The 72,089-nt window shown below is 40.2% G+C and overlaps 3 protein-coding genes across 4 annotated transcripts; all 3 read left to right on the top strand.

Moving 5' to 3' along the window:
• Positions 1-29,440: 29,440 nt before the first annotated feature.
• zgc:171971 (uncharacterized protein LOC569690 homolog) lies at positions 29,441-37,385 on the top strand. 2 transcript variants are annotated; one of them, XM_042507253.1, is made up of 8 exons: positions 29,441-30,250; positions 31,667-31,713; positions 31,838-31,992; positions 32,100-32,224; positions 33,188-33,266; positions 33,914-34,200; positions 35,246-35,398; positions 36,404-37,385. In XM_042507253.1, exons 1-8 carry the CDS (start codon positions 30,059-30,061, stop codon positions 36,542-36,544), a joined length of 1,179 nt encoding a protein of 392 aa, XP_042363187.1. In that variant the 5' UTR covers positions 29,441-30,058; the 3' UTR covers positions 36,545-37,385. The 2 variants fall into 2 exon arrangements, with proteins under 2 accessions (XP_042363187.1, XP_042363186.1); XM_042507252.1 differs by having other exon boundaries at positions 33,188-33,299.
• A 12,584-nt stretch (positions 37,386-49,969) lies between these two features.
• On the top strand, positions 49,970-59,286 carry tfam (transcription factor A, mitochondrial). Its single transcript, XM_042508094.1, has 7 exons — positions 49,970-50,254; positions 53,514-53,653; positions 53,782-53,852; positions 54,021-54,170; positions 56,690-56,785; positions 57,202-57,258; positions 57,382-59,286. The coding sequence occupies exons 1-7, from the start codon at positions 50,169-50,171 to the stop codon at positions 57,652-57,654; spliced, it is 873 nt and encodes a 290-aa protein (XP_042364028.1). The 5' UTR covers positions 49,970-50,168; the 3' UTR covers positions 57,655-59,286.
• Positions 59,287-60,773: 1,487 nt separating this feature from the next.
• On the top strand, positions 60,774-69,366 carry naglu (N-acetylglucosaminidase, alpha). The gene is made up of 6 exons (XM_042507430.1): positions 60,774-60,778; positions 61,695-61,842; positions 62,355-62,501; positions 64,816-64,901; positions 66,411-66,667; positions 66,875-69,366. Exons 1-6 carry the CDS (start codon positions 60,774-60,776, stop codon positions 68,077-68,079), a joined length of 1,848 nt encoding a protein of 615 aa, XP_042363364.1. The 3' UTR covers positions 68,080-69,366.
• Positions 69,367-72,089: the final 2,723 nt, after the last annotated feature.

Below are 72,089 nucleotides of genomic sequence, written 5' to 3'. Positions count from 1 at the left end.
AAAATAATGATGACTTGGTTTACAAAGAATTTGATTTATCTTTAGACGCTAATCATCCTTTTATTTCTAATTCATGGTATAATTCACTCGGGTACATAGACTGACCAAAAAAACTTGTTATGCCCGCTCATTACTCCCACAATCAACTCAGGAATTTCCAATGGTGGCTATACCTATGATATACCTTGAAGGTCCAAAAGGATTACCTTCCTTATGTGTAATGGCCTATCAGTATGTGATTCAAACTCATCCGTATTTAATAGCACCTGATGAGTCTACATTCTTTATTAGACCTGTGATCCAGCTTAACAATATTCATATTGGAAAAACTAAAGCCATGGTATCTGAAATAGATGGTGTTTTGCATAAAATTATTCAATATGTAATGTATTACAATATTACTATTAGCAAGGAAAATGGTCATGAAACCCATAGAATCTTTGCTACTTCACTCAAGGTTCCAGAACACTACTCATCTTTAATGGGTTGCCCAAGTTTTTATAAGAAACATATTTTTCAAGTACCGGCTGATCTAGCTACTGATAATATTTTGTCTTCAACTGCACTCTGCTGTTTTTGATGTTTGTTTAAATGGTTTGCCAGAGACACAAAAAGGTCAAAATTTAGGATTCCTGGAGCCAACTCAATGTCATTACACTATTGATTCTTTAGGAGACTACACTCAATTAGCAAGATTAGGTACTACTATAATACCAGGTTTTTATTGGTGTTGTGGAGTAATTGTCTGGAATTATTTATCTCCACTATTTAAAAGACGATGTGGGTAATGTTTTCTAACTAACACTACCTACATAGCTGAACCTGGTGAATTTTTGCCCAGTCATGAAAACGCATCACGACAAAAGAGAGAGCTGTCTGAAGTTATGAGATACATACATCTTAAAAATACTAACCCAGTGCATTTGGCTACTCGTTATTATGCACTACCAAATGATTATCAGCTTTACACCCATTGTCCATTAGTTTTTAAAACTATTTTTTGGAACACAGAATAATAGTATGCTAGTCATTATCTTGTAGCGTTGACAAGACACGATGTAGCTTTAATTGCTAATGCTACTGTTATGGGTTTCCACACTATTGGTAGTGAATTAGCAGGTCATAGCAATTCACAGATATGGGATGCAGTTACTAAATTCTTTAATGGAAACCCTACAGTCGCATGGCATTTGAGTATTATGGCTCCCATATTAGGTATTGTTTTAATAGTTGCTGTAGTAGTATGTTGCTGTTTTGCTATTTTCCATGCACTAATTTTGAAATCTGTTTCTTCTCTTACATGCATGACCATGATTCAAAATCCAGTTAGAAACATCAACATTTACCCCCCACCTGAGCCGGATTGTTCTGAGTCCACATCCCTGTCTTCTGATACTTCTGACGATTCTGTTGATGATGTGGACTAAGCAACATTCATTAATTACATACATAGATACATATATTACATGATGATATCTGATTTATAACTAATTTTATGTTTTAACTATCCTAAGAGGTTGCTGCTCCATATACAAAGAATCTGAAGGAACAATTCCCATTCCCTCATCTTTAGTTTGGGAAGGAATAGGTGAAAGAGAGAGGTCTGGGTTTTTCAAATTAAAATGGGTCTCTGTTCCTCGGAACTTAGCAGAGGAAGAGAAATCCAACTGCGCCATAAGAGAGGATGGGACAAACCTGATAATTCTCTCCCCAAGCCACTTCCTCCAAATCTTCCTGGGAGATCCTGCACAATTCAGAACAAGATGGCGCCGGGTGTTGTGGCAAGCCGTCTCCCTGTCTCGTATTTACTGGTTATTGTTTCACTAGTGGTGTCTTTGCTTGTGACTAACACACAGACCTTGTTAGTCTACGAGCGCCAGGCTCTTTTTAACATCCGTGATACGATCAGAAAGTTTTATCATGCCGATTATGAGCAGAGGACAACGACGCTTCCTCCGTTTCTGGCTTCGGTGCCTGCTGAGCTCTTCAGCTGGGAGTCGGTTTTCCGTCCTCGGCAAGCGACCCGTAGGAAACGGGGTCGGGCTCGTGGCAAACGTGCAGGCATGCGTGTGAAGCTTCGGATCTGGTCTCTGGAGAAAAGTCGACATCGTCTTGGTGATTTGGCTCTTGTTCGAATGGATCTGTTTTACCGCCAGCGATGCCTTCTTCCTGTTTACCCGGCGTTTGTGGAGCTCGATCAGCTGACGCAGCGCCGCTGGTCACGAAGGAGGTGGGGCTGGAGAGCCGGAGTGAGCCCCGACAACCTGCATCGGGTGCACTGTACTGCTTTCCCTCCGAATCAGGAGCAAAGGGTCCAAATGGCACTGATAAATGCCAGGTCTCTTTCGAATAAAACATTTGTCCTCCGTGATTTTTACGAGACTCATCAGCTGGATGCCATGTTTATCACGGAGAGTTGGCTGCGTGATGGTGAAGTGGCCCCCCTGCTGGAACTCAGTCCTCCTGATACCAGCTTCTTCAGCTCCCCCAGACTGACAGGGAGGGGAGGAGGGGTGGTTTCAGTTTTTAATAACTTTCTTAATTGCAGACAGTCCGTGAACTCTGCTGCATTTACCTCTTTTGAGTCACTGCTCTTCACTATTAATCATCCCTGTGTGGTCCTAGTTGCTGTTATTTATCGCCCTCCCAAGTATAATGAACAATTCATATCGGACTTTGCCAACTTTTTAACTAGTTTTATTGTTCATTATGATAGGATTTTAATCGTGGGTGATTTCAATATTCATTTATGCTGTGAGGATAAGCCACTGGTCACAGACTTTTTAAACATAATTAATTCTTTTAATTTTACACAGTTTGTGTCTGGACCAACTCATTGCCGTGGACATACTCTGGATCTCATCTTAGGCTTTGGGTTGTCTGTTTCAATTAATGACTTTTGCGTCTTACCAGCGTTAGACCATTTATTAATTTTATTTGACATTTTAATTCCAATGTCATCAACTTCAGGAAGTGGAACGGGGACGTCAAGGATATCTCGGTACATCAGCCCAAGTGCCTTACATGATTTTAACTCAAGACTGCCTGATTTGGCTGACTCAGTTTTTAGTATTGATTGTACAATGGATAACCTGACTGAACACTTTAACCTTGTCCTTCGGAACCTGCTGGATTCGGTGGCCCCAGCCAAGGTTAAGAAGAGTCTTAAAAAGAGCCCTACTCCCTGGCTGAATGACAATGTTTTACTTCTTAAAAAACATTGCAGGAAGGCTGAGCGTCGGTGGCGTCAATCCAGGCTAGACGTTTTTTATCAAGCCTGGAAGGACAGTCTAGCAACATATCAGTCTGCTATGTCAGCTGCAATGTCTGCATTTTATTCACATCTGATTGACAACAATAGGCATAATTCTAGGTTGTTGTTTGATACTGTGTCAAAACTCACCCAGATCAATCAGGTGGTCAGCTGTCCACAACTGACAGCACAAGACTTTCTTTTATTTTTTAATGATAAGGTTATGGACATCAGGCTGAAAATTCCAAAGTCTCTTCAGTTTGACTCATTATGTATTGCTGCTCCTTCTTTTAGTAATGGACAAGGTTTTAGTGATTTTGAGCTTCCTTCATTGTCTGAACTATCCAAGATTGTTAGTTCATCTCGCTCAACAACCTGTTCGTTGGATCCTCTCCCTTCTTGGGTCATAAAGGAGCTCTGGTCTGCACTTGGCCCGTATGTTTTATCCATTTTAAATTATTCTCTGTTTTCAGGGGTTTTTCCAGCGTGTTTTAAATCAGCAGTGGTAAAACCATTATTAAAGAAGCCAGGACTAGATGCTGAAACACCATCAAATTACAGACCTGTCTCAAACCTTGCTTTTTTATCAAAAGTGTTTGAGAAAGTGGCGTCAAAGCAGCTGATCCACTATCTGACAAAGAATGATCTCTTTGAGCCTCTTCAGTTTGCTTTTAGGGCAAATCACTCCACAGAGACTGCACTGATAAAGGTGGTAAATGATTTGTTATTGAATGCTGACTCTGATTGTGCTTCAGTTTTATTGTTGTTGGACCTCAGTGCTGCTTTTGATACGGTTGATCACTGTATTTTAATTGAAAGACTGGAATACCATTTTGGCATCTCAGGCAAGGTGCTGTCATGGTTAAAGTCGTATCTGTCTGACAGATCTCAATGTGTTTTATTTAATAATGTCCTATCTGAGCCTTGCACAGTGAAGCATGGGGTTCCTCAGGGTTCTGTTCTGGGTCCTCTGCTTTTTTCACTGTATCTTGCACCACTCGGTAACTTAGTACATTCCTTTGATATTGATTTTCACTGTTATGCAGATGATTTGCAATTATACATGCCATTAACATGTGAAAATAATTCTAACTTGTCAAAAATTGAGGCTTGTCTTTCAGCTGTCAGGATTTGGCTCTCTGAAAATTTCCTTTTCCTTAATGCTGCAAAGACTGAAATGATGGTCATTGGACCCCAAAAGTTACAAAATCTATTCGGTAATGTTTCTTTGTCTCTTGATGACTGTGTTGTTCTTGGCAGAGACAAGATAAAAAACCTTGGTGTCATATTTGACCAGACCCTTGCTTTTGATAAGCACATCAAGGAGGTGACTAGAATATCATTTTTTCATCTTCGAAGGATTGCTAAGATCAGGCCAATCCTGAGTGACAAAGATGCTGAAGTCCTCATCCATGCTTTTATCACATCTCGTTTGGACTATTGCAATGCTCTTCTGTCAGGATTACCCAAAAAAAGTTTCCGCGTCCTGCAGATGGTGCAAAATGCTGCGGCTCGGGTTCTGACGGGTGCTGGGAAATATGAACACATGACCCCGGTATTGGCCTCTCTTCACTGGCTTCCATGTCAGGTTCGTGCTGACTTTAAGGTGCTTTTATTGACTTATAAAATTTTAAATGGAGCAGCACCTTCTTATTTAACTGATCTGGTCAGACTGTATGCACCGTCTCGTGCTCTCCGCTCTCAAGGATCTAGCCTGCTGATGGTGCCGAAAGTCAGGAAAAAGACTGTTGGTGAGCGAGCCTTTTCTTTCCGAGCACCAACACTTTGGAACAGTCTTCCTCTGGACATAAGACAGGCATGCTCTCTGGATGTTTTTAAAACGAAGCTGAAGACCCACTTTTTTATTTGCTATATGTCCTGATTTGTTCTTACTGTGTTAATGTTTTTTATAGTTTTAGATTTATGTTTTATTGATTGATTTTATTAGCTGTACAGCACTTTGACTGAAAGCGCTTTATAAATAAAGTTATTATTATTATTATTATTATTAATTCCAAGTGACAGAGCCAGCACCTACACATTATTGTCAACAATGCTCATTTACTCATGTCTGTTATACTCGGGGGTTGGTTGTCTGTTAAATATCCTATTTGGAGTCTTTATTATTATGCATGATGTCTTTATTTGCTAGTTATTATAGTGTGTTTGTGTGAAGTGTTATCAAAACGCATAGAGTATCATGATACTTAAAAGGAAAAAAAGATGAAAAGAAAAAGGGGGAACTGTTAGTATGTTAGTATGTTTTTTTACGATTATGCATCCTCCATAGTTAGTTCGGGACTCTATGCCTAACTCAAGTAAAGAGCTACCCATATATAGTGAAGTCTTAGTGCCGGCAAGTCGACCATAGATACCTGAGATGGACCAGTGCCAGCAATTTTCGCAACACAAACACATTTCTCAGAAGAACCTTAGTTCCTGACATGTTAGAATTTGATCCCAACCATCTACATCATGACAACTGCATAAATACCACTGTCTTTTCTCTGATCGTTGTTGAACAGCCAGTCAGAGTGCTTGTAATAAATGTTTCCTGACTGAAGCTTCAGCCAGGGTCTCTGCTCCAATTCCACCACAGAATATCATTCTGTCACTGATACATGATGTCATGATGCATATTCTTCAAGATTGATCTTGTTATCTTGAGTGGCAGTATCTTTAAACATTTGCTAATCTGTGCATTTAATACAGTCCTGTAAAGGTTCTGTGGCTTCATCTGTCCACACTTCAACAGTTTCAACTGTTTGTTTGACCATTTTTATCAGCTGACAATATGTCTGCAGAAGAAGCAGAGAAATATGATCTGACAGGCCAAAGTGATGGCATGGGAGGGCTTTGTAGCTGTCAGGAATATTTGTATACACGTGGTCCAGGATATGTATTCCTCTGGTAGGGATCTGGACATGCTGGTGGAATTTAGGTAAGACAGATTTGAGGTTTGTTTGATTAAAATCACCAGCTACTATGAAGATTCCATCCGGTTGCTTGGTGTGTTGCTGCTGATGGCATTATAAGATTTCTGCAGTACATTTTTTGAATTTGCATCTGGGGGAATGTAGTCAATTTTCAATTTTATTTATAGAGCCCATTATCACAAAACATGGTTTGCTTTACAGCAGGGCTTTACAGTTTACGGCATCCTTTTGCCCTTAGACCCTCACATCACCCAAGGAAAAACTCCCGAAAAAGAATCCCTGTAACGGGGGGGGGGGCTCAGGAAGAGCGGCTGAGGATGATTAGAAGACAGACAGACGTGCAATAGATGTCGTAAATAACAAATGAAATACAATCGTGGCAAAAAGGAAAGAGAAAGAGAGAGGGGGGGAGAGAGGCACAGCAATAGTGGAAACAGACGCATGTCATACTACAATAACAATAGGTGTGAAATTATTAAGTGCACTCTATGATGATATTGTGGGTGTTGATGAGAGTCTAATGCATATATTGATGGGGAGGTGTCCAAAGGCAAGATCACGGCATCGGCGTAACCAGGACCAAGACCATGATAAGGACGAGCAGGGGGTACAGTATCAGTGCAGCCACAGCACGAGCACAACCAAACGCAGGGTCACAGCGCCAGCACAGATATCACCACGGTCAGGCACAGCCAAGGTTGCGGCCAGGATCCAGGAAAACAAGGAAACAAGGGAGCAGGAATGCTCTGCAGAGGCAACGGGATCAGTGTAGTGCAGTTCAACAGACCCAGGCTCCATAATTGCGAGCCCCAGGTAGTGACAGTCCCACATGGCTATCACAGATGCAAGGCTAAGCAAGACTACTGAGGCTAAGCTAAGCTAACAAATGGCTATCACAGATACAAGGCTAAGCAAAGCAGTAAGTGTAATGCAGTAAACAGACGTGTGATTTTCAGATGGCAGGAGTAAGAGAAGGAAAAGGAGCTCAGCGTATCATAGAAAGTCCCCTGGCAGGTTAAACCTATGTCAGCCTAACTATGGGCTGGTCCAGGCAGCCTGAGCCAGTCCTAAATATAAACTTTATCAAAGAGGAAGGCCTTAAGTCTACCCTTAAAAGTGGAAATGGTGTCTGCCTCCCTGACCAAAACTGGAAGACGGTTCCATAAGAGAGGAGCGTGGTAGCTGAAGGCTCTGGTTCCTGTCCTACTTTTGGAAATTTTCAAAGCGCAGTGATCTTGAGGGTTGGTAAGTAACTATGAGCTGTGACAGATAGGATGGAGCCTGACCATTTAGGGCTTTGTAAGTAAGAAGGAGGATTTTAAATTCAATCCTGGATTTTACAGGGAGCCAGTGCAACGAAGCTAAAATAGGAGAAATATGGTCCCTTTTTTTGGTTCCCGTTAGAATACGTGCAGCAGCATTCTGCACCAGTTTGAGAGACCTCCTGCCCATCATCCTCACTGCTGACCCTAGATACAGTGTCAATGGGGTGAGAGAATGCACAGGTTGGTATTTTCATGTGGCCCACATTCAGTGAGATGAGAGTTCAAGAGTTCAGAACTTCAGAGTGTGTTTTGGTTTTGAGGAACTCTGTGCATGTTTGAAATTGTTTGTGCTGTGACAGTTGAATTGTAAGATTTGCTTTGATTGGTGCAGCCACTACTGGGTGTCCTTCAACTTCCCACTTACCTGCACTTGTGCATAGTCCCAGCAACACGTTCTTATCCCATGTCATCACACATTGCCGCTTTGCAGTCAACGCCTCCATCTACATATTATGTTTAATAATCCTTCTTTGTCAACTGTTAATGTTCCAGGATGGCTCTACCATGATGTCAACAAATGCACGTAGTGGGATGATGCAGTATGTGGTTATGTTTAGACAACACATGCAGATGGCAACCAACACTGGAATGTTAACAAACATGCATGCCGGCATGGATGGTAAGAATTAGGGGAAGAAGGCACTTGTTAAGGCGTAGAAAAGAAAAAAAAACACCGCCTTATATTACATTACTACCAGTGGCATTTCAAACTGACATGCGACAGGTTCTCAAGTGGCGCTGCCTGTCTGCATACCAGACTGACACAGCAGGTGCCATCTGGCTGTCCACCACCGTATAATAACAACACGCACAGTTCTGTTTACACTGATGCTGTCCAGGATGCCAAAGGTACCTTTTTGTGTTATGATCATACATTGAAAGCACTGTTAAAGAGACAACATTTGATAACTCTGGAATGAGAATGGGCTGGTCCCAGCATGTTTAAGGTAACTGTCACACAAACATAAAGGACAGATGTACCATTCCCTCAGATGCCTTAGTTGTTCTTTACCACTGCATATAGTTTAAAAGGTAAGTCATCTAAGTCATTTCTTGTCAGATTCTTTACAATATTCTCTCAAAAACAGGCAATGAAGCCCTCAGATTTTCACTTGACCATGTTTCTCATGAAACTTCTAATTTCTGTATCCATATAGATCCTACCTGTGCATTTCGTCAAAGGAGACCACAGTTTTGATAATGGTATAATGGACATGAAAGCCTTCTTTAGGGCGGCAGGGTCTGACTTCCAGAAAAACATGATGGTGGGTCCATTTGACCTGGTTGACGTGTACCCTCACCACCAGGTTTCTTAACCCAGAGATCAGGGATGGACACCTGGACAAAACCAAACACATGCTGACTCCCAAGAAAAACACAGAAGGAAACGACAACAGTAAGTGTATAAATATATTTCAACATGTTACAGCCACCCAGGTCTTATGTTTCTACTCTAATCCAACCCACAGGAGCATTCCTTAAATTAGCCCCCCCATTAGGATTTCAGGAGGATGCTTCGAGGATTATCTTTTTATTGGGAAAGGCATGTATACAAATGTACATTCAACTTCTACATTATTTATACAACCCCCCCCCCTTTTTTTTATAAAGTTGGACATAATCGTGGTCGAGGCTGATCTTGGATTCCTCCCACATGAACCCCCTTTCCTGCCAAGCACGTTTTATCAATTCTGCTTTCACTGTGAGGCTAAGAAATGTAACCAGAGTGACCTGGGCTGGGCTCCCGCTTGCACGATGGGCTCTCTCTATCTGTAGAAGCCTAGATTTTCTATGAAGGGGATTACTTGCCTCAGCTCACCTTACGCCCCCTTGGGTACGCCATATATACGGACGTTTTAACTCCGTGAGTGACCTTCTTGATCCGTTAGCTTTAGCTGAAGTTGCTTGTGTAACGTTAGCATTTCAGCCGTAACCTCTTTGGCGCTTTGCAGCCTCTCCTCACTATCCGTGATTCTTTCTTTGGCTTTGTTTATTCTCGAGTTTATTTTGGTAAGCTCCCCTCTGATGTCTTGCCTGAAGTCACGGATTTCTTCCCAAAATTGTGTTCAGGCTCACCGGCTCCTCTCCAGCCCTGTTGCCCTGGCTAGCCACTGAGGGGCTAGCATTAGCATTCGCGTGTCGTGGCATATTGTTGTTTTTTTTCGGTCGATTCAGGTGGCATTCTGCCCTTGCAATCCTCACTCCTTCTTTAGAATTGTCTGACTTCAGCATTTACTTAATTTGTATTGACTTTTGGAGCTTATTCCTAATAGTTTGGCTGGAGACCTTCTCCTACGCTGCCATCTCTGGTGACCCGGAAGCGGAACTCGCTTCTAGGATTTCAGAAGGTTTTTTGTAGGATTTTAAATGTTTCTAGGATTTTAAGACAGTCGTAGGATTTTAGAATGTTCTAGTATTATAGGACATTTCTAGGCTCTTAGGACATGTCTAGGGTTTTAGATCATTCCTAGGATTTAGGATGTTTCCAGGATTTTAGGACATTTAAAGGATTTTAAAATGTCTCAAGATTTTGGCACATTTTGAAGATTTTAGGATGTTTCTAAGATTTTAGGACATTTCTACGATTTTAGGACATTTCCAGGACTTTGGGACATTTTTAGGATTTAAGGATATTTCTCAGATTTTAGGACATTTCTCAGAATTTAGGAAATTTCTAGGATTTAAGGACATTACTGGGATTGGAGACATTTCTGAGATTTGGGACATTTCACGATTTAAGTATGTTTGTAGGATTTTAGGACATTTCTGGGATTTGGGACATTTCACGATTAAAATACATTTGTAGGATTTTAGGACATTTATCAGATTTTATGACATTTCTATGATTTTAGGACATAGGCATATTATGTATACTGAAAGTACAGAAGCAATTTCCAGTATGAATCACTTTAGAAAATGGTTGGGGAGCCACCCCACACCCTGTCAGGGGCCGGATTTGGCCCGCACGCCTTAAGTTGAGGGTAACTGCTCTACATGTTTCGAGTTGCAGTAGTGCTTAACAAAAGCGAGGACAAAAACATTTGCATGCAAATCCTGCGTTCAAATAAGGCTGTGTTTACTGTGTTTATGAGAACTGACCACATGAACACCCCCCTGACATAATATTCATGACCTCATGTTAATTTTCTGGGAGCTATGAGTTCATAACTTTGTGTACAGGACTGCCCATGTCATAAACACAAGTTCACCAGTTTCATTTGAACGCAGCTCAAGTCTCATAAGAACATTCTAGGGCTCAGCAGGGCAATATTTATTATAGGACTTCAACCCAGTGAGCAGACAGGCTGTATTACATTATCTAACAGCTGTAAAAGTCATATCTTATCAGTATGCAAAAGGTTATTGTTCTTTCTGCACAGTGAAGCTAAAATAAAGCTATTTTTAACTGAGTGTCCCTAATAGTTTTAGTTTATTGTTTGCTTTCTTGGCTGATTGCTGTCTCATCATGTGCATGTTCTCTGTCCATCTGCAAAGAAGAAGAATCACATGAAGGTGGTGATATGCTTGTCAGCAGTGAGTGCTGTTCTTGTTTTTGTGTTCCTCATCACCAAATCCTACATCATTTGGAAAAAGACCAGAGCTTAAGGAATTTTTATCTAATCTAAATTCCATCATGTAAAACAATCTACCAAACTCAAACCAGCTCATAATTTTTCATGCATATTTTCTGTAACTATGGACTATACTTGTAGTGCTTTTCTAGTCTTATTGACCACTCAAAGCACTTTAACATTACATGTCATATTAACCAATTAACACACAGATTCACACACTGGTGGCCGAGGCTACCATACAAGATGCCACCTGCTAGTCATTCACACACACTCACACGATACAGCATTGGGAGCAATTTGGGGTTCAGTATCTTGCCCAAGGATACTTCGACATGTTGCCTGGAGGCAGGGCCGGCTCTTGGCATAGGCGATCTCGGCGGTCGCCTAGGGCGCCATCTGCTGGAGGGGCGCCACCACGCCACCAGTCCCCCTTGGCCTCGAGGGAAAATAATAATAAAATAATAATTTTCTATGCCCACTGGCACCCTCACTTAGTGTTTTCTGTCTAGAAAAATATATATATATTAACATTACAAATAAATAAACAGTGACATGTTACTAAATTATGTGAGCATGTGATGTGTTGTTATTGGGTGTGGAGGTTCAGGTTAGGGTTAGGGCACCTAGGGCACCAAATTGGGTAGAGCTGGCCCTGCCTGGAGGAGCTGAGGATTGAACTGCTGACCTTCCGATTAGAGGACTCTACCTCTGAGCTACAGCCGCCCCTCAGGCTGATTTTGTTTCAAAACAACATCCACAAAGAATTCTGCATGTAATATGCAACTTACTGAGTGGAATAAAACATTTTTTTTATGGACAGGTTTTTAGCTGGGCATTGTCAGTGTGTCGAGCAGTTTTATATCAGCTTGAAAAGGTAAACTGTATTCTGCAAATATAAATAATATCTGGGCATATTTGGTGACTTCATTCTCTTATGATGCCATAATGCTCTGAGATCAATGTATTTTAGTTGGATCTTAGCCTCTTGTGAACTCAGAGCTAAGTCAGCTTTATTTATACATCCCAGTATCATAAAGTGATAATAATTATCAGTATAATGCAGTAATGTTGTGAGTACAAAAGACAAGACAGCCAGCCGTATCAAAGACACCTCTAATCTAGTCTAAATACAAATATTACACACACATACATACACACCCACACGCACACACACACACACACACACACATACAAGAGGTTGATATCAATATAAAGGTTTTCAAGGCATGGGACTTTGGCTTTTTGAAACCTGGACTGATATCAGTTTTCTTGTTCTGTGTTCAGAAACCTTTCTCAAGCTGTTTAACCTTTTGAAACCTAAGCAAACTGGTTTGATTTCTTTCAGAAGCATGAGGAATTAAGGCAAGAAATGTCCCACGAATCACAAGAAATTAGTTAAAAAAAATTACCTAAAAATTTGTTTTAAAATAGAGGGGAGGATTACTAGAAATATCAAAAAAGGGAAACATTTAAAGAAAACTATTGATAAATAAAAGATTTGGGTGTGAATGTGAAAGGACCAGTTTTATATTTAAAATTATATATAGTGTATAATTTTCCACACTATCTCTTTAGTAAATTTCTTGTTTGTGTAGTTTTTTTTAGGTTTTTGCCCCCTGCTTCTTACCTCTTCATTGTAAACCTGCCAATAAAGGCAAAGAATGCCACACAAAAAATCTTCAAAATAAAGTTGTTATGTATAACTTTTATTTTTTGTAGTCTGTGTTCTCATATTTTAAAACTATTTTACTTTTACGTAGACTTAGACTTAGACACGTTTATTTATCCCACTTGTGGGAAATTAACTTGTCACAGCAGCCGTGTGTACAGAAAAAAAATATATAAAAATATCAATATATACAAAATATAAAATATAAAATATACAAGAGTGCAAAAATAGGCATGTATCAAAGACGAAGAAAAAATGTACAGGTTTTAAATACAAAAGTCAAAAATATACCAGTAAAAAAAAAAATCAAAGATATACAGATGAAACAAGATGCAGGTAAGAATGTGGGAGAATGAGGGCGAAAGTGACCGTGTGCAGCAGGTAGATGACGGCGTCGTCCACACCGATGCCCGGCCTGTACGCGAACTGCAGGGGGTCCCTCGCGCTGCTCACCAGGTGCCGGAGGTGGGTGAGAACAATCCTCTCCATGGTCTTCATCAGGTGAGAGGTTAAAGCCACTGGCCTGAAGTGGTTGGGCTCCCTGGGGTGCGAGGTCTTTGGAACAGGGACCACACAGGAGGTTTTCCAGAGGAGTGGCACCTTCTCCAGACTGAGGCTCAGGTTAAAGATATGCAGAATAATTCCACAGAGCTGTCTGCACAGTCTTTAAGCAGTCTGGAGTTGATGCCTCAGGGCCAGTGGCTTTCCTTGACTTTGTCCTCCTGAGCTCCCTCCTCACCTGGTCAGCAGTAATGGAGAGGCGGGGGGTGGAGCTGTGGTGTGGCTCCTGCTGAGTGTGGACGGGGGTGGAGTGTGTGGATCTGTCTGGTAGGGGGTGGAGGGGGGTGACATGGTGTGGGGGGGGGGCTGTTGGTGTCTGAGGTGACGGGGGGAGGGGGGTGGCGGAGGTGTGAATGCCCAGACAGGTCAGGGCTTTGGTGGGTGGGGGAGGGTGAGGTGGTGGAGTCAAATCTGTTGAAAAACAAATTCAACTCGTTGGCCCACCCCATGGTTTGCTGTTGGGAAAACACCGTACCCTCCTGGTAGGCACAGTGTTTTCCACACAGAAGTTGATGTAGTCTGTGATGCATGTGGTCAGGCTGTCGATGTCGTCCCCGTGAGGTTCACACAGCACATCCCAGTCCGTGGTGTTGAAGCAGTCCCTCAGTGCCATGCTGGTCTCCTCAGACCAGCACCGTACATACTTCTTGGTGGGTGGTTGTTTATTCACCATTGGAATGTATGCAGGGGACAGACGAACCAGGTTGTGGTCAGAATGACCCAGCGGGGGGAAGGGGTGATGAGCTGTATGCATCCTTGGTATTTGCATACAGTAGGTCCAAGGTTCTATTGTCTCTGGTGTGGCATTTAACATACTGGGTGAAGGTTGGGAGAGTGGAGGACAGGGAAGCATGATTGAAGTCCCCTGAGATGAGGATAAGGGACTGGGGATGGGATGTCTGAAACTTCGACACTGTGGTGTGAAGAGTCTCGCAGCAGCAGCAGCGTCAGCCGACGGAGGGATGTACACTGTTATCGCGATAATGTGCGAGAATTCCCTCGGGAGGTAGTACGGTCGGATGCTAACCGCTAGCATCTCAATGTCCCTGCTGCAGAACTGCTCCTTCACCCTGATGTGTCCCGGGTTACACCATTTGTCGTTCACAAACATCGCCAAGCCCCCTCCTTTCCTCTTACCGCTCTCCTCCGCTTTCCTGTCCGCTCTCACCAGTTGAAACCCGTCCAGCATGACGTGTGTGAGTCCGGTGAAAGTTCATTCAGCCACGTCTCTGTGAAGCACATAATGCTGCACTCCCGGTACTCCCTCTGCAGCCTGGTTAGCGCCGTTAGCTCGTCCATCTTATTAGGGAGAGATCTCACGTTCCCCATGATGACAGACGGTATACAGGGTTTTTATACCGTCTTTTCTTCTCCCGGCGCATCTGTCCAGCTCTGCATCCCCTTCTCCTTCTCCTTAGTTCAGCGGGGATCTCCGGTCTTTCCACAGGGAGTACCCCCGTGCTGCACAGTGCTAACAGCTGTTCCCGAGTGTAAACAAAGGAGCCGTGGCTGAACGGGTTCGCAGAAGTCGATTTAAATAATTCCAGAAAAAGAAAGAGACACATGCATAGTCTCAGGAGTTGTACAACCATAGGTGCACTCCTCTGGTTAAGACTGGTGCAAGACGAAATGCGACAAAACAACAAAAATACACAAAAACAAGGTAAGCAGAGACTGAAGCCACTCGGATGGCGCCATCTTTCTCTTTACTTACATAATTTATCAAACTATCATTGGCGAAAACAAGCAACACACACAGTATTACTGTCCATTAGTATATTTTCAAATGTATTTCATAGATTTTGGTCTTCATTTCCTGGTTTCGCATATGTGTACAGTATGCAACCTCAGGAAGCAATTGCCTTTAGATGTTGCCCCCTGCTTCCTACCTCTTCACTGTAAACTGTCCAAAAAAGGAAAAGAATGCCACACAAAAAATCTTTACAAATAAAAAAAGGCAAATATGGATCATACCAGTAAGAACTAAAACAAGGAATGTGTGATTTCTGTGGTCTGACATCTACTAAAGTTCCTAAACTTAATTGTGGGATTCAGTTTTACTTCATTTCAAGCTTGGGTTCTGACTAATGCTACCAAGCTGTCATTAGCAGAGCTGCTGAATAAATTTTATATTTTAAATTTAATATTTTTTATATATTTTATATATTTTTTTATAAAACTTTAACACCATCCAAGTCTGGTTTTGGCCTGAATAGCAGGTGAAAGGCCCTTGCGTCTATGAAATACATTTGAAAAAATACTGATGGACAGTAATACTGTGTGTGTTGCTTGTTTTCGCTAATGATATAATTTTTTTTAAGTGTACTTGAGATTACCCTGCAAGGAGCAACATGACATGGCCCAAAAAATGTAAAAAAAAAAAAATGTAAAAAAGTTACAGATAATTACCTAATTAATGAGCAAAAAACTAAAATCTATAAAACAAGACATTTACGTAAGAGAAAGTGTGGAATATTATATATATAATTTTAAATATAAAATTGGTCCTTTCACATTCACACCTAGTTATTTTAATTACCAGTGGTTTCCTTCTACTCGTAAAACCTGGGTTGTACTGCAACCCAAACGTTTTCCTCCCTGTTAAGTTAATCTGAAATAACAGTTGTGTTTACTCAGTAGTATTTAAGAAACTGAATATGTTTGATAAATAATGTAAGTAAAAGTAAAAAAATTCAAAATATGAGAACACACATGAAAAAAATAAAAATACATAACAAGTACAGAAAAAAAGTTTTACATAAGTAAAGGGAGGAAAATAAGAGGTGTAATTCGAGCCCTCAGATAGTGTGGGATATCTGTAAAGTAACTCCAGCTGTTGGATAAATGCTGTTGGGTTAATTTCTTTTATAGGTGATTGTACTTCAAAACCGTACCTCAGTATACTACTTGAGTAAAAGTATGAAGTTACATCACAGCACTGCAGTGGTGTCATCAATGTCTTCTTAAAAACTCAAAAGTAAAATAAATACAAAACCACTGAAAGTTGTATGCTCCAAAAGCCAAAATAAAAAACACAAGTGCTTAAATTATTATTTTGTGTCACCAGTAAAATGGTAATATATTAGTGCTGGGCATAGATTAATTTTTTTAATCTAGAGATTAATCTCACTGCAATCCTGTAGTTAATCTAGATTAATCTAGATTAAAATTATAGATTTGAATTTTGCCAAAGACATTCAAAATAATATCTATCTATCTAAATGATGAAAATGCATCACAAAATGCTTGAGAAAGCTGTTTCTACTATAATATTTGGTAAAGAAAAATAATGTTCCATAAGATTTACTTTGGTGTTTAACTTTTTTTTATTTTGTTAAACACAGACATTTAGGAACACAGGTTCTGTCTCCATGTGGAAAAAGCTTTTTCCTGCTAACTGGAATGAACAGCAGAGGGCGCAGCCTCTGATAACATGACCCTAACTGAACTGTGGGCCTACATTAGAGGTCATGAAGAAGACCATTAACAGTCAGCAGCTTTGTGACACGGCTTGAGCCTAATCACTCCAGTCTCTGCTTCTCCTTTTTCCACCACTCAGGCAGACCAGCTTCCGCCTTGTTCACGCCCCCTCCGCGTAATTCGACCAGGTATACATCCGCGCTTAAACAACAAAGTGAAATTGGTGCCTTGCTTACTGTATAGACCCAACTTAGTGAATAGTTTTATCGCGCGATAATTTCCTTATCGCGCGATAAGAATCCCGCGTTAACGCCGTTAACGGCCCAGCACTATAATATATATATATATATATGTATGTGTGTGTGTGTGTGTGTGTATATATATATATATATATATATATATATATATATATATATATATATATATATACATATATGAATATGTGTTGTTTATTTTATTTTATGTTATTTCATTTTTAATTTTGTTTCCAGTAGCTTTCATTTACTTAGTAGTTGCTTATTTTGGTATGTGCATCTATTAGCTGTAGCACGCAAGTGTGGCACATAGCATTTTTATCATTTATTTATCCACTTGTTTTTATGTTATGTTATATGTATATTACCTTCTTAATGTTAAATAAGACCCCCCCCCCCCATCAATTTAATTAAAAATTATTTCTGTTTATGTGAGAAAGGCACAAGCTCACCTGCGAGTCGGCCTATATAAACAGGGTTCTGGTAGCGTTCTTCAGTTGGCCGTTAAACCGAGAAAGAGCAACTGAAGAACAGCCAGTGATGTTTTTTTTTTAAATATATATATTTCAGGTGGGTAAAACATAATCAAAACACCCTCATATGGTAAATAGAGTAGGCCACATTTACTGATTTATCTGTCTGTGTGTTTCATTGTTATTATTTGATTATTTGTTGTATTGTTTAAGGATATTATGTTTCAACATTAAGTTACGTTTGCAAGTGACTGGTTAATGTAACAGTAGCTAATGGGTAGCGCATCTTCTGGGATTTAAGCTTTTATTTCTTTTATTTTGACAATTTGGACTGTTTGTTCACATCAATGATCAACCCTCCGCACATACAAAGGTCTGCTTTGGAGTGCTACAAGGTTCGGTGCTTGGACCAATCCTTTTCACTTTATATATGCTTCCTCTAGGCAACATAATTAAAAACATTCCTTAAATTTCTGATGATACGCAATTATATCTATCTATGAAACCAGATGAAACTGATCAGCTATCTAGACTTCAAACATGTCTTAAGGATGTAAAAGCCTGGATGAGCCGTAATTTCCTGATGTTGAATTCAGACAAAACTGAAGTTATTGTTCTTGGCCCAAAACACCTCAGAAGCTCCTTTTCCAACAATGTAATTTCTCTAGATGGCATTACCTTGGCCTCTAGCACAACTGTAAGGAACCTGTGAGTTTTATTTGACCAGGATTTATCCTTTGCCTCCCATATAAAACAAACTTCAAGGACGGCTTTCTTTCACTTGCGTAACATCGCAAAAATTAGACATATCCTCTCCCAAACAGATGCTGAAAATTTAGTACATGCATTTGTCACCTCCAGGCTGGATTACTGTAACTCCCTATTATTTGGTTGCCCCAACAAATCTCTTAGGTCTCTCCAACTGGTGCAGAACGCTGCTGCTCGTGTTTTAACGGGAAGCAAGAAAAGGGATCATATTTCTCCTGTTTTAGCTTCGTTGCACTGGCTCCCTGTGAAATCCAGGATTGAATTTAAAATCCTCCTCCTTACTTACAAAGCTCTAAATGGTCAGGCTCCATCCTATCTGTCACAGCTCATAGTTCCTTACCAACCCTCAAGATCACTGCGCTCTGAAAATGCAGGGTTACTTGTGGTTCCCAAAATTTCCAAAAGTAGGTTAGGAACCAGAGCCTTCAGCTACCACACTCCTCTCCTATGGAACCATCTTCCATTTTCGGTCAGGGAGGCAGACACCGTTTCAACTTTTAAGGGTAGACTTAAGACCTTCCTCTTTGATAAAGCTTATAATTAGGGCTGGCTCAGGCTGCCTGGACCAGCCCATAGTTAGGCTGACATAGGTTAACCTGCCGGAGGACTTCCTCTGATACACTGAGCTCCTTTTCCTTCTCTAATTGCCGCCATCAGAAATCATGCATGTCTGTTAACTGCATTGCCATTTGCAAGCTTAGCTTAGCTCTGTGATAGCCATGTGGTACTCTCACTACCTGGGGCTCGCGATTACAGAGCCTGGGTCTGTTGAACTGCACTACGCTAATCCTGTTGCCTCTCAGGAGCGTTCCTGCTCCCTTGTTTCCTAGTTTCCCTGGATCCTGGCCGTAACCTTGACTGTGCCTGACCGTGGTGATAGCTGTGCTGATGCTGCGACCCTGCCTTTGGTTGTGCTCGTGCTGTGGCTGTACTGATACTGTGCCCCCCGCTCGCCCTGATTGTGGTCTGGTCCAGGTTGCGCCGATGCTGTGATCTTGCCTTTGGACACCTCCCTTTCAACAACCCCCTTTCAACATATGCATGAGACTGTTATCATCTCTCTCAACATCATCATTAGAGAGCAATTCCTTTTTTGCCATGATTGTATTTCATTTGCTATTTACGACATCTATTGCTCGTCTGTCCGTCCTGGAAGAGGGATCCCTCACTATCCTCTACCGCTCTTCCTGAGGTTTCTTCCTCTTTTTTTTTTTCCCCGTTACAGGGGTTCTTTTTGGGAGTTTTTCCTTGGGTGATGTGAGGGTCTAAGGGCAGAGGGATGTCGTACACTGTAAAGCCCTCTGAGGCAAACCATGTTTTGTGATAATGGGCTCTATAAATAAAACAGACTTGACAAACAAAACACTAGTTAAGGGTTTGGGGTACTGTAACAATCATTAGGTGTAATCAATTTGGTTTTAAAGTATGAAATTATGATGTTATCATTGATTGTTTAGCGGTTGGGGTAAGATTAACCTCTGAATGCTAGCTGTAGCGGAGAGGGCAGGAAGTTGTTTCATTGTAAATAGAAAGTTGATCCATTGTATTTAGCATAACCGTAGGCTTAAAATAGTAAAGGGAACCTGTAGGAAATTATTATTTTAATTTGTAGCTTGTACAGTGTAGTTTGGCATAATCCTTGAAATAATTTAATGACCTGTAAATAGCATGTATAATTATAATTGAGTGCAGTCTTTAAAAGATGTAATGTTTCTGTAATGTACCAATTATTAGAATTTTAAAAGAATGCGTAAAGTTTTGATATATTGAGAATGATTTGGGCCTGATCAGTTTGCCGTTAAACAGAGAGAGAGCAACTGAAGAACAGCCAGTGATTGGTTTTTTTTTTTTGTGTATATATTTCAGAATAAATCTTTGATGCTTGGATATATGTCTACCCTAAGTCTAAAATGATTCTTGGGTGCAACATATTTTTGGTGAGCGAGCCAGGAGTGATCCAGTCCAGCAGCTGTACCACTCTAGTGAGACAACCCAGGACCTTCTGACCACTGTTATCTTCATCACCAACAATGACACCAAGTAACATTACAGGTTAACAAGAACAGAAATATGGAGTCTTTACTGACTGACGCCACTGCCATTCTGTACCAGATGGATCACTCACTCATCATTAAAGTATGTGAGTACACAAAATGTTGTATGCCTGCTGAGGGGGTTTTCTACTGTAAGACAAAGAGAGGACTAATAAAGATAACTGAAAGTGAACTGGAGAAGATTGAAGAAAAGAAGGGTGATGAAGAACATGTGTGTATGTACCTGAAAAGCCTCCTCTCATACATGGAAGAAATGAGAGAGGTGAGTAGAGGGCCAAGCGACATCTCACCTGATCAAAGCCATGTTCTCAGCCCCAGTTATCAGAATGCCCCGACAGCATATGAGCATCACCTGAATGATTGTTTTTTATCCCCTAACCAGTGAGGAAGTAAGAAGCAGCACTCCAAATCGCACACTTGTGTCTGAAGTCACACTCCGGAGGGAATTCAAGGTCATGGGACAGATAGGGGAAGGAGGACAAAAAAACAAGTTGTCTTACACCAGTCTAGTCCACCAGATTGAAGCAGGCCTCCAGAATGATGGACACAATAATACGAGGAGTCAGCCCACTAGGAGTCATCGATGACGTCGACGCAAAAAATACGTCGACGCAAGAACTGCACGTCGATGCGTCGTCACTCAGAATCAAAAAATGGCGGCGGCCATGGCATCGAGTAGCAGAGTCGGGGGAGAAGAAAAGATGTCGTAATAAGATGTCAAAAGTATGGGAGCACTTTACACCTAAAGGGAACGATTCGGTGGTCTGTGACCTGTGCAAGATAGAGATGGCGTACCATAAAAGCACTACCGCGATGCACCAGCACCTTAAGAGGAGGCACCCGGGAGCTTGTGTGGAGGAGAAGACACCGTAAGTTTTAACTTTTTTTCTTTCCTTGTTTGTAATTGTTAGAGGAGAACCTTCAAACGAAGCGTATTTGTTTTGGCGTTTTTTTGGTTTGGTTACGGCAGTGCGTCGGACAGACAGAGACCCGACTCCGCGTTCAAGCGACTTTTTTGGTTCTGTCGCTACAGTAATGATTAACCCCGTCATTCATCCAAACCGCACCACGTAACTTGTGCTCCAGCCTCGCACACACAGAACATGTGCCCACTCAAACACACACACACACCCCTCACACACTCGCCTCTTGCTGACACACTTTTTTTTAACTGACACAGACACACACTCCTCAAATACACACTAAAGTTAGTTTTTTTTTTATTTCTTTGTCTGTCTTTTTTTTTTTAAATACAACATTCATTGTTCTTTCAACTTTTAGGTTAATGTATTATTCTTATTATTATTAATGCTATTATTATTAGTGTTATTATTATTATTATCATTATTATTATACTTTATTAATATGGGCATTAGAAATATATATTTTTATTAACCTGTGCACTGTGTTTGTGATTTATGTTTTCAGGGAGAGGGATAAGCAGAAAAGTTTGGAGGACTACTATCAGAAGAAAAAAAAACACACCCCCTGCACCCCCCAGGAGGCTGCTGCACTTACTGTGAGCATCCTTTCGATGATTGTAAAGGACATGAGGCCTCTTGCTATCATTGAGGGTGAGGGATTTAAAGAAATGCTCACCACTTTTAATCAAGGTTACAGTCTGCCGTCCAGGCACCACTTCACTAGTATGATGGAGGAAAAGTATGAAACATCAGTGGACAAACTACGGAACAAATTAAAGGCAGCGAATTCGAAAATCTCCCTAACCACCAATGCCTGGACCAGTATGGCCACGGAGGCATACTTGGGAGTAACGTGTCACTTCATCGACGAGAAATGGAATCTTGTCTCCTGCAACCTGACAACACTGCCAGTTGACAAGCGGCACACGGCAGAAAATATTGCCTCCTGGGGGAGAAGGTGGCAGAAAAATTCCACATTTCATTAAACGGACCGGGTGGTGTGTTCCAACTACAGGGGGATCACTCTCCTCAGCCTCCCTGGTAAGGTCTATTCGGGGGTACTAGAGAGGAGAGTCCACCAGATAGTCGAATCCCGGATTCAGGAGGAGCAATGCGGTTTTCGCCCCGGTCGTGGAACTGTGGACCAGCTCTGGACCCTTGGCAGGGTCCTTGAGGGTGCATAGGAATTTGCCAAACCAGCCCACATGTGTTTTGTGGACTTGGAGAAGGCATTGGACCATGTCCCTCGTGGGGTCCTGTGGGGGGTTCTCCGGGAATATGGGGTTTCGGGCCCCTGATACGGGCTGTCCGTTCCCTGTATGACGGGTGCCAGAGCTTGGTCCGCATTGCCGGCAGTAAGTCGAACTCTTTTCTGGTGAGGGTTTATGGATAGAATTTCTAGGCGCAGCCAGGGTGTTGAGGGGGTCCGGTTTGGTGACCTCAGGATTGGGTCTCTGCTCTTTGCACATGATGTGGTCCTGTTGGCTTCATCAGGCCGTAACCTCCAGCTCTCACTGGATCGGTTCGCAGCCGAGTGTGAAGCAGCCGGGATGAGAATCAGCACCTCCAAATCCAAGGCCATGGTTCTCCGCCATTACTGCGGCTGCAGTAATGCAGACTCTGCACCTGTCGTGGTGAAGAGGGAGCTGAGCCAAAAGGCAAAGAAAAAATTTAAAATTTAAATTAAAAAATTTACCAGTTGATCTTCGTTCCTACCCTCACCTATGGTCACAAGCTTTGGGCAGTGACCGAAAGAACAAGATCGCGGTAACAAGCGGCCGAAATGAGCTTCCTCCGTAGGGTGGCTGGGGTGAGAAGCTCGGTCATCCGGGAAGAGCTCGGGGTAGAGCCGCTGCTCCTCCGCTTTGAGAAGAGCCAGATGAGGTGGCTTGGGCATCTAATTAGGATGCCTCCTGGATGCCTCCCTGGTGAGGTGTTCAGGGCACGTCCCAGCGGTAGGAGGCCCCAGGTAGACCCAAGACAAGCTGGAGAGACTATGTCTCTCGGCTGGCCTGGGAACGCCTCGGTATCCCGCGGGAAGAGCTGGACAAAGTGGCCGGGGAAAGGGAAGTCTGGGCATCCCTGCTTAGGCTGCTGCCCCCACGACATGACTCCACATAAGCGGAAGAAAATGGATGGATGGATGGATGGATGGATGATGCCTCCCTCTGAAGTATAGGTTTTCCAGACTGAGACTGTGTGACAGACACAACTAAGGGACTGTTCTGTATTTATGGTACAACTGATATTTTGGGTAATGTTCCAGTCTGTAGTTACACTATAAATCAAACAGAATACTTCTCCATCCTCTTCTGTCCCCATTGAGAGGGTTAGTAACACATTCCAATTTTATTTCTTATGATAAATGTGCGTGATCACCGTGTGTTGTCTAAAAAAACACCCGCAGCGCACCAAATGTGATAAAATCTCTGGAGGTTATTCACCACACTGACGAGTAAATATTTGTGCCAATATCACCAGGGAATAAGGAGGAAATACACAATCGTTTATGTCCGTGCCTGCTGCGCTCACTAAACGCGGAACACGTTTGAAGAGGCAGATCATTACAAAGCCATTCGGCTTATTAAGGGACTGTTCTGTAGCTGTTGCTCTACAGACATTTTGGGTAATGTTGCAGTCTGCAGTTACACCATAAATCAAACAGAATACTCCTCCACGCTTATCTGTCCCCACTGAGAGGGTTAGTAACAAATACCAATTTTATTTTTCATGGTAAGTGTGCGTTGAAATCACAGTAAAAACTGACGGCAGGGTCTGGAAAAAAAAAAAACAAAACACCCCGTGCGCATCAAATGTGATAAAATCTCTGGAAGCTATTCACCACACTGGCGAGTAAGTTTTTGTGCCACAATAGTAACATATTAAACTCTGCTGAGAGTCAACGTTTTTAGGGGCGCGTGGCATCGTTGCTCTGTACCGGTGTCCTGCTCTCTCTATGTCACCTGCACTTGAGCGGCGAAGCAGGAAGCCGTCTCAAGCGCTACTCGCGCTGCGGCTCTGTTTCCAGCACGAGACATCGGCTGATCTCTAAACTATCACCATCAGCTGTCTGCTGGGAGCTAACGTTGCGTGCATACTGATAAAAGTTATGAGATATTAACACAGAGGCCCTGTAGTTTCAGCCAACACTGCAAACTCTTTCTGCCTCTTACATTGACAGCATCAGTGCAGAAGATGCACTCTTCCGTACCTACCTTTCACAATAAAAGCCCTGGACGGATACACAGTGTTCCAGCTTGCCAGAGGGAACTCATTTTCACACAGAGGCTGTGATGATGAGATGTTTAGGATATCTTTGACTTCACATTTTTCTCTGACCTCCTCTTTAAGTTTGCATAGTATCTCAATTACATTTATTGAAATAAATGTATTCATGAGGGGAAAAATGCTATTTATTATTATATGGATGGCTGGGGGTGGCACAGCGGGCGGCAAATCATGAAACTTTGCAGACTTATCAGGTCTGGTGAAAATGTTTTTATTTTACTGGTCTCGTGTGGGTGGGAGGAAATGTATCAGTTGCGCCCCCTACTGATTTTCAATGAAGCAGCCCCCGCAGCACGTTTTACCTAGAGCTGTGAAATGTTGGAGGCCTGTGCAACACCCCAGTACCTACAAAAAAGTCTCTTGGGGCCATACCGTAAAACCAACAGGAAGTCAGCCATTTTGATTTGAAATTTTTAATTTTGGTGTATTTTTGGCCATTTTCTGGGGTCGTAATCTTGAGAACTTGTCCTAGAGCTTTCATCAGATTGACTTCAAATGTTATGGTTACCTTCATAAGACCTTTGACAGCAAAAGTTGTTAAAAATCATGAGTTTTCATCACACCGTGTGATCTGTATGAGGCATCCAATTTGCATTTTCTGCCATGAACCAGGAAGTAAACAGGAAGTGGTATGTAACTGCTGTAAATGGTCCAATATGACCCAAACTTCACATGTTTGATAGGAGTCCCACCCTGAACACATCTATATGACAATTTTAAGTGCTAATGAGAATGCCACCTATTGGCACAAGAAAGGCAAAGTTTTACAGTAAGATCTCAAAATGGTCTCAAAAAATCTTTAAGACGTTGATTATGCTTGGACCATTGAGTGAGATATTTCACACAGTGTAGTATTATCCTATGACCACAAGGTGCCGCTGGAGACCACAAAATCTAAGTCATCCTTAGATTTTTCAATGAGTTTTCGTTGAAAGACGTTACCAAAGTCGGGTGGACAATTTTGATGTTTCAACATGACATCAAAAATGTTTGTAACTTTGCCCCAGATAATCAGATCTTTACAAAATTAAAGTCAATAACCTCAACCAATAATTAAAATCAATTAACCTCATATTCAATTTGAATACTGTAAAGACCTTCATGATGCACAGAAATTAAACTTTTGAGTTTTCATCAAACACGGTTGCCAAAGTAACACATTAACTGCCATAAAACTGGAAGCACTTTGTGAGGGGCAAAGCATGCACCAAAACTAACCAAACATGGCACACATATCAGAAGTCCTAAAATGTGATAACTGATGTAATTCTTTTTGCACTGATGTACCAAAATGGCTCTGTAGCGGCCCCTACTGACTTCAACAAAGCAGCCCCTGTGGTACATTTCACCTAGAGCTACCAAACTTGGGAGGCATGTGTAACAGTCCAACACCTACAAAAAAACCTCCTGGACCCATACCCTAAACCCAACAGAAAGTCAGCCATTTTTAATTGAATGTGCAATTTTGGTGTAATTTCATCCAAATCTAAACATCCTCTCAGAAGGCCGTGGGCATAAAAAGTTATTACATTTGTACGTCACACCGTGTGGCCGTTACTGGGCCAAACATTTCCATGTCTCGCCATTAACCAGGAAGTAGTTTATAACTCTGAGGGACATGGTCCAATCTGCACCAAACTTCACGTTTGATGACTGTCTTGCCCTGAACACATCTACATCCCAACCATTACGATTACCTTTAGCGCCCCCTACTGGCAACATGAAATGTCATGGAAATTATATGCTTTCTTCTTTGATGGAATGCTCCTACAGACTGTATACAACTGACTTCAAAACTGGTGACAAAACCTTTAAGACTTTAATGATGCCTCCATCGGAAGTACAGGTTTTCCATGGACTCTGTTGCCATGGAGACCGAGTGATGGCCGCCTAAAAGGAAGTTGTTGTAACTTCACTGTACATCAACCAATCAACCTTAACACATCAACATGTCCTTTAAGATGATACTCACTGAGCCACCTACTGTCAACAGGACGGACGTGTCGTACCACAACTATCCTTTGATTTTTATGAAGTTAACATGTTTTGTTTGACAAATGATGTAAACCAAAATGCCACAGATTTTGTGTGTCCAAAGGAAATAATTCACCATATGAAATGTCTCCCTCAAGGGTCCAAAGTCTCTACATACTTTTTCCAAGTTTCACTGAAATGGATGATTGCATCATTCAGAGTCCCTACAGTAGCCTTGACTTGCGTGGGGGTGTGAGGGCCTGTTCATTGCTGCTTGCAGCTTTAATTATTATTATTCCTTGAAATGAATTTGCTTGTAGAGGGCTTTAATATGCACAAACACTCGTGAAACTTTGCAGCCTTGTCAAAACTGATGAACTTGTCGATATTTTGTAGGTGTCAGGCTTGGACCTATAAAAATGGCTCATGAGCACCCCCTAGACAGTTTCTCCGGAGGAGCCCCTAAAGGACGTTTCACCTACAACTACAGAAATTGGCAGGCAAATGCAACACCCCAAGACGAACGAAAAAGTCTCTTGGAGCCATATTGTAAACCCAACAGGAAGTCGGCCATTTTGTATTGAAAGTGCAATTTTGGTGCATTTTTGGCCTTTCAGAGGGGTCATAACTTTTCGAACTAGTCCTACAGATTTCATCCGATTTACTTCAAAATTTAAACATCCTGTCAGAAGGCCTGGGACATCAAAAGATTTTACATTCGTGAGTTTTTGTCACAGCCTGTGGGAGTTAATGGGCCAAACTTGTCCATGTCTTGCTGTGAACCAGGAAGTAAACAGGAAGTAGTTTATAACTCTGAGGGACATGGTCCAATCTTTACCAAACTTCACATGTTGGATGACAGTCCCACCCTGAACACATCTACATGATAACCATTACCATTTCTTATAGCGCCTCTTACTGGCCACAGGAAATGACATGAAAATCACGAGTTCTTTTATGTATATCTCCTACAGATTTCACCCAATTTACTTCAAATGTGGTTTCTAAGACCTTAAGACCTGTATCACAACAACAGATTTAAAAAATTGAGTTTTCGTCACATTATGTGAGCATGGCTTGGTTTACAACTTTGATGTCTCGCCATGACACAGGAAGTTGTTGTAACTCAGGCAAGCATCATCCGATCTGCCCAAAACTTCTCATGATTGATAAGAGTCCTGGCCTGAACACATCTGCATGGCTCAATTGAGTTATCATCATAGCACCACCTTCTGGAGACAGGGAGGTATATGTTTTATATTTTGATTTGCACCTCCTTACAGATTGACCATATTCAGCTCAAACTTGGTAAGAAAAGTGTTGAGACTAGGGCTGAAACGATTCCTCGAATAATTCGAGTAACTCGCTTACAAAAAATGATCGAGGAATTTTCTCTGCCCCGAGGAATCGTTTAATTTTGCCAGCTCAAAGCATGGTATTTCGCCCGGACTACTCCGAGAGCGGAGGACCATCACCCGAGACAAGGCAAAATGAAGTTAACGTAGCGCTAATTAATGAGATTAACGTTACTGTACCTTGCTAACATGACGTTAGCCCTGCGGAGGGTTAGGTTTCTATTAATTATGACTACTGTCGATGCGTGGCTAACGTGCCTTTCATACAGGCTTTATTTAATCTGTAAAAACACAGCGCTATAGAGTGATGAGGGTGGAAAATAAAAACATAATAAAGCTAACTGGGTAGTTAAAAAAGGAAACCAATGGTTCATTGTTAGGTGAAATGTCTTATTGTCTCATGTATATTTATAATTGCTCTTTAACTAAACAAAAAATATGTTTTATCCGATTACTCGATTAATCGACGGAATTTTCAGTAGAATACTCGATTACTAAAATATTCGATAGCTGCAGCCCTAGTTGAGACCTTGACGATGCCTGCTTGTGACTGTTCAAAGCTGAACAGTCTGAGTCACACCAGTGACCTCAACTTACATGGAGGTGTGAGGGCCTGTTCATCACTGCTTGCAGCTTTAATTTTAATTTGTAGCTTGTACAGTGTAGTTTGGCATAATCCTTGAATTAATTTAATGATCTATAAATAGCATGTATAATTATAATTGAGTGCAGTCTTTGAAATATTTAATGTTTCTGTAATGTACCAATCATTAGAATTTTAAAAGAATGTGTAAATATGTTTCGATATATTGATATTGATTTGGGCCTGATCAGTTGGCCATTGAACAGAGAGATAGCAACTGAAGAACAGCCAGTGATTGTTTTCTTTTTATATATACATTTCAGAATACATTTTTGATGCTTGGATATATGTCTACCGTAAGTCTGAAGTGATTCTTGGGTGCAACACAACTATAGCCTAAAGCATGACAAGCGAGTAGCTATACTAACATTGATAACAACGTTATTTTATAACACCAGTTGCTGACTTGAAGTCAAAAAAGCATAACCATGATGGGCAAAAGTCAATGTTTGGTCAAAAGTAAAAAACTCTTTTATTAATTCATGTATTAAATACCAAATTTTGATCACATCTGAAGTGTAATATGGAATTAATGTTAACTGCTGTCCATGTAGAGTGACCTAGATTAAATATAAAAATATAAAATATATCATGTAAGATAGGCTATATTAAAAATAAAATATTATATAAACATATAAATTAACCAGAAAGGACCATCAACCTCTTGTTTAAACGCTCTTAGCATTAAAATGCAGCCCATCTTCTTTATAGCTTCCATGTTGCTCCCACTTTATCACCTCAAAGCACATGAACACAACCAATTAGGAAAAACTACAACATGACATGAACGCAGCACTGACCCCCAATGTCCTCAAATCGTAGAAACGCCCCTGCACCATGCCCTTCAGCACTACTTTGCCTTCAGTAAAGAGCTGAGGATTCATGGAGGACCTCATCTCAGGACCCACTGCGACACTTAAGAAGACAAACAGCGCTATCTTGTGGCTGCGTCACTGTAGTACCGTTTCAGAAAAACAAAAGCAGCGCATTACGGAAGGAAATAAACCTGGCGTTACAATCGTTTAAACCGGATAAATCACACGGACGGCAAAACGAAAGTGCTAGAATAATGTCAGTGTTTGGAGAATTGTAACGTTTTATATAGCATATTTGCTTGCAGCCTCCACTGGAACACAACAGAAATGGTCAGAAGTGAACTCTTCTTTGTATGCAGCCTTCAGGAAGGATAACTGTTACTGTGCACTGCTGTGAGGCCCAATACAATCACTAGCTAATAAGCGATAGTGCTCAGGTTTGCTAAAATGGAAACATTTTTGGCATCATGAGCGTTGTTAAGCATTGTGACGCAGACTGCTTTGATATCGTGAGTGCGAACAAAATGGAGGGTATCAAGTCGTTAAGTTGTCTGCTGTAATGTTGTGTGAAGCCGTGCTTAGACTGCGTGTGTTTGGGATAATGCTGTTAGACTGAGAGAAAGAGTCACTTAACAGAAACGTGGAAGGAATACTGTAAAGCGTAACGTTGTTCCCGAACTGTAACGTGGACAGACTGCAGAATAAAGCCACGATGTTTTGTCGTGAACCGCCTTCACCCGCAGAGAGCTAAAAGAGGAGCAGAGAGCACAACATGAGCGAGCCGGGGGATACCGCGAGCGTTCCCGGTTCCTCCGGCCTCAGCTGCGGCACCGGGCTTAGTCTCAGCGGGGGCAGAGGGCTCCCGGGGCGGGTCAGGAGTTTGTCCTCTCCTGCTCCTCCAGGAAGACTGACGTCTCTCAGGACCAGGGACCTGACTCTGGGGGGAGTCCTAAAAAAGCCAAAGGTAAAGAGTGACAACCCAGAGGGGTGGAAGCATGAATATACATTTTCCTTTATGAAATTTATGCACTGAAAAACTGACACCATGTTAAGTTTGAGAAATAAACAACTGTAATAAACAATTGTGGCAAAATGTTAATACTTTTTCTGACAACATTTTAATGATGAAATTAATGTTATCTGACAAAAAACACCAAATATTATTTTTTTTATTATTCTAGTAAATGTATATTTGATTTGCATATTGTGTGAAACTAAACTGCTTTTCTTAACTCTAAATTTGATGTACATCATGTAGGAAGAGAGAAGGAGAGAGTAAATTATTATATTATATCATTATATTAAATTAGATGGGGTTTTTTAGGTCATATCCTGTTTTCTTTGTTTGTTTTTTACCTTCATTATGTTCTCTTTTTTTTTCTTTTCGCTAATATTTAGGTAAGTTTCTTATCATTTTTTTGTTGTTGTTTTGGGGTTTGTTTGTGTGTTTTCTTAACCTTTGTTCTCTTTTTCTGCAAATTTTTATATTATTATTACATTAATAACACTTTTTTGATAATCAGTTAATGTCCTTGTTTGTTTTTTGTTTTTTTTAAAACCTTTTTCCTGTTTGTTTTCTTTCTAATTTTCATGTAATTTTCTTCTAAATTGATACAAATGTCTTGCTAAGTTTGCGGGATGCTTTGCTAAGTTGCTCAGTGTCTCCTTTAAAAAAAAAATAAATCAAGCATATTTTTATCAGGTTTTAAAGGGTTGAACACAGACTGCAGCTTTTATATCAAGTATAATCCATGACATATTTACTATCCTTCAGTTGAAATTACTGACAGCTAAAGGGTACCAGAATCAAACATGATTGCATGTAATATTTATATAGTCAAAACAACTGGGGTCATTTTGACCACAATATAAAATAATTGTAATAGGCCCATTGTCATTCAAACATTTTTCTTTCAATACAAAAGTAGACAGAGACACTGGTCTCAGCATGGCCCCCTGTCAAAATAAAGGTTGAATAAATGTAATTCAAATGTAGAAATAATAGTTTAGTTCTCTCATAGTGGATTAAAAGAATAATGTGACAGAGTTTGCACAGTGAGAAAACACATTTGCTTCTTTCACAGGGACTTCAGGGGTCAGGGTCAGCTTTTAGAGTTACTAAGAACCTTGTGGTTTGATGGCTGCTCTCATGAGTTAATAGGAGGGTCACAATTTGAAAAGATAGTCTACTAGTTGGAAAGAACGTATCATTACTAACATGCAAAATAAGCCATAGTCCTTTCATATTGAATCTGGCAGCTAGAAAATAATTAATATACCACATTGTTGCACCTTTGTTATTAAATCTAAAAATAGACATACTTGGTATTAACAATGTTTTGTGCTTCTTCCTGTTCTCCATTTTTTATTTTTCCAAAAGAAAACCTTTGAGCCAAACGTCCACGCTGTAAGGAAAAGCAAAGATGAGTGAGTGGACATTAATGAGCTCCTCCTTTTAAACAATGAAAGTTTGAAGCATTGCATATTCTCTGCTGTTAGTAAGTAGTGTAAAGCCTAATAGGTATTAATATCGTGTCTGATTTTTCCCCAGGTTAAAGGAGGAGATCCGTGTAGCTCCAAAAAAGGAGAGAAGAGAGAGGGATGAGAGGAAGAGAGAGAACAGAGGGAAGAGGAGAGAGAGGCCTCAAACCATCCAGTCTCACTCCATCTTTGAACAGGGTCCTGCTGACACCCTTCGCAAATCAGGTTCTTTTTTAATATCCTTTTTTTCTGTTAAATTCAAGCCTGCACACCTGAGGTTTATTACACATACATGACAGGAGCACGCACAATCAACACGTGTCTCTGCTCAGGCTGGCGTGGTGCCACAGACCCGCACGACTCCAGCACCTCTCCTGTATGTAAAGTGGTGAAGAAAGAGAGGACGGACTCAGAGGAGGATGAAGATGAGATACTCAGTAAACTGCAGAGGGATGATGTGAGTACTTCCTGCCAGCTGCCACACCTCAAAGGACAGATTTGCTAATTTTTTCAAGTCTTTCTTCAAACAAGAGTCAGGTGCCCATATGACTCAGTTGTATTAATAGTTTCTCCTGAAGTTCATGTGAAATTTATCTGAGGCAATCTAGTCAGATTAGTCAGTCTGATTAAGTAGTTATCATCCCCACTGCGATATTTGTACAAGATGTCCCCTCTGTGTGGCCATCCCTCCACCTCAGCTCAGCAAGCACACTGTCTATGGAGACACAAATATTGAGTTTGGTACCAAAAATGAACTAATAAATCCACCAATTTATTTGTCACATGCATTAAGGGTTTGGCCAGCGTAAGAATTTTCAACCCGGTTTGATATGAATTCTTAGGGCCTGTTTTAATATTACACAAACTCACAAAATGTGCCTGTCAAAATCAAGCTTTAAAAAATACTATACATTAATATTATTTTCTACTGTCATTTGGTTATTTTTTTAGCCAACATCAGTCCTAATCATGTTACATGTTCAGAAAATTTCAGAATTTTAACCCTTTAAATGCCATGTATTTGTCATGATGCCATTACGTTTTTAGATGAAAAAAAGCCCACAAAAATGATTTTAATATACTACATGCAAAGTAAATTATTATTTTTTTGATTATCACAGCCTGGGATATGTCAGTGATTAGTAGCAACATTGATCTTTATACATTGTTATTTTTTACACATTGTTATTCAAATACTTACACTCATACCGCTCTAAACACTAAATGCGCTTTTCAAAAACAGGCTATAAAAAATATAATACATTAATATGATTTTCGACTTTCATTGAGTTTATTTTTTTTCACCTGCTGCCTGTCACATTGTGTAATGTTTGAGCTTTCTGTCCACAGTGGATCCAGTAAATTTGCACTTCTAAATTTTATCAGTTGTGGTCACTAATGCTGTATGTTGCACCCACAGTTCATAGACGACCCAGGTCTGAGGAATGACACCAAGCTGAAACCCATCCAGCTGCCTCTGTGTCAGTCCAGCAGCTTCAGTAAGAGTCAACCTCTTACAACCACCACTGCATGTGAGAGAACCACATCTGACCACTCCTGCTGTCTCACCACAAACAGTGTCACATTACATGTTAACAAGGAGCTCATTGCAGGACACTCACATCAAGTGACATATTCCACACTGTAGAATTTCACAAGTTGATTTTTTTAAATAAAAAAATAAAAGAAACCAATTGCCTTGAAAAAAATGTAAGTAAATATCATTACAGAAAAGTTCAAGCAGCGCGCACATCCAAAAGTGATAAAAACTAGGTGCTGGACCAAGCAAAAACAGATGTGAAAGAGCAAATAAAGTCTGCACACTAGTGCATGCTCCCATAAAAATGTATTCGATTACCTCCACACGTGTGATGTTTCGGGCATTAGCCATGACATGACATGACATTACACATAACATGACTCAGTGTCTTGAAAGGGATAGTGGGGGTTTTTTGAAGTGAGGCCTGTGGGCCATAAGTTGAGTATCACTGGCCTTTAGTGAGAGATAGGTCAGTGTGAGAGTAGAGAGTGTGTGGAACATGTGGCTATAAAATGACCTCCATGCCTTCCATGTCAGTGCATGATCAGTAGTCATCTGCTGCAGTCTGTTACTGTGCTGACATGTTTTTGGTTGTCCTGTTGGCAGTTCCGGAGAACGCTCAAGTGTTCAGACCTCCATCCTGTCGAGCTCAGAATAGAGCAGGCTACAGCAAAACACAGCTGCCCAAACCAGAGCAGCCGTCTGTGATGGAGCTGCTGCAGGATCTCAGCCTGTCTGGCAGAGAGGAGATCTTCTTCATGCAGTTACCTGACAGCATGCCAGGCACAGTGTCTGGACCGATGACCGACGGCCCTGTACGATCCACAGCAGAGAAACCCACCAAGAAGGAAGGCAAGTCTGAAGACAAGAAGCCTACATATCTACAAGCACGTGTGAGTAAACAGAACAACACTAAAACCGTCATGTTGACACAGCAACATATCTGGAGTTGCTATTCAGCAGAATGTGTGGTGTGTCGCATATAGTACATACATGCAAATAAGTGTCTTTATTTGTGCACACAGTAACCCTTTGAAACCTGGATCGACGTGACTTGTCTTGTACTGCATTCTGACGCCTTCCACAGGCATTTAAAGCGTTTAAGCATTTAAAGCATTTAAACGGGGTGGAGGGTTCTCTGGAGCTGATCTATTGAAAACATGGGGGAGAAGACATTATACAACCTGACAAGAAATGTCACACACACTGCAAGACTAATCAATTAATGAGTCGTTAATTTTATATATTAAGTGCTTACAATTTGCAACCTTAACCTATATATAGATAGGTAATATAATATAATATAATAATGATGAGTGCTTTTTTTTAGGTCTTTCCTTATTTTGTTATATTGTCTTATTTTTATTTCTGCTAGTTTAGTTCTTTTTACCTTTTTACTAATTTTGTGATACATTTCTGGGTAATTTCTTCCTAAATTGCTTTCTTGCCTTTTTTTACATGTTTTTGAAAGAAATTAAGCCAATCTCCTTAGGTTTCAAAAAGGTTAAGTGTATAGCATGGCACATTCAATGGCTCCCCTCTTTGTGATCCTGTTGGGAAACCTTTTTACTCTGTGATATATGAAATCCTCCTGCGGCATGTGGCTTGTAACCTTGTAGAGGAGTTGGGCGTAACCTACCTCGTCTCACAAACAGTCCAGCTGGTGCAGAGAAGAGAAAACCTCAATGCATCAGTGAAAAAGTTTGCACATTGTGCCAGAACAGAGCCCTGTTATCCAAAATGTTTCAGTAGTGCTTCAAAAGAGAAGCTTAATAACAGACGATGTCCCTGTCCAACAGACTGTCTTACATATACACATTTTTGTATAATTCTTTTGGCATTAAATTAGTCAAACATATCAGTTGTTGGCCTTTTCAGGCCAAAAAAAGCAAGTGTCAGTCAGTTACGAATACGTTGTGCGTCCCTGTCTGTCATCAGGAGGCTGCAGTGAAGGATAGCTGTCCTGTGCTGTCACAGCTCCCAGAGGGATTTTTGGGTAAACTGCAGATCAGGAAGTCAGGGAAGGTGGAGCTGAAGCTGGGTCACATCATCATGGACGTCTCTGAGGGAGCTGCATTCTCCTTCCTGCAGGTACTTACTCTGTGTGTGTGTGTGTGTGCGTGTGTGTGTGTGTGTGTGTGCGTGTGTGTGTGTGTGTGTGTGTGTGTCTGTGCATGCGTGGGTGCATGTGCATATGTGTGTCTGTGTGTCTTGAAAATCCCTGAGAGAGCAGTGTCTGCACTAGTTATGTAAATGCACAAATTATTTTCATGCTGCATTTGTATATTTATCAGTAATTTCTATGTTTGTGTGTATTGGCTAACAATTTGTGCAAATTGACCCCTCTCAATAAAATACCTTAAATAAAAAAGCCCTTTTTAGTTACACAGCTTGCTCATGAAACTTTTAAAAACAACAAAAAAGAGCCTGCCTCAAGGAAGTGGTATATTTAAAAAAACATAGCTAGATCATATTCTTTAAAAAAATACAGTAAACAATTGTAGATTTTTTGAAGCCGCTTTTAATATTTTGTAGGAAAACATGTACAGTAAGTAACCCTTTCAACCCTTTCTTGTAAGAGACTTCTAAGAGTTAGTCAGTTATTATGTTTTTGTTGATATATGCAAAAATGGGAAGATGAGACCTGCTTTGTGTTGTGATGGTGTCTTGTAATCCCATATGGGATGGCCCAGAGTCTGGCATGACACAGAAATAAAAACTAACTAATTAGTATAAACTCTTTTTACCAGTTAGTCCTTTTACTCTGGATTTTTATCCATGTGGGGTTACTTTTTCTCCAGTGATGTGATTGGTCAGAGGTCAGGGGTTTGACAGGTTGTTATCCCACACCCTGCTGCTGCAAGGCACTCTAACTGTTCAGTGTGAGTAACCATGGTGATTTATCCCAGTAAAAAGTAAACCAGCTTTACAAACCCAGTGTTAATCCTGAAGTTATCTCGCTAACTCCAAAGCCTGCTTTGTAATCCAGACCTCTGATGATCTCAATCAGTAATCCTGAGTCAGTATGTGATTAGGAAAACAAAGCCATTCTGTCACTGTTAATATAGCAGCCATCTCTCCTCCTTCCTTCTGCAGCAACTGGTGTCTGTGCGTCTGTCTGATGGTCGAACTGGAGAAATGATGGTGTTGGGAAACGTCCACCACAAACTGGTCTTATCTCCCGACTTCCAGGCTTTACTGAGAGAAGCTGCAACACAGCAGCAACAAGGACTTTGAGGATGTCTCATTGACTGCACAGACAGTCAACAGCTGAACAGTGGACTCTGTGACATAAGGACATATTAGTTTGAGTATTGTTGCATTCCTGATCCTCACCAACAGATGAGAGTAAAAAGAAACGTCTGTTCTCCATACCTCTTCTCTGAGTTTTATAGGCAGCTATGTACAGTAGGTGACCCTCAGTAACCTGTTTTTATCATTTTTATGCTTTGATTTAGTTTTTGTTGTTTAACCTCCTGTGAAAGCAAAGCATTCTGTCAGAATTTGAATGAGGTTTTTCCCTCTGATGTGAAGACACTGCCACATGTAACCTACCCCCATGAGGACCATTGCAGCTGTTACCTGATCTCAGACCACCATTTACACTCGGTCAGTCCTACACACACCAGCAGAGAGCAGGAGACTCACTCAACACCAGCATAAGTCAGCACCCAGAGAAACAGCGAGGACATTCACACCCATCATCAGAGACCATACCTGAGCAGAGACAGATAATGTTATTGTGTGGCTCAGGTTCCAGACTTTGGTCAACAAAACCACAGAGTCATTAAATTATTACCTGACAGGTGCTTTGATAACTGAACTTTAATATCTGCACTGAGCTCCTGTTATTCTCATCATGTGTGTGATGTTTAGTTTTCAGAAGGTCAAATGGTGCAAAGCACACATACTGCAGTCACTGTACTGATGCACAGCTGCAGTTTGTAAGTTATGTTGCATTTAACTTAGATATAGTTGTATTCCATTGTTAATATTAAGATGTTTGTTTTGTTGGTTTATTGGATCTGCATGTTTTTTTTGCTACCTTGACATCAATAAAGTTTTCACTCTTCTCAGATTAAGCATCAGTTTCATAGAGCAATTTAACAACAGAAGTTGTAAATCCAGATGTTGCTGACCTCTTGATGAAACAGTGATGTCAAGTCTTTATATTGAATATGAAGGCTTTAGGGGGATCTATTAGCAGGAATGCAATATAATATTCATCATTATGTTTTCAGTTGTGTATAATTACCTGAAACTAAGAAGTGCTGTGTTTTCTTTACCTTAGATAGTCAACTTACGGCCTGTGGGCCAAATCTGGCCCCTATAACGGTCCCAACTGTTTTTTAATTCACAATAAAAGTAAAGTGATTCACACTGGGAATTGCTTTTGTTCTTTTAGTATATATAACATGCCAGAGTGCACAAAAGAGCATTGAAATAGTTGTTTATTTAAAAAAAAAAAAAAGTCCTAGTTAAGCCCCAAATCCTGAAATCCTAGAAATGTCCAAAAACCGTAGTGATGTGCTAACATTGTGGAAATGTCCTTAAATCAAAGAAATGTACCAGAATCCTAGAAACATCCTGAAATCCTAGAAGTGTCCTGGAATCCTAGAAACAGCCTAAAATGTCCTAAAATCCTGAAACATTGTAAAATTCTAGAAGTGTCCTGGAATCCTAGAAACAGCCTAAAATGTCCTAAAATCCTACAAACGTCCTAAAATCCTATCGTGAAATCTTAGAAATGTCCCAATCCAAGAAACGTTCTGAAATTGATAAATTATAATAAGTAAAACGAATAGTAAATAATAAAGATACCAGTGCCCCCTGCTGGACAGAGATTGAACTGAAACAATGCATCCGATGTAGTGTAACAATAGAAAATTGTCTCCATGTGATGTGGTCACAGACAGTCTCCGTGTGGGGCAAAAAATAACTTTGACATGGTTGTCTAAATTCTTGTTTTTGCACATGAAATGATCCCGTTCAGACCATGTATGTATTATAGTGAAGTTCCGACCGACGAACGGGATGTAAGGTTGATGCCATGGATCTATTAAAATTGGTTGATGCTCAAATGGATCGTCCGTAGGGAGGTGGGAGGGATCTCACAGCAAAATCAACCAATCACAGCAGCGTGTAGTGTCTGGCAGATTTTTTTCAGTTTATCAGTCTTATAGACTGTATATAATATCTGTGTCTTTACATACAGTCTAGTGACAAAGATGACAAAGATAAGGAATTCAACTAAAACACTAGAAACTTGTGCTCCAGAAAAGGATAAGCACTCAATGAAGATTGTAGGGTCACTGATCAGCAGTTACAACTTAAATATAAAGGCCAGATAGCAGTAATAGAAAGGAAAGAAAGAGGAGGCAGAGCCAGGGTGGCAGGTCTGAACGGACTGAAAACCACCCCCGCTGGATCGGGCTAAAAGCTCTGCAACCTCCCCCTCCTCCCAGTCACACAGACAGAGATTTCAACTGAACACAAGAAACTTGTGCTCCAGAAAAGAAAAAGCACTCACCAAAGAAATTAGGGTCACCAATCAGCTATTATAGCTTAAATATAAAGGTCAGAGAGCAGTGAAGACTAACACATCTTTGGGGTCATCAGGTGGGAACCTCCTTTCATCAGTGTTTCACCTAGTTGGTCCCACAACACCTCCAGGAGGCTAGGCAGTGAACTCTGGCATCCCAAAGCCACTCCCCTAGTGCCAGCTCTCACTGCTCCTACACAGCCCAAACAGCCCTGCCATCTTCAACAGACCCAGGCAAGCTCCAGGTAGTGGCAGTACCACCTGGCTATCACAGATACAGGGCTAAGCTAGACTACTACAAAGCTATCACAGATACAAGCTAAACTACTACAATGCAATCACAGATACAAGGCTAAGCTACGTTACAACATGGCTATCACATACAAGACTCAAGCTAAGGTAAATAAGGATGAACTGGATCAACAAACCCACTTACTTGGATGGTAGCATGGTCTCACACAAAGAGACTCAAACAGGCCACTCCAACTCAGGCCCCCGGGTAGTGTGCCACCCTCTGAAGCAAAATTTGCATAGTCTTATACTGCCAATTAGCTGCTGTTGCTAATAAGCTAAGCTACTATGAGAGGAATGTTCGTGAACGAGCGCTGTTTGCTTCGAGCACTCGAGTCAGGTAACTTGTGTGAGCGAGCCAGTGAGTCGGTGTAGTATTTGTGTGTCTGTGTGTGTGTCTAGAGAGAGATAAATATACCATTATCTGATTTTCACGTAAATATTACAACCGACAGCACCTGGCTCCAGGTGCTGATCCATTCTAGCAACAACCCACGACTAGTTATAGCCAGAGCTAGTGTACTAGAACCAACAGAGTACTGACAATGGATTTGATTTACAATTTATTGATATACAATATACATAAAGCGCATTGTATGTAGTTTCATTGTTATATTGTTTTTAACGTAAAACATCCTTATATTTGAAGATTAATGTTAACAGCCAGGGTTAGATTAGACTAATTAATGTCACACTCAGGAGATCCACACATTTCACATTTCAGCAGCTCCAGAGTCAGAGGCAATAGAAAAAAAGCAAACTGGGTGCTAAATAAGGGCTAAATATGATTAAAATACAAAAAATAAAATATATTTTAGGTTGCTGTTTTTATTGCTAATATATATATATATATATATATATATATAAATATATATACGTGTATTTCATTCATCTTTGTCTTTCTACTGACTTACTGCAATTAATTAATTTCATTAATATCTAATAAACTCAGAAACATAAATAGCACATCTAGCAGTTGGTATATGTCCTTCTTTTGTGGTGTCCTCTCAGATAGTCTCCACCATGCTTTGCTGTGCTGCACGGGGACGATCCAGGTGTGAAGAGAAAGGCATGCTGACTCGCAGATGAGGAACATGTTGTTGAGTAATGCCAGCAGAAGTAGTCTTACACTCACCACAGATTACAACTACAAAGAATATGTGAGGTTATCATTTTAAAAAACTGCATTAGATCATTTTACCCAAACAAAGAGCACACCATTGGGAAGCCTTGTATATGGTTTTAAAAAATAAGAAACAGGGAAAGGCTTGCAGAAGACAGGGAGCTGACACTCAGGATGAGGGTGCTGTCTTAGTACAGAGTACTTAGTACAAAATACAGGAGAGAGGGTTCGACATACTTTTATAGGCCTGGGTGGGAAACCACTTTTGGAGATGAGGCTTGTGTTTGTTGTGTTAAGTTTGTTCTTGTCACAGTGAATTACTTGCTTGGAAATTAGCTTTTGCTGTGTTAAGCTCAGCATTTGTCTATAGTGTTTCATATGAAAGGCCTACAAATATTAATCCTTTTTTAATAATTTATCAGACTTTGATGCTTTGTCAGCTTGCCCGTCCCTCTGTCCAAGGTTTTTCCTTTGTTTAAAAAGGTCTAGGCTACTTCATTGTTCTATGTCGTCACACTACTGTTAATATAAGAGAGTGATTTTAATTTTAATCTGCTAATTAATTGTATGAATTAGTCAGATCTGTGCTCCAGAGGAGAGCTTTCGTTAGGCTGTGTAATATTGCCCTCTACTGGATTTATATGTCAATGAACTGCATTAAACTAGAGCCTTCTGTGTTTTTATAACCCGCTTTGAAATAGTTCCTCCAGCACCCAGTGCTCCTATTGTAAGTTACCAATATACAATAACAAGATTACATATGTAATAACATAATATAAATACAATACAGTAGTGTTAGAATAATTCCCCATTAAGCCTAGTATGTTTCATTTTTCTAAATGATTTACCCTGTGATCTCATTCAGGTCTTTCAGCTTTCCTCCCTTTGCCATCAATGAAAAAATCAGCTGAGCTGAAGCATAATAAAGACAAATGGAGTCAACAGAATCACGAAGCTAAAAATATTCACCCTTAAATTACATTTCTGTTTACAGTAATGTTTTTACATTATTTATTAGTCTCAAATATGCACTCTTAATCCATATCAATACTTATGTACCATAAAATGGCACTCTCCTATCAAGCACCATGTTATCTTTAACAAAGCTGACATGTAACTCACTCTGAGCTGTAAAACAAGTCACACAAGCCTTTTCTCCCCTTTAACTCCTTAATGTTAGATGATATTACTCAGGAGCAGGAGTACTTACTCTGTTAGCATATCTGTTATTGCTTCGTAAATCTACTTCTTTTAGCAACAGATAATCCCATATTGTGCTTTAATGCACATCTTAATTTAGCTAAAATATGCTGATAATATAAAGAATGATTATTTAGAGGTCTTGCCCTGTTAAAGCTCATCACAAATGGTCTTCTCTGCTGTAACTCCATTGCTCCGCTAGCAATTAATGCTACTTCCGGGAACAGTTGAGATGCTCCATGTTCCGTCATTGCTGTGAAAAAAACGGTCCATTGGAGCGAACAACGATGACAGACTCTCTCTTAAAGAAATCCGGCCAGAGCCTAAATTAACATGTGCATTAAAGCATGATATTGGATTATCTGCCGCTAAATTAGTCGATTTACAAAGCAATAACAGATATGCCAACAGAGTAAGCTAGCGTTAGTAAATGGACTATACTTGTGTAGTGCTTTTCTAGTCTTATTGACCACTCAAAGCACTTTAACACTACATGTCACATTCACCTGACACTGGTGACTGAGGCTACCGTACAAGATGCCACCTGCTACTCAGTAATCATTCACACACACTCACACTCTGATGACGCAGCATCAGGATCAATTTGGGGTTCAGTATCTTGCCCAAGGATACTTTGACATGTTGTCCAGAGGAGCTGGGGATCGAACCGCTGACCTTCTGATTAGAGGACGACCCACTCTACCTCTGAGCCACAGCCGTCTGTATATACTGAACACATTTCGTTAGCCGCTAACAGCCTGTGAGTTTAAAATGTCCTGCTCTTGAGTAATTTCATCTAACATTAAGGAGTTAAAGGGGAGAAAGGGCTTTTGTGATTTATTTTACAGCTCAGAGTTACATGTCAGCTTTGTCAAAGATAACATGGTGTTTGACAGCAGAGTGCTCTTTTGCACAGCACGAGCACAACCAAAGGCAGGGTCACAGCGCCCGCATAGTTATCACCACGATCACGCACAGTCAGGGTTGCGGCCAGGATCCAGGAAAGCTAGGAAACAAGGGAGTGGGGAGGCAACGGGATTAGCGTAGTGCAGTTCAACAGACCAAGGTGGTGAGCAGTAGAAAGGATAAGCACTCAGTGAGGATCCTAGAGTCACTGATCAGTAATTATGACTTAATTATGAATGCCAGAGAGCAAGGGCGTAACTTTGAGTTGAACATTGGGGGGTTGAGTGACACAGGCTGCATGAGCCGCTCAGGTAGAGAGACAGATCACTAGTGAAAATATAGCATAAATCACATTTACAACTAGGTTTAGGTTTAGGTTTAGGTTTATTTGTCCAAAGAACACACAGAATAACAAACTATCAAAGGTTTTAACCATAAACCTCAAAGCAATAAGACAACTTTACGATACAACACACCTTACAATCCAACAGGATTGTATAATGGACTTAACCTTGCTTACATTACAGCAAAATGTCATTTTTTGAACTTGCTAACTAAATTTTATATTCTTTGTATTCTTTGCTTTACTGATGATTATCAATACACTAGTGTGTTTTATCTCATTGTCTCTGTGAATTAGCCCATTCTGTGTGGGCACTGCCCTACTTTATGTAAAAGGACCAAAAGTTTGTTTACGCCTCTGTATATAAACATTCTATACCTCAAAAGAAACTTTAAAGCCTTCTCTTTCATGTGAAAAAAAACACGTTTCTAACTTGTTCCAGTCTTGGGAAATTGGCTGTTGAATATAGGTGGGTTCAGCCCAAAGTGCCATTTCTGAACCAAAATCTTGAGAAAAAGAGGTTTTTGTGTCGGCTGTCATTTTCAGGTGTATAAGTGCAATTTGCTCATTTATATTTTACTTTAGTGATACCTCAACATCTGTACAGTTGTTCTCTTGTAAAAAAAAACAACATAATAAACACTGACAAATGACTTTTGATGACAAAAGATAAAAGATTTAGCCCCTAACCCTATTTACTGACAAAAACGACCCAGCATTGTTTTGTCTTTTTTTGTTTACATTTTTTTTACTGTGTGTGTGTGTGTGTGTGTGTGTGTGTGTGTGTGTGCGTGTGTGTGTGTCTGTGTGTGTCTGTGTGTGTGTGCAAGCGTGAGTGTGTGTGTACGTGTGTGTTTAGGCTATAACGTGTGTGTTTATGTGCGGAGAAACACTGGGCTGGTTTCGGTTCGGTCCGGCGGGTTTTTAGCAGAAACACGGCCACTTTGGACTCTGATCTTTCTTCCTGTGACCATCTTTTCAGCATGTAGTATAGGCGACACTCACACACACACGTACCCACACACAGAGGCGCGTTATGCAGGTGTAACATCCAATTGGGTCCGCACCCCGCACTCCAAACCCGGACGAATTATGAAGAACAGGCCGCCGTCGGCTCGCCTCAAACACACTAGATCGTGAGATTTCCAGACCACTATATGAGTGTTGGCTGCTCATTCTCCTATATGAGTGTTGCCAACTTTCTGGTAAAATCAGACGACTGTCCAAACTCTCTGGAGACTTTTTTATTTAAACTTTCTTGTCAAAGCGACCTACGAAGTTGAGCGAGCCGCCGTAAACACCGCCCGGTCCGAGCAGCATCAGCAGCAGCAGGCTGTGTTAAATAACAGCTCAGAGACACAGAGACAGCAGGACTAACTTTCATTCATTCAACATTTGACCACGAGTCAAATGTTGAATGAACGAAAGTGGTGGCGCTGAAGCTCTAGCAATATCGTACCTCCTGTTGGGAAGACATTTTCATTCTTTTTGCTGGGCTTTCTTTTTCCCCTCAGCTCTCTTCATACCACCGCGAATGCTTCCGAAACATAACGTTTAAGGGACGCTCAGCTCCGTGGTGGGCGAAACCAAATCTCAGCGCCTTTTTACTGCCATTGAGAAAATCTACCATATTGTCGTGTTTATAATACCTAACATTCATTTTAAATAATTATGATATGATATTGGGGGGGTTGTGGTGGCTGGTTTAAATTATTGGGTGGGTTGCAACCCACCCCCCCATAAATTACGCCTATGCCAGAGAGCAGTGATAGAAAAGAAAGAAAAGAGAGAGGAAGCAGAGCCAGAGTGGCAGGTCTGAACAGACTCAAAACCACCCCCACTGGATCGGGCCGAAAGCTCTGCCACCTCCCCCTCCTCCCCATCACACGGACGGGGATTTCAACTGAGCACAAGAAACTTGTGCTCCAGGAATATACACATTAAAAAACTAGGGTCACTAATCAGCTATTATGGCTTAAATATAAAGGTCAGAGAGCAGTGTTAGTCCCACTGCTCTCTGACCCCTATAGAAAGTAGCGGCAGGTTAAACCTATGTCAGCCTAACTAGGGGCTGGTCCAGGCAACCTGAGCCAGCCCTAATTATAAACTTTATCAAAGTGGAAGGTCTTAAGTCTACCCTTAAAAGTGGAAACGGTGTCTGCCTCCCTGACCGAAACTGAAAGATGGTTCCGTAAGAGAGGAGCATGGTAGCTGAAGGCTCTGGTTCCTATCCTGCATTTGGAAACTTTGGGAACAACAAGTAATCCTGCATTTTCAGAGCGCAGTGATCTTGAGGGTTGGTAAGGAACTATGAGCTGCGACAGATAGGATGGAGCCTGACCATTTAGAGCTTTGTAAGTAAGGAGGAGGATTTTAAATCCAGTCCTGGATTTTACATGGAGCCAGTGCAACAAAGCTAAAACAGGAGAAATATGGTCCCTTTTCTTGGTTCCCGTTAGAACATGTGCAGCAGCGTTCTGCACCAGTTGGAGAGACCTAAGTGATTTGTTGAGGCAACCGAATAAAAGGGAATTACAGTAATCCAGCCTAGAGGTGACAAATGCGTGTACTAATTTTTCAGCATCTGTTTGGGACAGGATATGTCTAATCTTTGCGATTTTATGCAAGTAAAAGAAAGCAGTCCTTGAAGTTTGTTTTATATGGGAGGCAAAAGATAAATCTTGATCAAATAAAACTCTGAGGTTCCTTAAAGATGTGCTAGAGGCCAAGGTAATGCCATCTAGAGAAATTACAATGATAGAAAGGGAGTTTCTGACGTGTTTGGGGCCAAGAACAATAACTTCAGTTTTGTCTGAATTCAACATCAAGAAATTACGACTCATCCAGGCTTTTATGTCCTTAAGACATGTTTGAAGACTAGATAGCTGATCAATTTCATCTGGTTTCATAGATAGACACAATTGCGTATTGTCAGCATAACAATGAAAATTTATAATGTTTTCTAATAATGTTGCCTAGAGGAAGCATATATAAAGTAAAAAGGATTGGTCCAAGCACAGAACCTTGTGGCACTCCGAAGCAGACCTTAGTATGTGTGGAGGATTGATCATTGATGTGAACAAATTGGGAATAATCTGATAAGTAAGATTTAAACCAGGTTAGTGCTGTTCCTTTAAGGCCAATTAACTGTTCCAGTCTGTGCAGTAAGATTTGATGGTCAATGGTGTCAAAAGCAGCACTGAGATCTAAAAGGATTAAAACAGAGACCAGACCTGAATCAGAAGCAATCAGTAAGTCGTTACTAATTTTTACTAGTGCCGTCTCTGTACTATGATGAAGTCTGAAGCCTGACTGAAAGTCCTCAAATAAACTATTATCTTGGAGAAAGTCACAGAGTTGATTAGCAACCACTTTCTCAAGTATTTTAGAAATAAAGGTGAGATTAGATATCGGTCTGTAGTTTGCTAAAACCTCTGGATTGAGAGTGGGCTTCTTTAGAAGAGGTTTAATGACAGCTACTTTAAAGGACTGTGGTACATAGCCTGTTAATAAAGATGCATTGATTATATCTAATAAAGAATTGTCTAATTAGGGTAAAGCTTCCTTAAGTAGCCAAGTTGGGATGGGGTCTGGCAGGCATGTTGATGGCTTAGATGCAGAAATCAGAGTAGAGAGTCGGTGAAGGTCAATGGGGGAAAAACGGTTCAAATAAATTCCAGGCCTTGCTGCCATATCCAAGTCCAGGGTCAGGTCAGTTGAGGGCAAGAGGTGATGGATTCTATCTCGAATAGTTATAATTTTATCATTAAAGAAACTCAGAAAGTCATCACTGCTTAGGGCCGAAGGAATACAAGGCTCTATGGAGCTGTGACTCTGAGTCAGCCTGGCTACAGTGTTGAAAAGAAACCTGGGATTGTTTTTATTTTTCTCAATTAATGGTGAGTAAGTTGCTCTGGCATGGCAGAGGGCCTTCTTATACATTTTAAGACTGTCCAGCCAGACTAAACGGGACTCTCCAAGGTTGGTTGAATGACAATTTCTTTCAAATTTTCGTGATGTTTGTTTCAATTTGTGGATCTGGGGGTTAAACCATGGGGCTAATATTCTATGTTTCATTAATTTCTTCTTGAAAGGTGCAACAGAGTCAAAAGCTGATCGCAGTGAGCCAGAAGCACTATCAATGAGACAATCAATTTGAGAATGACTTAAGTTAGTAAGAGTATTCTCAGTCACTGTAAGACATGGTAATGATGTCAATGCAGAAGGAATCAATTTCTTAAATTTAGCGACTGCTGAATCAGATAGATATCTAGAATAGTAACTCTTACTGAGGGGCTTGTAGTCGAGTAATAACAAATTGAAAGTTATTAAATAATGGTCAGACAGAGCGGGATTCTCGCTGAATACTAATAAATCTTCAATATTGATGCCGTATGCTAGGACAAGATCTAGGGTGTGGTTGTAGCGGTGGGTGGAAGCCAACTGAATCCAAGAGCGTGGAGAAAGCAGAACTAAGGCTTTCATTAATATCCATGTGAATGTTAAAATCCCCTATGATAATTCCTTTGTCTGATTTAAGCACTAAACTTGATATAAGCTCAGAGAATTCAGATAGAAATTCAGAGTATGGGCCGGGGGCGCGGCACACTATAACAAATAGAATTGGCTGTAGAGTTTTCCAGGATGGTTAAGAAAGACTAAAAAAAAGGCTTACAAATGGACTATAATTTAGCTTAGCTTTAGGATGAATTGCTAAGCTTGAATCAAAAATAGCAGCGACTCCCCCTCCTCGGCCAGTGTTGCGTGCAACGTAACTATATAACCAGGAGAAGTGGATTCATTCAGGCTAGCGTACTCATCAGGACAAAGCCAGGTCTCTGTGAGGCAGAATAAATCAATATGGTTATCCAATATTAAATCAGTGACTAAAAGAGCCTTGGTTGATATGGATCTAATGTTTAAGAGTCCGCATTTAATTCTCCTGTTATGATGCTGTTTGACAGGAGATGCATTCATTTTTATGATATTTTTTGTACAACTCCCCTTTTATTTATTTTAGATTTAAACAAATGAAGTGGTCAGGGGACAGACACCGTTTTTATAACATTTACATTATGGGTGTGTGACTGTGCTAGAGGAAGCTCGGAGAAGCGTGTAAGACTGCGACTCTGCACCCTAGTCCCAACCCTGGGATGTCATGGCTTTGGGCTTCTAATAAACTCAGCCAGATTCCTAGAGAGGAGAGCAGCTCCATCCAAAGCTGGATGGATGCCGTCCCTCCGAATAAGACCAGGTTTACCCCAAAAAGAGTGCCAATTATTCACAAATTTAAGGGTGAGTGTTTTCAGCTTTGTGATTCTGTTGACTCCATTTGTCTTTATTATGTTTCAGCTCAGCTGATTTTTCATTGATGGCAAAGGGAGGAAAGCTGAAGGACCTGAATGAGATCACAGGGTAAGTCTTTTAGAAAAAGAAACACACTAGGGTTAATGGGGAATTATTCTAACACTACTGTATTGTATTTATATTATGTTATTACATATGTAATCTTGTTATTGTATATTGGTAACTTACGATAGGAACACTGGGTGCTGGAGGAACTATTTCGAAGCGGGTTTTAAAAACACAGAAGGCTCAAGTTTAATGCAGTTCATTAATGTATAAATCCAGTAGAGGGCAATATTACACAGCCTGATGAAGGCTCTCCTCTGGAGCACAGATCTGACTAATTCATGCATTCACATGCAGTGGTTTACGCTTTGTATTAAAATCACTCTCTTATATTAACAGTAGTGTGACGGCATAGAACAATGAAGTAGCCTAGACCTTTTTAAAGATGTCATGGCTTTGGGCCTCTAATAAACTCAGCCAGATTCCTAGAGAGGAGAGCAGCTCCATCCAAAGCTGGATGGTTGCCGTCCCTCCGAATAAGACCAGGTTTACCCCAAAAAAGAGTGCCAATTATTCACCCAAATGTAAGGTGAGTGTATTTGCAGCTTCTTCGCTTTGTGATTCTGTGAGGAGTCCCCCCCCCCCCCCCCCCCACTTTCCCCCCTCCCCCCCCGTGCATTTGTTTATGTTTTCAGCTCAGTGGATTTTTTCTCATTGATTGGGAAAGCGGGTGAGGGAGCTGAAGGACTGAATGAGTTCCTAGGGTAAGTACTTTAGAAAAAGAAACACACTAGGGTTAATGGGGACAGGAATTATTCTACATATGTATTTGTTTTTTGGTATTTATTATTATGTTATTACATCTTCACTTATGTAATTTTCTTGTTATTGTATATTGGTAACTTACGATAGGAACACTGGGTGCTGGAGGAACTATTTCGAAGCGGGTTTTAAAAACACAGAAGGCTCAAGTTTAATGCAGTTCATTAATGTATAAATCCAGTAGAGGGCAATATTACACAGCCTGATGAAGGCTCTCCTCTGGAGCACAGATCTGACTAATTCATGCATTCACATGCAGTGGTTTACGCTTTGTATTAAAATCACTCTCTTATATTAACAGTAGTGTGACGGCATAGAACAATGAAGTAGCCTAGACCCTTTTTATATAAAAGCATTATATAGGTATATATATATATATATATATATATATATATATATATATATATATATATATATATATATATATATATATATATAGATATAGATATGTGTGTGTGTGTGTGTGTGTGTGTGTGTATATATATTTAATATTTATTATATATATTTTATTTATATTTTTTGAATTTTAATTATATTTAACCCTTATTTGGCACTCAGTCGCTTGAAATGCTGCTGAAATGTGTGAATCTTTCGAGTGTGAGATTAACCAGTCTAGTCTAAACCTAGCTGTTCACATTTATCTTTAAATATTAGCACGTTTTACTTTAAAAAAAAACAATATAATAATGAAACCACAGACAATGCGCTCCGTGTATATTGTAAATCAATGCGGTTATTGACTGCTATGTAGCGAAAATCAGAGTTTTGTCTCTCCGTATAATGTATACAAATGGTCCAACAGACACTTCCGGGAACTATTCGAAGCCTCCATGAGTCACGTGACGCCCGAGCATTTTGAACCTCCGTTGTCATTACTTATTTCATGGATCTATTATAAATCTGGATACAGCCGCCTCATTCATTCCTATGAGAGCTGCTCAGTGGCCATGACTTCCTTATAATACATCCATGGTTTATTCTAGTGCACTGATGAGTGCACTAGTTATAGCTATATCCGATCGTCAGATCCATTCATCAACGGCGATGTAGGCGGAAACGGAAGTAAGCCGTATTGACCTTTTCCCACCATGCACCGGGAGAAACTGAAGGCGCCTTTTACAGCAAGTTTACAGCCCATGCATGTCAACAAGGAGGAGGGAAGAGGCTCTGCTAACATTAGAAACATCTAATGCGTGCATATAACAGCCCACTGCTTTTGTGGAATAATCCGTCTGTGTCTTATTCCTCCGTGTAGCGTCCTTTGACGGTTCATCACACCGACATGGCTCCGTTCAGCTTAATGACAGCCAGTGTTAGCTGGCTGGCTAAGTCCTTCAGTGTTCTCTCCCGCACAAGCACCCTGGCAAGGTAGCTAACCTCTACTTACTGTACTCAGTCAGCTAGCTCCGGTTAATGTGGCTGAGCTGCCGGGAGGAGCAAGCTTTAGCATGCTATTTGCATGCTGTTAGCACGCTCCTATTTTGATTTTAAAATGAGATACGTTAACAGAAAGGTGGTTTGGAGAGGGCAGCATTTGTTAGCATTAGCATTAGTTCGGGGTAGATCAGATGAGTGAATGACTTTGTGACCCTCAGTAAACTAGGTTATATAGCTAACATCGTATTTTAATGAGCAGACAGTTCCAGCTACTCACTGACGCGTTTATTATAATAGCAATTCTCATATATGTTAGCAGCCTTTTGCGTTATTATATAACAATACATATAGCACGTCTGCGTGTTCATAGGAACGACCACTAGTTATAGCTATATCCGAAACTGAATACATGCCTGTGTCATTCGTTCAGGCCTCGAGCTGGATTAGTTTGCTGTGCAGCAAGTGCAGCAGTTAAAAGGGTATTGAAATAAATGCTGGCTTTTTTATTTTTACAATAGGTCAGTAGAACTCAACTTGTTTTGCTTTAGGGCCTCTTTCGTAAAATCACAAGAGGCCAGGAACCAGTTGGGGCAGCCTTATACATGTTTCTGGGATTTTAGGACATTTTCTGGGGTTTTAGCACGTTTCTTTGATTTTAGGACCTTTCTGGGACTTTAGAAAGTTTCCAGGATTTAAGGACATTTGTAGGATTTTAGGATCTTGTATGAATTATGGGACATTTCTCAGATTTTCAGATGTTTCTCTGAGTTTAGGACATTTCTAGGAGTTTTAGACATTTTAGGACGTTTCTGGGTTTTAGGACAATTCTAAGACTTTCGCATGTTTCTAGAACTTAAGGACATTTGTAGGATTTAGGGACATTTCCAGGATTTTGGGACATCTCTTGGATTTTTGGACATTTCTAGCATATTATGACATTAGGGTCTTAGCTAGGACCTCTGTTTGGTTCTGGGGGATCATCTACTGGCACTTTTTTTAATAAACAAGCTTTATTTTGATTCTGTTTTGTGCACTCCCTTTTTTATTGTGAATTAGATTATTGAATTATATGGTTGAGGGAGCCATCTGGTACCCTATAGGGCCATAAGTTGAGTATCACTGTAATAGTATGACTGGAGGCCATAACATAAAGATAGTCTGGCAATACTTAAAAATAAGTAAATAAATAAATAAATAAGACTGTTTTCCATCCACATTAAAAAGACAGTGCTGATTTGATCTGTGGGATATATGCTGAATTATGTAGTTTACTCAAACTAACAAAGATGTTGGGGTTAGTGGAGTTTTGTTTCTGTAAAGTTCACACCAGAGAGAATGAATGCTATGGTGTTCTCTACATTTTGTCATATTATAGGTGTTAAGCCACATCCAAACCAGATTCATTACATTGAAATAATGCACATGTGGTTAGTTCAGGCTTCGAGCTGACTTTGGTTTTCTGTAACAGGTGCAGCAGTTAAAAATGTCTTGAAGTTAATGCTGTGTGGGTTTTTTTGTAATAAAGTATGACTCAAGCCCATAACATACAGGTGGTCCACCAAAACTTTGCATTATTAAAACTGATTTCCATCCACAGTGAAAGAACATTGCTGCTTTTATCTCTGGGATATATATATGCTGAGTTATTTAGTAATTTAGTATTTAGTCTATTTAAACCCTGGATCAGCATCAGTTTTCTTGTGCATCAGTCAAATGCCTTTCATAAGAATTTAAACCTTTAAAACGTGTGCAAAGTTGGTTTCATTTCTTTCAGAAACAGGTGGGAAAAGGCAATAAGCACCTTTGCAGGAAAGGTCCTATTAATTGCAAAAAAACCCCAAACCAAATAAAAACCTATCAAAGGTAATAATAAAAAGAAACATATTTTTATTATAATTATTATTATTATAATCACACATACTTGACAGTAAAAAAAAAAAAAAATATAAAATATATATATATATATATATATATATATATATATATATATATATAATATATATATATATATATATATATATAATTACTGCAATTTGTTTATATTTATTGTTATATTAGCACTTTTTCCAGGTAATTTCCTGTTATTTTTGTCATGCTTATTTCAGGTTATTCTCTTGTAACATTTTTTTTAAAACTAATTTTTTGCTATTTTTGGTCATTTCATGTTAAGTTGCCCATTACCTTCTTTCCAGTTTTTTTCTTCTTTTTTTAATCAAGCCAAGGGTTAACAAAAAAAAAATCCCGGGGAATGTCCTGTTTGATTTTTAAATTGTTTTTTTTTTTTTTTTTTTTGCTTCTTTTAGGTAGTTTTCTTGTAACTTTTGTTTGTTACTAATTTCTTGCTATTTTTGGCCAGACTGCAGCATGTGGTGCAGCAATACAACTGGCGTTTTGAGTGAGTGAGTTGAAGAGTTGCACTATTGACTGAGGACGTGACATTGCTGTTTTCCTATTGGCTGTTAGGTGCGTACACTGTGGACGCCAAGCCCTTATGACGTGCACCAGGCGTTGATGCGAAATTTACATAGTAGCCAAAAGTGGAATTACACCGTTTGGGTCAGTAGCGTGATGCCCAGCGGCCCGGAAAGACTTTCCCCATTGACTTACATCGGGAAAGAGACATCGGCAAATATTTTTTTGTGAGTGTCAAAACCCCCGGCAAATGTCTTCTATTACTATCTAGATTTAAACCATCCAGTCCGATAGCATTTGGAAAGTCTAAAAGAGTCGCAAGATTACATTTTTTAGACCAGTACATCTGGGTATTTTTCACATTTCTATACCTGGAAAAAGAGCTTTTTCTGCTTTCTGTGCCAATGACCGGCTCTCATAGGATTGATTGAGCCCCCCCCTCCCAACGCCTGTATCCAGACTTCCCTATAATACATCCATGGTGGATGCGCTGACAGACGCTGGTGGTTCCGCATTGCTGGAAAGTGAAATTAGTTACATCATTTGAGATTGTTTGGTGATAATCTTTTTTTTGTCTTATAGTTGTTGCTTGAGAAACACTGAAATACTTATCAAATTAATTGTTGATTTTTTTTGCCATTTATCAGTCAATTAATTGAACAATTGTTTGGTCATAGAGATGTTCAAACAAGTGTGCTCTGACATTCTGAGAAGTAGGTACAACTACAGTATCATTCAATTGCAAGATTTATGATTTTTTTTTTTGTTGTTTGTTTTTTTATTTTGTAAAGTTCACAACAGAAAGAATGGATGCTATGGTGTTCTCTTCACACTCTAGGTGCACCAGTGTCCTCTCAGCTGCATACGTCAACCCAGTCAAATGTCTGACCTCTCAGGCCTCTCCTCCAAAGAGACCTCCGAACGGATACTTGAGATATGTAATGCAACAGAAGCCAATCATCACCAGACACCAACCAGGTTAAGCTGCAACACTTGACACTTAGGTTTTTGATTTTATAAACTTGCTGCACTTCAGTGGCAGTCACAGCTTGGCTTACATCAAACAGCGTGAAAGAAGCTTATTAAAATCCCATTGTTGCCCTCAGAGATCAAATCAGTGGACGTCATCAGGATGCTCGGTCAGCAGTGGAGAGCATTGACCCCGGAACAGAAACGGGTATTTCAATGCTTTATTTGTTAAACAGTATAAAGTGTATGCCTTTTAATTCAAGTTTTTAACAGTGCCTTGAGTACAGACATTTTCTGTCGGCAGAGTGTCTCTCCATGGGGTCTGTCAATCTGTAATTGTGACCCAAGTTTTTGTTGGTCTGTCTGTCCCTTGCAGCCTTTTCAGGAAGCCTATCAGCAGGCTAGAGAGCAGTTTAAGGTGGACTTCGAGCGCTACCAGGCCCAGCTAACCCCAGTACAGGTCCGGCAACAAGCCTTGGAAAAGAGCCAGAGGCTGGCCAAGAGGAAGGCCAGTCGCAAAAAAAGGGTAAGAGACAGGGAACAAAGAAAGTCTTCAGGGCTCTTTTTTCAAGTTTCAAGATAGATTTTCATTTATGTGCTCTTAGAAACCAGGGGCCATATTTATAAAATGTTCTGAGTGCCCAAATTAGCAAAAAAATTAAATATTTTACAAAGGAGTCAAAGACTGGGAGTGATTTAGAAAAATTCACATGGCAATTCTGAGGAAGTAAGGGACAGAAATGTATCTTGGTGAGGAGGTTTGATTGACCTTCTGTCTAAATATGATGCATTATTTTAACCGACGTGATTGGTTGTCACGGACAGGCCCTTTGCAAGCCTGCACAGTGTGACACCCAGTCAGTTAACCCAATTAAATGAACTGCATCACAATAAGACCGAACGTGCTTTTTGTGTGATCACACTGCTGCACCTGAACATTTTGCCACCCGAGAATGATAAGGTTCTATCTGCATTTTGAGAGGTTTTGAGATACTGAGCTTCAAAGTTTTGTATTCCAAATGGAAAAAATGATATGAACCTTCTTGTTTACTTTAAAAAAGGTCCAAAATGCATATAACTCATAAAAGTACCTTACATAATGTTTGTAAGTTGTCACAGAATAAGGATATATAAATAACTACATTTTGACAAAAGTGTTAAAAAAGAACCTTATAATTCTAATTTCGAGTTGTGATCACTTTTCTGGCATTTTATCATTGTAACATTTGGTGGGCGATATGAGCTTACCTCTAATGACACTGACAACAAACATTATCCCTGCACCATCTAATCTGTAGTGTTTCATTAACTCACTGTCATCCAGGGATTGGAGAATATTTCTACTACCGCTTTCTTTTTCCCCATTTTCTCCTCTGATTAAGAAATTCTTAAGTCTCTTAAAACTCCTCCTTTCGTCTAATAATTTTTCATATTAAGTGCTCTTGCAGACAGACAGCATTCTATAGAAAGATGTCCATCCAAAGTGATGTAAAAGTCGCATTGAATTCCGATACGGGTCACATGGCTGTTTAGACTGAGGTCTCACTTCAAAAAATTCAGATCTGTATCTGATTTAGATCCACATATGAAAGTGGCCAAAATATTATTTAACACTTGGGCCCATTGTGAAAATCAGATACAGTACATCTATATTGGAATTCTGTGCAACTTTTATGTCACTCTAGATCAACATCCTTCTATAAACTGAAGAAAACTCCATCCGTCTGCATCCATTTTCAATCAGTTTCACAATCAGTCTAGAATAGCACATAGACGTTGAGAATTGCCATAGGTAGAGACTGACGAAGCCCTTTGCTTCAGTCACACACTGCCTGTGCCCTTATGTGACGTCTTGTTCTTCTTGACATGCAGGTCACTTCAGGGCCATGATCAGTTCACATCGGAGTCTCATATTGGCCACGTTTTAAACGATAATGTGAACAGCTACATTCAAAATTGAAGCTAGAAAGATATCTGAATTGAGCACTATGGTTTGCAGTGTAAATGTAGTGTTTTTCACCACTGTTTATTGGTCAAACAACTCTCTTTGGTCTTTTAACAGTTGTGAAAAATGCAGAAAATGGAATCTGTTCCAGGGCTTCCCCTAGGTTTACTGGTTTGTGGGGGGTTACCTGGGCTGGATCAGGATGGTCTCATGCGGGACCCCTCTCTGCAGCTCCTATTACCAGCCTATATATTTATTTATCCATTTATTTACTGACTTCAGTCTTGTAGAGCCAGAAGGAGTATTTTCTCTCTGACAGCCAAGTTGGATCAAAGCCTGTCATCCTGTGGTGAGTCCTGTGCTACTTGTTAGGGGATGCAGTTTCAACAGGAGAGCTGGTAGTGTTCTGTTCGGGACTTGGACCTGCACCAGGAGAGCTGCTCGCACTCTGGCGGTACTTTGACTAGCAGCAGGCTAATGTTTGCATCCTCACCACTGATGTTTTTTTTATGTAGTGTGCATCTAAAAAATGTGGATATTTTTGCCTGCTTTGTAGACAGTTGGGGTTGTTGTCTTTCTGTTAATGATTTACTTGATGGTTTCAGACTATTGGTCTACGTTAGGTGACATATCACTCACAAAAGCCTCAGTGCACGATGTCTCCTTTGCCCCACTCTACTTCCTTCCTCATTGTGTGTGACTCACTGTGCTAAGGCCTTCAACTGGAAGTCAGTAGTGCTCCTGCTCTGTGAGCCACACAGTGCTGAAGCAGAACCACATCTTCGACTTGATATTTCAACAATGTAGAAGTTTGACTTTGCTGACAGTATTTTGTAGTGTGTCACAGCAGAGCCCACGCTGTAACAAGCAGTGCATCAGGACAGAGCAATGCAGGGGGCACACAACCAGAGCGTTGAAGTTAGGCCTTTCTACGGGAGTGAAACATGAACTGGAATAACCCCAGTCAGCAATCTGAGTACTAAACTCCATTATATCAAGTACTATTTCATTGTCCAATATGTGTAATAATACATATACATATGCTGTGTGTCTGTTCGTATTTGTTTGTTTGTGTGTGTGTGTGTGTGCGCATGATCCAGGAGTTAAAGACTCTGGGGAAGCCGAAGCGTTCACGCACTGCATTCAATATTTTCATGTCCGAGCACTTTTTGGAGGCCAAAGGAAGCAACTCACAGGTCAGTAATCTCAGCACCATGACATGACATCTGAAGGGACATTTTTTGGCACAATGTTGTGTGAGACAATCACTGGTAGTAGTAGCAACGCATAGACTGGTCTGCCAGTTATGGAAGCGCATTGCATTCACAAAATTTTAAAAAATTGACACCTTATCTCTGAATAAAAAGAGGCGTCTGTTTTCCCATTGTAATTATGAGAAAAGATCCCAATTTCAAGTTGGATATTGGACCCAGCGGCATTGTCTTCTGTTTCACAGCATGTCGGCAGCAGGAGGACAGTTAAACCATTCTCTACTTCAAACAGTTGAAGAGTCAGATGACATGCAGGCGAAATTCATAAGATGATGTGTTTGTATTGTAAAAGAATAATAATAATAATCATTAATATGTTTCTACCCCTGTTGTTCATTCAGGAAAAGATGAAGTCACTATTGCAGGAGTGGCGGAATATGTTGGGTCATCAGAAACAGGTTGGATGTACAGTTAAATATCTTTTATTCTTCTAGTTCTGGCCTTCATGCCTCTGCACATGTGAAACAAGAAATTCAGTGTTGTTCAGTATTCAGATCTCCTTTGTTTTTTCCTCCTCTCAGGTCTACAGACAGCTGGCTGAGGATGACAGAATCCGCTACAAGAATGAGATGAAGTCGTGGGAGGAGCACATGATTGAGATTGGACGAGATGATGTGATCCAAGAGCGGGCACTGCCTCCTAAGGACAAAGCTCCTCCTAAGAAAGGAATAAAAAAGCTTAACGCCAAAGCTAAAGCAGTGAAGAATACCACCGGCAAAGGAAAGGTCAAAACAATTGAGAAGATGACACACAGTAGCTCTACCAAAACTGCCAGGACTACCAAGAAAACATAAGATGAGTTTACCTACTGAGTCCAGAGGAAAAACAGAGTGCTAATGACAGCTGAAGATACAAGTTGTTGTGACCCAGGACTCTGCTCTGCCTCTTGTTTTCTCTGACTTCAACCTCAGAAAGTTGCCAGTGGTCATAAATGCTTCATAGGTTCAACAGGGCAGAGCCTTTCCAGCATTCAGACAGATCCAGATCATATCACAAACACGCAGTATCTCTTCTCTTCAGTGAAATTAACCCCAAAAGCAGACAAACACACCTTGGCTGTGATTGGTCAGTTGAATTCATCCAAATCATGTAGAGTGGGATCGTTTTACGCTTAGAAAGTGAGATACTCGATAAAAAGTAATGATTTCAGAAGCTTAGACATTTGAGTGAAGTGTTAGTCCTTATAAGAGGCACAGAGACTGTTTATTCTTCCAGAGCTCTGAGTGGAACACAATATATCTAAAGGGAATGGAAAGGTTGGCTGTTATTCTGTATTTGTTCTCGTCAACAAATCCATGCAAATTCTAAAACCAACAGTGTGTTAGTTTGCCTAATTAGCCTAATTTACAAAACCCATTGTTTCCTGCAGCTTCTCACCTCCAAATATAGATGTTTTGTGGGACCCGTCACTGTGTTTAGAGGCTTCTCAGCTCCCAAACACGTTTTTTTCAGTGACCTGTCAGTGATTTTCTTGTGGGAATAGTGTCAAGACAAGCAATTATTTTTTACAAAGACATTGCTGCATTTCTAGCAGCGTTTCAGCCCCCAGATACAGGTGGTTTTTAGGGACCCGTTGTTTTGTTTCCAGTGGCTTTTTCTGTCCCCATGTGAATTGTTATAGGGACCCGTCACTGTAATTCTTCCTTTATCTTTCAACCCCGAAACATGGGAGGTTTTTGCAGTATATCTGTGGCTTTTCAGCCCTAAACCACAACATTGTAATTTTTTGCAAACAGGAGGAAATAGTGCATTTGTAGGGGACTATATGCAGATGCGCATTAATCTATATTTGGTGCTCTAGTGAGCTTTTTGAGCAGCAGGACAGTGTTTGAATCAAAAACTGCAGTGTTTATGTTCATGATAATGAACACTCAATACAAAAATGTGCCTCACATGAAGTACCACAGCATCAGAAAGTACTGAGAGATTAATACGTTGTTGGGTTTTGGTATTTTTATCGGATTTGTTGACAAGAAGGAAAATATGGAACAACGGCAGTCTTATCCTTAACAGAGTATACATCACCTGTGGACATAAGCGCTCCTCACTGCAGCTCATTGGCCAGTGCTCACCTCTTCTCTTTCTCCTCTGAGAAAAATACCCTTTCAAACAAATGTACAGGCAGCACTTCTCTAAAGATCATAGTCCCACTGTCTCCATCAACGCAAACTGACTGAAGTCTTTGTCTCAGGGCTGCTGTTGGTTTATCATCACCTTGTACAGTTGCAACCTCAAACTGTGAAATCCTGCCATTTGTCATTTCTAACAGAACAATACTGACTGACATTTTGTTTTTTTATTAAACATCAATTGTTCTGAATGATGCAAGCTCCATATGAGATGCTTCTTGTTCTGATAACTACTGTAAAAAGCTTTCAGGATCCATAATAAAGTTCTCCTTATTCCTACAGCGCCTTCATCCAAATGATTTATTTTTATTGGCATGAATGGTCAACCTCCCCTCGGTTGCTGGCAGCAAAATACTAGCTGGTCCTTAACTATGAAGAAGATGCTTTCAGGATTTACAATTTGTTTCCCTTGTAGAATGTTTGTAGTGCTATGATAGTCACACAGCATGTTGTCTTTGTACTGTCTGTCTCCTGAATAAAAATGTACATACACCTTTCTATGAAAATGACCTTTCATGGTGCCTAAAACATCACACAAAAGCCACAATCTTAGTAAGAGAACAGTATGAACACAGAGGGCTCAAAGTTCCAATAGCTCACATCATTATAGTATGATTGCTGAAATTCAATAAACAATAATTGAACCACTGGCCTGCAATAGGTCAAACATAGTTTTACTTATCATTTCTAAGCAGTACAAAATATTAAGTAGTGTAAGGCATATGAAGACTGGTGTCGCTATTGCATTTGATGATAGCTAATTAGCTGACATCAGCAAAACACCTTTGTACATGTTGTTTTCCCACTAAATCTACTTGGCACTGCTGTGCATCACATGTGTGCCAACTCCTCTCAGCGGCAAACACAAGACTTCACCAGATAGAGGAGCCATTCCAGTTCAAAGTCCAGTTACTCAATGACCAGTTGCCATTTAATTCACCAATGTGCTGCGATAAATATTTTTATTATCAGAAGCTAAAAACATTAAAAAATCTGATTTCCTGTTCATCCCAGCAAAAAGACACAAAGTATATTCATGACAACCCTATCAAAGTTAATGAAAGAGGATGCCATGATATGTCTCTGTGTCTGAATTCTTTGATGGCAGTATTTGGGTGAAAAGTACCACCAGCCCCCTCCCCTGCAACTCAGCACCTCAGAACCCATGGCTGCATGACAAATGGAGCGTTGTCACACATTATTTTTCATTGTTTACTGTGAGCACTATGGACACTTTTACCACGGCCGGGCCCTTTAAAGGACCCTTCCTTTCAATTATCTGTTGTGAATTAGACCCGCATCAGCTCACCCCAGTTATGTCATGTGCACAGTAGCTAGATTGAAAAAAAGCCACGGCAAGCATGGCACACTTTAGTTTTCCCATGACTATAACTTGGTGGCACAGAGCTTCTCTCAGCCAGTTGGAAGCTTCAGTCATGTACCGACTGCAGGAAAATAAAACTAAGATTACACAGTAGCTGCATGATTTTATATGAAAACTGTAATAGAAACAAACACTTAAAATATGTAAGTATGTATTTTTTGTTGAATCTCTATGAGCATTGTAAAAACACTTAAAATGCAAAAAAACAGCTGTTGTGAGTAATCTTAGCAGTTTTTAAGCATGTATCATATGGAAAAGGCCAAAGTCAAACTGGATCTATTGACATTAAGTATTTGGACACTGTCACATTTTTTAATTTTTCGTCTCTCTTTGTTTGTCTTGTCTATTGTCTTTGTTCTCAGGACATTGGATTTGAAATAAAACCACGACAAAAAGGCGCATGAGGTTTCAGCCACGTTTAATCCTTTAGTGCCCGCTTTAATATTGCACACATTGGCATCACTCTGCGCACAAAATACACTTTTCAAAATCAAGTTTAAAAAAAGTATTGTGTATTAATATTATTTTCTACCTTCATTGAATTAGTGTTTTAACAAACATAAGTCCTAATCATAAATATCAAATATAAATTAATTTTCAGAATTTTAACCCTATAGGGTTAAGGTTTTTGTTTTCCAGAATGAACACAAAAACCAACACAAAAAATAAATTATTTTCAATATACTACATGTAAAGCACATGTTTTTTTTTATGATTACAGCCTGGGATATGTCAATAATTAGCAGCAACATTAATATGATTTTTCTGCTTTCATTGAGTTCACTTTTTAGTCCTAATCATATATATCAAAACATCATTGATTTTCAGAATTTGAACCCTTTTAATGCCAGGGTTTTGTCAGGATACCACTTATTTTTAGATTTAAAAAAAGAAAAAAAAAACACTTATTCAGTACACTATATGAAAAGGTTTGGTATGATTACAGTCTGGGATATGTCAATAATTTGCAGCAACATTAATTGTCACAGTGCACTTAGTGGAAATAGCATGTATTTTCTTGATATGCCAAATATACTAAAAATTACGTTATCAGGTGGAAAATAAGAAAAATTACAAATTCCAAGGCAAAAGCCCAAAATGACACCCAGAAATAATACAATGCATGTTTTTATGCTTTGGTGGCTGTGGGATCAAAAATTGCAGTTTGAATGGGTTTTGATTGAGCACTTTTTGCACTTAATATGGATGTACAACTTATTTGTCCATGTCTATTTAGCATTTAATCTCATTTGAAAATGTGATATTCAATCATCACTTATCACTTTTTAAATAAACTTTATATTTGTGTGTTTGTATCTAGATTCCGGTATTACCAGAACGTCTGCACGTTTAGCTATTCCTCTGTGTGGTGGGACTGGCCGAGATGGGAGAGAGAGATTGACTGGATGGCACTCAATGGAATTAATTTGCCACTGGCTTTCACTGGCCAAGAGGCCCTGTGGCTGGAGGTAAGAGCAAACCTGTCAGGCAGAGAGTGATGATATTCTTTGCAAAATGTTTGTTAAACCACAGGAACACTGTTAAAAACAGCTCTTGGTATGTTCTGTTATTGGCTGATGTTAAGTTTGATTTTAATATATGTAGTTTCTGGAATAGATGTATCAACCAATACATGTGGGCTTCTAAAATGATCAAGTCAGGCAGAACAGTGCTAGATTTTAGGGCTTTTAGGGGCTTTAGGGGTTTAGAATTAGGGGTGAAGTAGATAAGTTTCATACCTAAGTTCTGTGGTAAGTTTAATAAGATAGGCGCACTATTTTCAGAACTATGTATAAGCAAAATGAGGTAACATAGAAGGGGAAGAGATACCAAAAGAGGAAACAAGAGCAGGAAATGAAACCTCTAACTTTAATCAATTTTAACTTTTCAGTGACAATTTGTTAGAGGCAGATAAATGATACTTACCTTAACATGTGCAGCGACATGTGAACATCAGTGTATTACCTTGTTGCACCTTTAGGTTTACCGAGCTATGGGGTTAAACCAGTCGGAGATCGAAGAGTTTTTCTCTGGCCCGGCGTTTCTCGCCTGGAACCGAATGGGAAACGTCTTCAAGTTTGGCGGGCCTCTGCCACAGTCCTGGCATGTGAACCAGCTCTACCTCCAAGTACTGTATCTCTAACAGTTAGAAGCCACTATGTATAACATCAGGACATTTCTGACTATTAACCCTCTGCAACATGGTTTGATATCACTTTTGTGCTGCCTTCAGACGCCTTTCACAAATATTTAACCCTTTGAAACCTGAGCAAATTGGTTCAAATACTTAGAATAAATGGCACAAAAAGCACTGAGTGACTTGGGGAGAAATGTTCCACAAATTGCAAGAAATAAGTAAATTTAGAAAAATATATATAAATGAAAGCTATGGAAAAATGCCAAAAAAGATAGGGGGAATTTCTATAATATAAAAATACAATTTTATATTGTGTCCAAGAAAATTATAATTTTAAATACTTTTTTTCAGGTAATTTTCTTGTTTGTTTTTCATTTTTATTTTCTTTTTTTTTGCTAATTTTCAGGTATTTTCATGTGCTTTTTCACACAGTTTTCGTTAATTTTTGGGTCATTTCTTCTTAAGCTGCTCTGTGCTTTACTATGTTTTCAAAAGAAATAAAGCCAATTTATCAGGTTTCAAAGGGTTTAAGACTGAGACTAATTGTAAATGGGCTGAAAGAAGCACACAGACTGCACCAATTTTTACCTGGATTGTCTAATAAACATAAACTTTGATCATCAGAAAAATGTAAAGATAACATTGTAGAGATAACATTGCTTCTCTGCAGTGGCTTCAGTTTCAACAGTTAAAGTTTTGATAACATTGTAATTCCAAAAGTAACAGCTGTATACCCTACAGCAACATATGCTGCCTTTCTACCAAACACTTTCGGGATTGTACGCTTAGAACATGACAGGTACCTAAATCCTGGATCTGTTTAGCATTTCCACCGTACCAACCACCACTTTTGACAATGGAAACACAAAAATAACCATTCTCGATCAGACTGCTCGGTGGAAACGAGGCTTTAGAAACAACAAACCCCCAGGTTTTCCAGATTCCAAACCACTTCATTTCGAGGTAAAATTGAGAGTAAATTTGCTTGAAATGCTGATAATAACTGTTCACAAAACTGTAGTCAGATGCTCAAAGTTGATGCAGGGAGTGGGTCGGTAAACTTTGATAGTGTTTACAGTAGACAGTTTGGCTCATAGTTTTACCTGGCAGGTTTCCATTACAGATTAGATTAAAATGTAAGTGATATTTTCGAAATATCCATAAAACACAATTGCGAGATGACTGTGTTTCCACTGAGTGATCTTCTGCAACTTCTCCTCTGGCAATAACATCCCAAGAAGCATGTTGATGGATGTTCAAAACATTAGCAGCTTTATTTCTATTGCAGCCACCACACTAGCTGTAGTTATTTCCATTCCAAGGCCACGTAGGCGTGTTATGGACCCATAATGGAAAGGCGAGCCCCTTATACGTGGGAGCGGCCACGTATGAGGGATTTCTGGGAGGTGATAGTCCACGATGGATAATGGGTTTAAAACCTTCGGATGATCCGCTCAACTTTTGAAAAGTCATTTGATGCAATAACAGCTCTTGTAGTGCCTGCTGCATCATGAGGGAGCCAGTTCCTACTGACAAGCACATAGCCATAGCATCATGTGACCTAGAAAAGCCAAAAAAGTTTTTCCATTGTGGTTTTGTGAAATATGACTTTTCAGATCACCTGAAAAACCACCACATGCAAGCACGTGATAAATGTTTTTTCGAAATTGATTGTTTCTGTTAGGCGTATTTTATATTTGCAGTTTCAATTTGCAGTTTCAATTTGTAAACACTGTCATAGTTTACCGAGTCCCACTTCCTGCATCAACTCTGAGCATCTGACTACAGTTTTGTGAACAGTTATTATCAGCATTTCAAGCAAATTTACTCTCAATTTTACTTCGAAATGAAGTGGTTTGGAATCTGGACAACCTGGGGGTTTGTTGTCTCTAAAGCCTCGTTTGCACTGAGCAGTCTGATCCAGAATGGTTATTTTTGTGTTTCCATTGTCAAAAGTGGTGGTTGGTACGGTGGAAATGCTAAACAGATCCAGGATTTAGGTACCTGTCATGTTCTAAGCGTACAATCCCGAAAGTGTTTGGTAGAAAGGCAGCATATGTTGCTGTAGGGTATTAATGGAAACCCGCCTAGTGTTGTCAACATTTTCTATTCCAACTAACTCAGACTGATCGGGGGGTTTGTTTCCAACATGACCATAATAAGGCCCAAGTTGTCATAAACCAACCAGATATCTTTTTTAAAATCAATCTGTTCATGTGGATGAAATCATGTGTCTCTTCCAAATTTCATCCTACCAGCTGCTGTGGAATGAATCCACTCACATGACATTCCCTCTCTTTTGCAGTTTAAAATCTTGGAGCGTATGAGATCCTTTGGCATGATTCCCGTGCTGCCAGCCTTTTCTGGGAACATTCCCAAGGGAATTATCAGGTGACTCATGTTTGTTTACCGTTTTAGTGTTATTAACAGAAAGCTGATATTATCTGGCAGACATTGCTAAGTAGGACATTTACAGATTAGAAATAAACTTGTCAGTGCTCTCTAGAGGACTAACCATCTGATGGAATCACTGCTTCTGAGGTGAAATATATGTATGAAACTTCTCTGCTGATATACACTATATTGTTACTCATCACTGTTAGGTTACTTTTATTTTAGTGCTGGGCATAGATTAATTTTTTTAATCTAGATTAATCTCACTGCAATCCTGTAGTTAATCTAGATTAATCTAGATTAACATTATAGATTTGAATTTTGCCAAAGACATTCAAAATAATATCTATCTATCTAAATGATGAAAATGCATCACAAACTGCTTGAGAAAGCTGTTCTACTATAATATTTGGTAAAGAAAAATAATGTCCCATAAGATTTACTTTGGTGTTTAACTTTTTTTTATTTTGTCAAACACAGACATTTAGGAACACAGGTTCTGTCTCCATGTGGAAAAAGCTTTTTCCTGCTAACTGGAATGAACAGCAGAGGGCGCAGCCTCTGATAACATGACCCTAACTGAACTGTGGGCCTACATTAGAGGTCATGAAGAAGACCATTAACAGTCAGTAGCTTTGTGACACGGCTTGAGCCTAATCACTCCAGTCTCTGCTTCTCCTTTTTCCACCACTCAGGCAGACCAGCTTCCGCCTTGTTCACGCCCCCTCCGCGTAATTCAACCAGGTATACATCCGCGCTTAAACAACAAAGTGAAATTGGTGCCTTGCTCACTGTATAGACCCAACTTAGTGAATAGTTTATCGCGCGATAATTTCCTTATCGCGCGATAAGAATCCCGCGTTAACGCAGCACGTTAACGCCGTTAACGGCCCAGCACTATTTTATTTATTTATTTATTTTTTATGACTTCATATTCAAGTGATGCATTTTTTTCAACATAGTCTACAGTCTAATATTTCTATATAAGAAAATGCAACTTTAGTTACACAGTTGATAAAAAATGATGCAGCTAGGGACAGTAAAGTACAGGGATCCCATGGGTCCTTGAAATACTTAAAAGTTTAAGGGGAAAAAGATTGAGGCCGAGAAAGTTTTTGAATTGATTGCTTGAATGTATATATTTTCTGCAAGAATAGAAAATGTACTTAGTTTAAAAATGCTCTAGTTTTGCTGTCCTGTGGTGTGGCATCAGTGTAACTCGGCACTGCTGACGACTGTTCACTCATTCAAGCCTCTCTCTCTTTTTAATTGTTGTTTGGAAGCTTCTGTAAAACTGGATAGTTCTCATTATAAAAACTCCCAGTGTTGTAACAGCAATTAACCTTAATCTGGCCCTCATGTTATGCCATGTTTGGTCCTTGAATTAGAGGGAATTAGGCCTGGAAAGTATTTAAAAAGTCCTTGAATTTGATGTTTCAGAAGGTTTGGAAAAGTTAACACTTGAGTCTAAACCTCTGGACCACTGAAGTGTTTCTTGTGTTTCAGGTTGTATCCAGAAGCCAATGTAACCAGACTGGGGCCTTGGTCTCACTTCAACTGCAGCTACTCCTGCTCCTATGTTTTAGACCCTCTTGACCCACTTTTCCTCCAGATCGGGTCCCTCTACCTGTCCCAGGTAGTGAAGCAGTTTGGTACAGATCACATCTACAACACGGACACCTTCAATGAGATGACACCACCCTCCTCTGACCCTGCCTATCTGTCTGCAGTCAGTCGCTCTGTCTTTGCATCAATGTCCGCAGGTGAGTTTCTCCTTCACATTGCGAGTTTTCAGCCTGATTGTGTCTCTCAGAAAGCCGATATTTTGGGGAATGAGTACAATAACTAGACGACCCATCTCTGACCTGCTGTCCAGACAGCCCCCCTCGAGCTCCCTGCTGATTTTCAGCCACATTTGAGAACTGTCCTCTTCTTGTTCCTCATCCAAATCTCATTTTTTTTCTCCTCAGTTGACCCTCAGGCAATTTGGCTGATGCAAGGCTGGCTGTTCTTTAGTGACGCAGCATTCTGGAAGCCGGCCCAGATTCAGGCCTTACTACATGGAGTTCCTGTCGGAAGAATGATCGTGCTGGACCTGTTTGCGGAGACCGAGCCAATTTTTTCCTACACAGAGTCTTTCTATGGACAGCCCTTTATCTGGTGCATGCTGCACAACTTTGGGGGCAACAGTGGATTCTATGGCACAGTGGAGAGCATCAATTCAGGGCCATTCAAAGCCTTACATTTCCCAAACTCCACGCTGGTGGGCATTGGCATAACACCTGAGGGCATTGAGCAGAATCCTGTGATGTACGAGCTGATGAGCGAGCTGGCTTGGCGCAAAGAGCCAGTCAACTTGTCCAAGTGGGTGTCTCTGTATGCATTACGCCGCTACGGCAGCACGCAAGAGAATCTGACCGCCGCGTGGAGGCTCCTGTTCGCCAGCGTCTACAACTGCACGCTACCACATTACCGGAACCACAACCACAGCCCCCTGGTGCGCCGGCCGTCCTTCCACATGAATACTGACCTCTGGTATGATCCAGCTGATTTGTACAAAGCCTGGAAACTGATTATTGAGGCAGCTCCATCTCTCATGACCAAGGAGACCTTTCAGTATGATCTAGTGGATGTCACTCGGCAGGTTCTCCAAGTCCTGACAAGCTCTTTTTACCAGGATATCGCAGATGCCTTCCATAACCAGAAGTTGCCAGAGCTGCTGACTGCAGGCGGAGTGCTGGTCTATGACCTGCTACCTGAGCTCAATCGTTTGCTGAATAGTGACCGCAACTTCCTGTTGGGGACATGGCTGGAGAGGGCCAGATCTTTAGCCCTCGATGAAAAGGAGGCTGAGCTCTATGACATGAATGCCCGAAACCAGCTCACTCTCTGGGGTCCCAGTGGAGAAATCCTGGACTACGCCAGCAAAGAGTGGGGAGGCCTAATGGAGGACTACTATGCCCAGCGATGGGGCCTCTTTGTTCACACCCTGGTAGGGTGTTTGGACAGCGGACGACCGTTCAGGCAGGACGCCTTCAACCAGGCAGTTTTTCAGGTAGAAAAGGGATTCATTTACAACAGTCGAAAGTACCCGACCAAGCCTCAGGGAGACACATACGAGATCGCTCGCAGGATCTTTCTCAAGTACTACCCACAGGCCTTGAAGAGGCTATAGTGAGCAGAGCTTCATTTTGGAAAATCTTGTCTCAAGTCACAGCAAGAAGAATGTCTTCCTCCACCTCCACCTTCATGGCTTTCCCAAAACATTTTGATGTAGAAAGTCTAACAACCTGAATTTACAGGAACAACCTGTTTTGCACATGTAGTAGAGGCAGAGATGGACAGATGTGCATGTTGTAGGGGGAAAAGGATTTTCACTTTACATTCACACTGATTAAATATCCAACTATGGCTTCTAAAAGAGGACAAGGAGGAGATGAAGGCCTGTTAACGACTTCCAGAAGACTGTATGAAGGTGCAGATTTGATGTTGAATTTCACCTGTATGTCCTGTGGTACTGTTTTGTATCCCACAGCTCTTACAGAAAAAAACATGGAAATACACACATTCACTTCCCAGAGTAAGATGATCCCACATGGATTTGAATATCAACATGAACACAGTGAGCTTAGCATAAAGACTGAAAGCCAGCCAGGCTGTGTCCACAGTGAAACAAGACTAATGCCGTTATTCACACGGTGTATATTGTCTGTTTAACCTGTATACTAAGAAAAATGTAAAAACGTCATTTAGTGGTTTTAGAGAGAATAAGGAGGTGGAACTGTTTCTTGACGAACAGCAGATTATCCATTTACACCTCACGCCCATGTTGCATCTGTTGCTATAGACAGTCACAATGTTCGTTCACAATCATTTCCAAATAGAAAACCCCTGTGTCAGGTATGTAAAATGAAAAGACTGAACGAACGCTGCCTCAGTAGGTTAGTTTTTAGCATCATTAAAAAAGGCCCACCTAAAAACAACGTTGTCAGTCACATCCCACTGTGTGTTTGCTGTTTTCAATTTTTTTCACAGCTTTATCTTGCTGTCAGACAGCCCTGTCCTATGAGACACTCAAAGCCATCAGTTTCCATTGACAAAAACAGTCGTTTTACATAGCAGAATGCTAGGGTTGCAGGTCTACTGTTAACTCCATCAGTCATGGTAAAGCAAAGATTCCTAATACAGCGGACTATAGCAAATTGTTACATTTCAGTTCATCAACAGGTTAAACAAGGTCAGGAGCTGTGGATCAAGAGGTGGCACAATTGGGTGACTGGGCATATCTTAGCTCACCTTCCAGCTCTGCATGTTTTTTGAGACTTTTGCCACATTCCAGGTAGGAGGCATCCAAGCCAAAAGCTGTGGGTTTATTTACTCTTTAACAAGGCAAGGCAAGGCAAGGCAAGTTTATTTGTATAGCACATTTCCGCAACAAGGCAATTCAAGGTGCTTCACACAGAACATTTAAATACAACAACAGGGGGAAAGGAAACACATTTAAAACATTAGAAAAGAAGCATGTAAAAGGTGATTTAAAAAAAAGCAAGTGGGAAAACAACAGATAAAACCCAAAAATATAAAAACACATATATTGAAATAAGAGTTGCAGTGCAGAGTTTCGAAGTAAAATATAAAATTTAAAAAGTAAAAAGCCTTTTAGTCAAAGGCAGCAGTGAACAGGTGAGTCTTTAACCTTGACTTAAAAGAACTCAGACTCTCAGCAGACCTGATATTTTCTGGTAGTTTGTTCCAGATATACGGAGCATAGAAACTGAATGCTGATTCTCCATGTTTAGTTCTGACTTTTGGAACACAGAGCAGACCTGCACCAGATGACATAACAAACAGACATGAATTTAATGCCAACTGAACATCTCCCTCACATGAAAAAACAAGTAAGCACATTTCCCCACGTGTTGTACTGGTCCTTTAAATCAGTGGTACAACACTGTAACTTGTAATGGCAGGGAGCCTTTAGCCATTTGTGAAACACTTCTCAGACACGATCATTCCTGTCAGTTTGAAGTGAATTTGAATATTATTCTAGGCTATAGGACTTATAGGACTGGGAGCCTCAGAGACATTGCGCTAAGTAGCTCAAGTGGGCTGGTAGCATAGTTACCAAACAGTGTGGATGCTTCTGATCTTCTATAACAGTTTTCTACTTCATTTACAATTTCATGCTTATACAGTCAGTAAGATTGGACCGTTACACAATAAGTTTCTCTAAAGCTTTTCTGAACAGAGGGATTTGTTTAATGAGTAATTGCTGACAAAGTGGCTCATGGTGCACCGTAGCAGATCACTTCATGTCTTGTCTCTAGATGGGTTTTACTTTTTTAAAAATATATTTTTATATGAAAATTCATAGGGGTTATACTGAGAAATTTCACATGTATAGCAATCACTTTCTGAAAAATTCTGTCTATTTTTATTAGCCACCTTAGTTTTGGATGAGATTTTTTGCTGTAATAAATGTAGTTTTAATTAAGGATAATGTACACGTTTTGGGAGAATAATGATTAAGTGTTTCATCAGTATTTTAGAGTCACTTTGTGAGCATAGTTTTCATTCAAGATGTGCCATAAAACACGATGTTGTACAGTATTAGTTTCTTTGTTGTATAAATGTTATTTTTGTATTTTAATGAATTTAACTTGTGATTCTTCAACTCAGGCATGTCATACAAGTCTAAAGGCTATGTGACTTATAATACAATGATTTTATTCTCCACCTCTGTTGCATCTGTGCTCAGTCATAATATGAACTTCAAACATTAACCTGACGGTGCAGGACATATATACATCCATCTGTCCATTTATCATGTACAGGACAGGGCTGGAGACAATCCCAGCATGCTCTGGGTGAGGAGAAGGCGTACGATTGGCATTCACACCCGGGTCAAATGACTGCAGCAGTCAAGGGTTTTTATCGCCTCCGGCTCCAATTGGCGTTGATGGGAACACAACACCTGGGTGAACATAGTCATTTCAGCTACTTTACCGGTGAGATGCAATGATGCACCGTCACTTATTACCCTCCATATCCTCCTAAGCAGCACTAAAACATCAATCCAAATACATCTGCAGTGAATGTGATAGAGGCACTGAATAAGTCAGAGATATAGAAAGAGAAGGAACCACTGAAAAGTTTTCAAACACCTCTGCTGCTGTATACTATTTACCTGTTGTCCTGCCTTTCTGTGATGTCGCACAGAGACACCAACAAAACAATACACACACACAAAAGTTAACAGAAAGGCAGACTCGTCTCTCAGCGGTGTATTCACTTACTGTAGGAATGCAGTCTATCTCTTATATTTGGCAGGTTTACCTGTGTTTGAAAGACTGCTAACTGCTAATTTTGGTGGGAAAGTGGTATTGTTTATCGTTTTTAGTTCACTTACCTTGCATGTGTTTTGACTCTTGGTCGTTGCAACACATCTGTTTATGTTACTTTGTAGATGTTTTCTGTCACTTTGTAATCATGTTTTTGTAGTAATATTTTGTCCTTTTTAGTAGTTCTAGTGAAAAGTTACAAGAAAATGACCTGAAATCTCAAACAAACAAAACAAAACACAGTAAAAAGAAAAGTAAAATAACAAGCACAGGTAATGACCTTTAAAGATGCTAAAAAAAAAAAAAGAAATATAAACAATATTGCTATATAGCTAATTTTAAATATATAATATAATAATTGTATAGTTTTATTGATATTCTTCCCCAGTTATTTGATCATTTTCTAATGTCTCTCTCTCTCTCTCTCTCTCTCTCTAACCTTCGGGTCATTTTCCTGTCACCTATTACTAATTTTTTAAATTTCCAGGTCCTTTCATGCCAAGTTGCTGGTTGCCTTTTTCCCATGTTTTTAAAGTAATCAAAACCAATTTGCGAACCTTTCAAAGGTTTAAATGGTTGTAAAAAGGCAACTGGACGCAGCACATGAAAAGTGATGTCAATCCAGGTTTCAAAGGGCTAATATAGCTTATTTTCAAAATCAGGCTTCCTGTTTAAGAAATAAATCATCAAAAACTGTTAGACAGCAGGCCCAAATGTTTTCAATCTGTGGACACTGGAGATGCACTGAGGATAAAGGACAGTGATACCCCAACACCTGCAAAACTATATAGGCATTGCTGTAATATTTGATATAACCTAAGACAGTGTTTGCAATAAAATGAAG

Source organism: Plectropomus leopardus, chromosome 19 (genome assembly GCF_008729295.1).
Source record: "Plectropomus leopardus isolate mb chromosome 19, YSFRI_Pleo_2.0, whole genome shotgun sequence".
In the NCBI taxonomy this organism is placed as follows: domain Eukaryota; kingdom Metazoa; phylum Chordata; class Actinopteri; order Perciformes; family Serranidae; genus Plectropomus; species Plectropomus leopardus.
This window is presented reverse-complemented; position numbering and strand designations above follow the sequence as displayed.

Bases quoted from the DNA above. Each gene is read 5' to 3' on its own strand.
- zgc:171971 (XM_042507252.1), top strand. From the start codon at position 30,059: ATGAGCGAGCCGGGGGATACCGCGAGCGTTCCCGGTTCCTCCGGCCTC. The intron at 31,714-31,837 runs GTGAGTGGACAT...ATTTTTCCCCAG, and splicing joins GTAAGGAAAAGCAAAGATGA to GTTAAAGGAGGAGATCCGTG. The intron at 33,300-33,913 runs GTGAGAGAACCA...TCCTGTTGGCAG, and splicing joins TCTTACAACCACCACTGCAT to TTCCGGAGAACGCTCAAGTG.
- tfam (XM_042508094.1), top strand. From the start codon at position 50,169: ATGGCTCCGTTCAGCTTAATGACAGCCAGTGTTAGCTGGCTGGCTAAG. The intron at 54,171-56,689 runs GTAAGAGACAGG...CGCATGATCCAG, and splicing joins AGGCCAGTCGCAAAAAAAGG to GAGTTAAAGACTCTGGGGAA. The intron at 57,259-57,381 runs GTTGGATGTACA...TCCTCCTCTCAG, and splicing joins TGTTGGGTCATCAGAAACAG to GTCTACAGACAGCTGGCTGA.
- naglu (XM_042507430.1), top strand. The intron at 61,843-62,354 runs GTAAGAGCAAAC...TTGCACCTTTAG, and splicing joins AAGAGGCCCTGTGGCTGGAG to GTTTACCGAGCTATGGGGTT. The intron at 62,502-64,815 runs GTACTGTATCTC...TCTCTTTTGCAG, and splicing joins TGAACCAGCTCTACCTCCAA to TTTAAAATCTTGGAGCGTAT.